The sequence below is a fragment of the Gopherus evgoodei genome, chromosome 2 (genome assembly GCF_007399415.2).
Source record: "Gopherus evgoodei ecotype Sinaloan lineage chromosome 2, rGopEvg1_v1.p, whole genome shotgun sequence".
In the NCBI taxonomy this organism is placed as follows: domain Eukaryota; kingdom Metazoa; phylum Chordata; order Testudines; family Testudinidae; genus Gopherus; species Gopherus evgoodei.
In genome coordinates, this window is record NC_044323.1 from 39658415 (window position 1) to 39730503 (window position 72089).

The 72089-nt window shown below is 39.8% G+C and overlaps 1 protein-coding gene across 3 annotated transcripts; it reads right to left on the bottom strand.

Annotated features, from left to right (window-relative positions):
* Positions 1–14301: 14301 nt before the first annotated feature.
* On the bottom strand, positions 14302–54292 carry SLC39A12 (solute carrier family 39 member 12). 3 transcript variants are annotated; one of them, XM_030550429.1, is made up of 13 exons: positions 54165–54292; positions 52661–53007; positions 47665–47946; positions 44831–45038; positions 41639–41841; positions 37466–37637; positions 33285–33457; positions 31426–31578; positions 30062–30169; positions 27708–27768; positions 23382–23540; positions 17733–17920; positions 14302–16460 (listed from the first exon to the last, which is right to left on the bottom strand). In XM_030550429.1, the coding sequence occupies exons 2-13, from the start codon at positions 52931–52933 to the stop codon at positions 16332–16334; spliced, it is 2109 nt and encodes a 702-aa protein (XP_030406289.1). In that variant the 5' UTR covers positions 52934–53007; positions 54165–54292; the 3' UTR covers positions 14302–16331. The 3 variants fall into 3 exon arrangements, with proteins under 3 accessions (XP_030406289.1, XP_030406288.1, XP_030406290.1); XM_030550428.1 differs by having other exon boundaries at positions 30062–30172; XM_030550430.1 differs by lacking the exon at positions 30062–30169.
* Between the last annotated feature and the right edge of the window lie 17797 nt (positions 54293–72089).

Consider the following 72089-nt stretch of genomic DNA (forward strand, 5'->3'; position numbering starts at 1 on the left):
GCCTTTATTTCACTGCAGGCAAGATGTAACTTTCTGTTGAAAGGTTCTGAAGTCTGTGAAAGAAACCCTACATCTCCCAGGAGTGGATCCCCCATTCAAGTCCAGCACTATCACCATGCTACTCTCGGTTACTTTGACAGCACTGTATGCTGCTGAAAACATTTCCAAATGGGAGATTTCCTGGCTGCACTTACCTCCATCCATGGTGCAACTCAATATGAGTCTGAGCCACGGCCTATTGAAGTCCAGGGAAAGACTGCCAGTGATGTCAATAGGTTTTGGATCAGGCCCTATTTAAGGGCCAGAGCCTGCAACTGGATATCTTCATCCATGCAGAACCTCGCTGAAGTTATTAGAAGGGTCGAGTTGAAGGTTCTAGCCCTAAAATCTTAGCTGCAGTTGAATATATATTAAAGGTAGAAAATGAATTCACTAGGTAATAGCCCAACAGCTTCCAGATATCCTAAGATACTATCTTAAGAGCCAGAGATGATTGAGACTTACAAGAGATACAGAAATACAGTTAAAAAAAAGAATGTTTAACAGTGGGATAAATAGTAAAATGTTATTCCAGTATTTCTGAAGATCTGAATCCTTTTTCTCATTTGGGCTTGGCACTGTGTTTTATATAAAACAACAACTGTAAATATTTACTGAAAAGGAGGGTTCTGTATATTCCAAAAATCCTGAGGATGACAGCCAAATGTCTCGCTAATTCATTGGGAGATCCCAAAAAGAAACAATTTGACTTTGATGTGTTATCCAGTGCATATAATAATGACGTTAATTCTCATGCCAGAATTTAGCTATTAATTTTCTATTCTACTATCTTGGAGCTGATCCATAACTTAAATAAATAGCTAGTACAACGTGTACAGTATTTCTAAGTGCACATTTACTAGCATTTTTATTACCTCCAGCATTTTTCTGAGCATAAATGTGTTTTGAGGTCTGTCTCTCTCTCGCTATGTATTGTTAGTGAGGGGCAAGTGCATTTGAAAACATAAACCATGCAAATACTTAAAATATATCAAATATTTTCAATGACAGTATTAATAATTTGCAGCTGACAATGAAGAAGAAATAACAATGTTGAAAGGGTCGGGAGATCTTTAGTAGTCCCGATTTTCATTTTGTTATTATTTTACAGATTTCAAGCAACAAAGTTTGAACAATTTCACTGTAAACTGAAAGTCAGTGTGATTATAGTACATTTTATGCTAAACTCACTAAACACTGTGCGGAAGAAAAATGTTCTAGTCTTAAGGAGAAAGTGTATTAGAGGTTTGATATTAAACAATTCCTTTGACATATTTCTTTGGGATTTAGACATTAATATAACACAGTATTCCAGGGTTGGATTGGAACGATTTGCACTTCAATAGCTGTTTATACCAAGTGAGAGAGATCATCTTTTATTCTTATACCACAATAAAGCATAATCAATGTTGACATGAAAAATGGATTTTCCTGACAGTAACTCTGAGTTTTGAACAGATGAGCAATTAGGAGCACATAGAAATATAAGCAGCATACCTTGTGCACACCCTTCTGTTTTACCATTCCCATAAAACTGGCTTTAGTCACCTGGGAATCCTGTGGGAAGTATGTGCTCCAAATATGAGACACCTAAAATAGAGGGGAAGAAATCTTATTGATGTACAAGCCAGGGTTTCATTATAGGCCTCCAATCAAGTCATCTGATTGTTAAAGAAACTGTGTTTTACTTTGTTTACCTGGAAAAGAAGGATTGTCAGTAAGTTGCAGAGCAGAGAACAAGGTTCCTTGCTGTCACTCCCAGCATTGCTGTCATTCCCAGCAATGCCCCTCTGCCACGTACATTGATCAAACCAGACAGTCTCTATGCAAAAGAAGAAATGGTCACAAATCAGATGTCAAGAATTAAAACATTCAAACACCAGTCGGAGAACACTTCAATCTCCCTGGTCACTCGATTACAGACCTCAAAGGTGCAATACTCCAACAAATAAACCTTCAAAAACAGACTCTAATGAGAAACTGCAGAATTGGAATTAATTTGCAAGCTGGACACCATTAAATTAGGCTTGAATAAAGACTGGGAGTGAATGGGTCATTATACAAAGTAAAACCTATTTCCCCCATGCTAATTTTCCCCCTATTGTTAATCACACCTTCCTGTCAACTGTTGGAAATGGGACATCCTGATTATCACTACAAAAGCTTTTTTTTCTCCCGCTGATAATATCCCATCTTAACTGATTACTGTCGTTATAGTTAGTATGGCAACACCCATTTTTTTCATGCCCCCTGTGTATATATATCTTCCTACTGTATTTTCCACTGCATGCATCCAATGAAGTGGGTTTTAGTCCACGAAAGCTTATGCCCAAATAAATTTGTTAGTCTCTAAAGTGCCACAAGTACTCCTTATTCTTCTTGCTGTCACTGTGAGATTTTCCTTCTCTCTCTCTGTTAAGGGATACTTGGGATCATGAGTCTTGAAGGCAGAGACTAGGAGTTTTTTTCATTCACCTCAACTACCTTCCACATGTTCTTTTTTATTTCCTCTTCTTGCTTTGAGAATTTCTTTGCTTTTGGGATATACATATGAGTGAAATTGACACAGAGTGGCAAGAGAGTTTCTCTTCTTCCTGTTCAATTATGGCACCAGTTTATTGTTCTAACTCTTTTCTAGAGCAAAACAAGAAACGTTTTTCTTTACCTTCTTTAAAAAATTATGAGTTGACTGAGAGACAGTTAAGCTAGAGCTAAGAGAAGAGACTACTGTCTCCTAATAAAAGAAAGAATTAAATCTAGTTTAGTCCTTTTCTTCTCCACTTTATAAAATGCAAGCTCTTCTTTGAGGAAGAGACATAGTAGGAGTTCTCACTCTAGCTTGAGCCAGCAGGATCCAGACTCTGTCAGGAGCTTTCTGATCATTAGCTCTCATTAGACCTCAGCCAGCCCAGCTGTGGCTAATTTAAGGTGCTATAGGTGCCTTAGTGTGGGTAGTCCGATGTATAAAAACATACAATAAAAATCTGAATTTATTTTAAACAACGTTTCCAAGCTGGCAGAGAGAAGTTTGTTGACATTAGAGTAGTTTGGTAGGTTTTGACCACTGGGAAAACTACATCCCATCATGATTTTATCTCTGCTTCCCTTTTGCAGTCCACTCCAGTTCCTTCATTGTACATTTCTGCTGGGTTTATATAATTACAGTTTAATTGAAATCCTACATACAACAGCTAATTTGTTTGTTTCCTGAAAACGCAGCAGCCTGTCCGGTGTTCTCTTACAGCTAACTACCACTGTTGTACTGTGCATATAATCTATGTATACCCAATTAGCTCCCTTTGAGGGGGCCAGATTCTTTCTTACATTTGGCCCTTGGCAAAGACTAGAATATGGCCTGCCCTAGCTTGTGCCTTTATTAACAATGGTTGTATGAGCCAATGCTGGAGTACCAAATCTCTATTATGTTTTATGTTGGTGTGACCCCACTGATGTCAATGGAGTCTTGCAGGTATAAAACTGGTGTAAATACAGAAGTGAATCAAGCACTCTGGGTACAAATATAGTAAAGGTTTTGTCTTATCAAGTATCATTAAGCTGTATTAATTGCATAATATTCTATATACACTGGACTTTCTTTGTTTCATGGCTGTAATAAATTAGTCTTGTATAACATATTTTGTTCGTATCAGAGCTGAAGCTGTCTATGGCTTGGAGGGTATTGCAGCTTGAACTGAAGAAGACGTCACTCAGATAAACAGATATCTTAGTAACTGAGCATTTTTAAGCTCATGGTCCACTGAGAACAATTTTAGAAAGAGAAGAGACCCTGTTCAAGCCAAAAATGTTATCTGATGGGCACATTTGGGGGTTAACAAAAGCGTAGCGGCATATGGTGAAGGCAGGAAAGTGAGAAAGCTTACTAATTGGAAACTGATTGTTTATTTTTAAAAGCTAGATATTTTCCTTGAGAACGGTTTATGCTTTGGATTTAACAATTTCAATTAATTTTGTTAGTCAACTGATGTGTAGCTGCTTTACATGTTCACACATATCTATCTAGAAGACTCGGAATCTGAGTCAACAGGAACTGAGAGATAGAATTAAAGTTTGCAGGGGAATGTTTCAGAAGGTTCCATAGCAGATTCGGTGTAAGAACTGTCAGTTTTGGGGGGAGCCTTGAATCCACATAAAATGTTACTTATATATCATACACACACTATATTACTATATTCCTTTGGAATGAAATTAAGTATATGCAGCTGATTAGTACAGGAGTGGCCAATCTGAGCCTGAGAAGGGTGATGTGGTGGCAGGACCTGCGGCAGAGCAGGGGGTTGAGCAGTGAGCACCCCACAGCACATTGGAAAGTTAGCATCTGTAGCTTCAGCCTATGCAAAGAGCCGCATATTAATCTCTGAAGAGCCGCATGTGGCTCCGGAGCCACAGGTTGGCCACCCCTGGATTAGTATATCATTCTATTACTATAGGTAATTGACCGACCAGTACTTAGAAATAAAACCTAAAATAACCAGAAGTATTATTTATTGCTTGATCCCTGCATGGTGTGAATAAACAGAGACACAACTTCAGTGTAGAGCTGTTTGGAAAATGTTTCTGACCCTTCCCCCCATCCACAGAAATTTTTGACTTTTTGTCCAAAAAAAGAGGAAAAAATGAAAAATTCATCCAGAAACTGAAAATTTGTGGCAGAATACTGAAAATTTCTATTCAGAAATGCTGCCACAGTATCTCATACGATTTGTAATTTGAGTGCCTCATGTCTCCATTCTTCTTTATGAGCTGCTCTTCCAAGCCAGACTACATCTTCCATGATGCACCCCCTATTGCTGAACCTCCAGGGTGCAGGATAGGTCGTCTGTGGATTGCATGCATCATGACAAATATAGTCTGGCTGGGGAGCCCAGCTCACAGAGGAGCACGCAGGCATGATGCGCCTTTTCTGAATTAAAAAAATGGTATGTTTTAAGGTGTTTGTTTTTTCTCTGAGAAGTCAGAATTTTCCATGGCAGACCCTTTTCGCAAAAAAGTTCTTGCATCAAAAAAACAATTTTCCATCAAAAAACACTTTAACCAGATTTTTTGACCAGCTTTATTCCTATGTCCTTTTCAGGAATATGATTTCATAGGATTTACACACATAAACATTTACTTACTTGATTAAAATTTAAAAAGTAAATGGCCACATGGTCCTAATGCTCCTCAACTCTGATACCAATAGAAGCAATAATGTGCTGAGAAGTGGCTGGCTGGGCCTGTGTTGAAGGGTTAAACAATAGCCCTATGCAATGTGCCACCCCTCCCATGGAGTCTGCAGCAGTTCTGCTACATGAAGATTGCTCTGTGCCTCATGTCTCTTTGTCAGAAGTCTAATGCATTTACAGTGGATTTTAATGCTGACTGGACCAGCATTTACTTTCCTGCTGTGACACTAACCATTGACCAAAGGGGTAGCAGTGTATAAGCACAGTAGGACAACTTTGAGCTAGCCATTTTGCCAAGGGATAAGGGGTGCCTGGAGGGCACAACTGCGCTGTGCAACTGGTCTGGCATCCATGGGGTTTGGGTTTCCCATTGTTTCCTGACCTGAGGCTCTCTACCCTCTTCCCCTTCTATCAGGCATAACTGATGGGGTAATGTGGTGAACAAGTCCTTGCAAGATACAATATTTTGGGAGTAACTCTTCCTTTCTCACTGGATTTTCTGTGGGAAATGATGATCAGTCCCTTGTTTTATTTAAAATACATTATGGTTGTAACTTGTTATAAGTGAAACTATTAGACAATTACAGTGATTAAGCAGGTGGGTACATTTCTGTACCATTCTTATTGTAGCAAATACACAGTAGTATAGAGAAGTAGTGTAATGCCAGATATGCTGTGTTGCCACCAATGGTCATTACTTAGCATCCACAAATATTTAAGAAGGACATTAGTCTGTCTCCATTGTTATATGGGGCTGCATTTGTTTTGTTCCATTTGACCTTCTCAAAGCTGAAAGCTGAAGCCCACCAGGATTCAGTTACATGACAGTATAATAAGGTATGTTGGTGTATGATTTGCAAGTTTACTTTCAGCTTGTTTTCTTTCTCTTACGACAGATGAATTATGGCAGGAGTATTTGAGCCAGCTTATCTGTCACCAGAAAACAATAACATGAGGCAGCTAGAACTGGAGTGTTATACTTATCAGAGGGATATTACATGATCTGGTTAGACTGGGTAAATTTAATTTGCTCCTGCTTTGCTGAAAATGGTGAAGTGCTGATTTTTGTTTCTGCTGCTGCTTTCTAATCAGTTGCTCAATGAATTAGCTAACAAAATGTCAGTGTGGTGACTGAGGGATGTAAACCAGATACTGTTTGCTCAACTGAGTACGTTAATCTCAGAGATGTTTATATTTTATGTTTTAAATAGTCATTGGGGATAAATGAATATGCAATATGTTTTTCATCAGATTGATGCCTGAGAACCTTCAGTACTTCATAAGCAATGTTGGTCCTCAGCTATGTGACAGAACTGGAGTGTATTTCTTATAGTGTAGATCAAAGTAATGGACACACTAAGCAGATGGGAGCCTCTGCAAAGGCATGAAGGACCCTGATTCTACTTCTACTTAAACTGGTATGAATTGGGAGTAACTCCACTGATGTCAATAGAGTTACACCAGCAAAAAAAAAACTGTGCGGAAAAAGAGACTCTGGCTCATGATTTATGCATTTACATGTTAAGAAGTAAATGTGTCTGATTGAAATAAGCAGTAGAGAGCAGTCTAACAGACACTTGATCTTATGCTGTTATATAATCAAATGAACATGAATATGTTTACATCACAAAACCTGTCTATTTCTCATCAGGTTTTAAACACAAGAGAACATACTCCATCAACCAAGCTGAATTATGGGGGAGGGCAAGTTAAATACCTGACATCATATTTGGCAGTTTCTGTAGCATAAATGAATGCAGGAAGAGTAAAGGGTCCTTTTACTGTGCAATTAACCATTTAAAATGTACTTTTCAGAAATGTACTCCCTGTGAATGTGGGGGCAGGCCTATCTGAACATGACTAGCATAATGCAGAAATGTGGCATGAGAAAAAAAATATCAAAAGGATATTATAGCTGTTACTTTTGTTAGTCTACCAAAGGTGATGCTACACGCTGCCTCTTTTCCCTTTCCTGTTGTCACTCTTGAGAAACCCAGGAGCCTGGTGCCTCATTCTTAGTGTTTTGAATCTGCAATGCCCATAATGGATGTGAAGTGATGACGGGGAGAACAAAGGGAGGACAGAATAAAAATATAGGAGGGAGTCTACATGTAGCCCAGCCAGCTAACACAATTGTAAAGCTGTTCACGTGGATTCACACAAGGTGTAATGGGTGTTTCAGGTTATGTAGCTGATAGGACAAAGCAGACAAAACAGTGACTGGTGCATGGGGATGGGGGGGAGTAAAATGGGGCCCAGATGGGAACACCCGTCCCCCTAGCACTCCCATGGACCCAGAATTGCTTAGGGAAGACCCCCGTACACAGACTCTGGGAGCACCAGATGGTTCCCCACCTCCCTGCACCAAGTGACTCTGTGGGAGAGCTGTAGAGAGCAGCCAGCCAAAGACTACAGACAATAGAACCAGAACCAGCCAAAGCAGGGACCTGTGGACATTCTAGTGAAAACGTTAGACTGTTCTGTGTTGATTGACTGTTTGCTCCAACCCTTCTCCTCCCTCTTCACAGTCTCTTCTCCCTCTTATCTTCTTCTCACCTGCCCTGTTGCCCTCACCCACCTTCTCTTCCCGCTGAGCTGATCCCCTCCCCAAATGGAACTAACAGGATATTTGCTGTCATAGCATTGTTCACTCTACTTGTGTGTTCTACTCCTTCCCCCACCCTGTCCATCTTGTCTATTTAGATTGTAAGCTCCTCAGGGCAGTGACCATCTACTTCTCTGTGTTTGCACAGGGCCTAGCACAATGAGGCCCCATTCTCTGCTGGTCCTTAGGCACTACCATAATTAACATGTTTGATAATGTTACCTAAATCAAACAGCAAATTCATCTTTGAAAAGCACCTTTCCCGCCAAGCTAGAGTCTAGAATGGGAGAGAAAAAATCCCTAGCTTCTTGTGTTGAGCCTTGTCTTTATACACAACACTAAATTGGTTTAAGAGCATCAACAAAGAGGTTTCCACAAGCTCACTTTTGTAACTTTTTGGCGTTCATCCAGACTAGTAAGGGAGTCAGTCACCATCTGCCTTGTAACCCTGGTTGTCTTATGGCTGTGCAGGTTTGGTCCAGGACTCTGATCCAAACAGCTTGCCAGCAGCCCACAAGTTGACCTCACCCTGGCTTTGCCCAACCTGGGTGCTTCTTGTAGGCTGACCTTAATACCCTTCCAGCCCCAAATTCTCCCCAGAATTGTCCTACTGCAGGGACCAGTCCTTCTCACTGGACACTCACAAAGGAAGTGTTAGGTTCACTGCCTTTACAGAGACAGTAAAACGCTCCAACCTGTTAGCTTTCTAGAAGCACACAGTTTACTGAACTTATGCAGCACTGATGATTTATAATGAAAACAAAAAGTTTATTAACAAAAGGCATAGATTAAATGATACCAAGGAAAATAAATAAAGGTAGAGATGGTTACAAGCACATGAAAGTGAAAACACACACATAAAAGTCTAAAACTTAACCTAGCAAGATAGTCTTTTTTCAAGATGGTTTCTTTCATCCAGTCTCCTTACCAGATTTTTACTGGCCCGCCTGGCCATGACCACTCACAGAGATCAAATCACTTGGTTTCCTTGTCCCCTAGGTAAAGGATAAAGATGGAATTTCTCGCTGTTCCTCATGTTCCCAAAGGCATTGCTTTTGTTTTACAAGTCAAGAAGGCCTCCTGGGGATTCAGTCTCTGGCGTGCAGGAGCCATGTTTATTCTCTGACTCTCAAGTTCAGGATCAGGCTATACCCTAACAGTTAAGCTTGATGGTTGTGTTTAGTGCAAACATGTAAATTGCAGTAAACCCACATTCCTTTGTCTAGGACAAACCTGTTTATCACCTTTACCTAAGCTAGGCTGTCTGGTCTTAAACAGGTTCTAGTAACAGCATACAAAAAGAATTAATAACTTCACATATAACATTAACATATGCATTTTACAATGATATTAATAACCAGTGTGTTATTAGCTTTCCTATGATACCTAACAAGCATATTTTGTACAAATATTATTGCAGTCAGGTATAGGGTGTGAATATGGGGGTGCCAATTTTTAAACTTAATTTTAGTTAAACTGGGGCATGTTTTGTGTGTAGACAAGGCCTTACTTCATGTGTTCCCAGCAAGAAGTGAACAGGAATTGCTCTTGCTATGGCTATTCTCCTGTGGGAGCAAAGAACTGTTCTTTCAGATCTTACCCGAACTCATCAACAGCTGTCAGCGCAAACTCAAGGTGGGGAAGAGTGGGGAAGAATGATCTTGCCACCGCTGCTGGGGTATGTGGAAGGAGATCTTTTGCAGGACAGTTTTTCCCCACTTCTAGTGAAACTCAACACATAGTGAATTTTGGAGAAAAACAACAGAAAGAAAAGGAAAACTCACTTGATTTCACCTTAAGAGGATCCCACTATATCTTATCCTAAAAGACATAGCTCTGTGGGGGAGAACTGCAACTGAAGAGGGACACTTAGTAACTTAAAATCCAACACAAGTATTTTCATGGTATGTCAAAATACCACACCCCAGTAAATAATTTACAATGGCTAGTCATGTACTTTCTCACTTCACTTTTATAATGCAAGACACCATTATGCTAGGCAGTAAGACACTCCGCTGTCTAGAGAAATGGCATATTCTCTCTTACTAATTGCAAGTACAAAATGGCATATTAAAAAGTAGTTTTATTTATTTAGTAATATTAGGAGGTGCTGGGGGAAGAACTATATCTCCTAGAAGGTCTTTTCCATCTTTAATTACTAAATACAAATAATATATACAAAATTATGGTTACATCAGGCATGAATATGTATTTTTCAAAATACATGGCTATGAACTTGTGGATCATATTGTCAATATATGTCTTTCATTTAAGTGTTATAAAAAGGGCCTGTTTCATAATAATTAAAATATTAAAATGGTGCTTGGTCAGACAGGAGATTTTTTTTAGCAGCACTGGCAGAAGTTCTGTGTGGATTTTGTGTATGGTGCTGCGAATGAATTAAATGAGAAGGGGCAGCTTTATTTTACATATTCTTGCTATTTTCTTTGTGTCCAGTTGTATTATTGCAATATGCTTAAATTTTTTTCCTTGACATGCATTTGTTCTGGCTTGTCATACACCTTATCTTAGCAGACTCTGATTTTGTCCTTTCTACTTGTAAGTAGGATGAGACTTCCTTTGCACTACCACGGAACGATAAAACTGTGCAATTTAGAATATATTGTCACTTGCACTCATTGTCCCAGTAGTTTACAAAAAGGGCCTGATTCTCCAGTGCCTCACTCCTTGTGAAACTATTTCCACTTGTGCAAAGTTAGTGCAAAATGATTTTGTAGTACTTTGTACTCTGCATTCAGTTTGCAAATATGTAAATGACTACACAAGTTGCAACGTATTGGGGAATCCAGCCCAAGGTATGTAAATGGCACCTCCAGGAAAATAACAGTAGATTGGGCATTTCTATTTAGTGTGCAGCAAGTCAGAGTGTTAATCTACAACATCTTAGCCTGCCACACACTAAGTGGCCATGTGGACAGTGCTGCTGTTCACTGAAAGTTCTGTAGTGTGCTTTGATCTACTGCTGTTTTAAACTGTGTTTGAAACACCACCATATCAGAATGTACTATGGAGCTTTGAACATGCAGCAGCAAGGTCCACAGGCCACTTAGTGTGCAGGCTTGTGCGTTCTAGATTCGCACACACGCTTGCTGGGTACTAAATCATCCTATAAACAGGTCCTAAATGTTATGCTGACACTGATGCTTGTTGGTATTTGGTAAAACACACCTTTGCTTTCAGAGCAGTGAGCATACACAATAGTAATGTTCCTGACTTTCTGGTAATATTTTGGCCAGAGTGAAGATTCAAGCACTTTCTCACACAACATCAACAAGCATCTGCTTCTAAGAATAGATCTACTCAGGAGTCTCAGGCATTCTCTAGTAGCCAAATACTTGAGATAAGCACACTAAGTAGTTTCCTGCAAGATATTTTGGAGAACAAAATCTGATTTATGGTTTCTATGTGCCTTTACTGAAGTGTCAGAATCTACCTGGAGAGAGTGCTCAGGATTTGGTAAGGTGAGAAGTTCATTATTAAGGCTGGAAGAGTCTCACAGTAGGTCATCTAGGCTACTTCACTACATCTTATGAAATCTATGTAAGATACTTAGCTATGCCTTCTTATCTAGGAAGAGGCTTTTTACACCTTTGTCCTCCTTTGTGCCCCAAGACAGAAGCTAGGTGCACAGGTCCAGATCGTGAAAGGCATTTCAGCTCCCAACTACCACTGATTTCAATGGAAATTAGGTCCCTAAATACTTTGAGGATTTAGGGCAATTAATTTTCCTGTGAACTAAACCGCATTTTCTTGTTTTGGTTAAAAACATGGTGTAATCTTTTCTTAGGCATCTGGCTACAGATAACACAAGAATACATTCAAAATAGGAAGCACGTTCTTTTTAAGATGAGAGGAAGGGATGAGAGAAGGTTACAGTAAAGGAATGAAAACTAATGACACTGGACAAAAAGTACATCCCATCTTTATTATAAAGTTCTCAGCTCTACTCTGCCCTTTGAAATAAAACTGCTGCACATTGGTTCCTAGGCCTAAGAACACTCAACCCTATTAAAGTCATGACAGTCTTCCTAAGAATGAGTGGCAAAGCTGAGTTATGTCAGCCTATTTGTCTGTGTTACTGCTAGATTACAATATCAAAATGAACCCTGTTTCTCACATTATAGGCCATGTTGGTACATTATTCTATCACTGGAGAGATGCCAAGTTCAAGTTTAAGGCACAAAGTTCAGTGATGGAATAGACACTTAAGGACAGACTCCAGAAATGTTCCAAAGGCATTAAGAAAACTGGCTGTAAGGAAGGTAGTATTTATCTTAGAAGCCAGTGAGTAATGCATAACATAAACAAGAACGGGCAAACAGGGTCAACCCTTCAACACTTAGAAGACTCGAGCGCTTGGAGCTGGAACTACTTTTTATGAGTTCTTCTGCCATATAACTTTCAGGAAAAACAATTCTACCAAACAGATATTCCGTGTGTGTGTGTGCGTGTGTGTGTGTGTGCATGCGCGCATGCGAGGGAGATCCTCTCTTGTGTTTCATCCTAAGAATGGCTGAAAACTGAGACTGTATAGAAGAACAAAAGAAATATTAACCCCTTTCTGCTAACAAAGTTAATAGATTTATAGATTCTTGAATTTTAAGGGCAAATGTGATCACTGTGATCATCTAGTCCAGGGGTCTCAAACTCAAATGACCACAAGGGCCACATGAGGACTAGTACATTGGCCTGAGGGCCGCATTACTGACACCTCCCCCTGCTGCCCTCGACCCTGCCCCCACTCCACCCCTTCCATGAAGCCCCGCCCCTGCCCTGCCTCTTCCTACTCTTTCCCTGCCCCCATTCCAATCCCTTCCCTGAAATCCCCACTCCAACTCTGCCCCCTCTCTGCCCCCGAGGGGTGCAGGAGGGGTGCAGCAGGGTGTCAGGGTAGGGGGTTGGGCTGCAGGAGGGGTACAGCAGGGAGGTCAGGGCAGAGGGTGTGGCAGGCGGCTCAGGGAAGGGGGTTGGGGTGCAGTAGGGGTGTGGCAGGGGGTTGACTGCAGGAGGAGTTCGGGGGGGGTGGGATCTGGAGAACCGTGGCCAGTTGGAGCTGCTGGGGGCGGTGCCTGAAGCAACATCAACACACACCCCTGTGCCTCTCGTCCCCCAGGTTCTGTCTACTTCCTGGAGCGGCACGGGGACAGGGCAGACAGGCAGGCAGGGAGCCTGCCCTGCTTCTGGTGCGTGTCAGGTCGGAGCCACTTTAGGTAAATGCTGGGGAGGGTGGTGGGCCACAAGGAGCTCACGGGTCACAGAAAATAACCTGGCAGGCTGCATGAGGCCCGTGGGCCGTGTGTTTGAGACCCCTGATCTAGTCTGACCTCCTGCATAACACAGGCTAGAGAACCTCATCCAGTAATTTCTGCATCAAGTCCATAACATTTGTTTGAGCAATTGTGTATCTTTTAGAAGCCTACGCAGTCTTGATTTAAGGACTACAAATGATAACGTTCTGCAGTATTTACTTGGGATTTGCAGTGATAGATGTTTTGACAGAAGTCAAGGGGGAAGAATCTACTCTCTGTCAGTTTAAAATGGGAGTAATAGAGAAGAATCTGACCCCTTGAATTCAATTGGAATTTTGTTTGAGAAAGAACTATCTAAGGACTTCCATACTGAGCCCATTAAAGACAATAAACATTGTCTTTGAGGAAGGTCTGCAGAATTTGAACTAGACAAAACAGTCTCCATCCCTTGTGTAAGAAAAGAATGAATTCAGTTCTACTGTAGTTTTATACTCTCCCTTAAATGGAGGTGAAACAGGATTCCCTTATTTCTTTTTCAGTTCTTGGAGGTCACCTTGACAAAAAAAGATAAGAGCAGAGTAATGTGAATGATTCTTTTTTTTGATGAGAGTGACTTATTGTAAATGTCTATGTGGCAAACTCCTATCAATCTATGCAGTATATTAATCATGACCAAGGAAAACTTACCCTTTTTTAAAAAACTACAGTTTAGCATTCTACATCATAGCAATACTTCATCTTCAGTGTTTCCTGAAATCTGCTGAAGTCTCGTTTGGTGTGAAAAAGATTATCGCTGAAAGATCAGCCTTAATGAAATGGTAAGGTAGATCAGCTCTCTTGGGTACTACAGGTACCCAAATCCTCTTCTGTAGGCTTGTGATACAGTCAACAGTTGTGAAAATTGGTGACTGGATTGCTCATCTACTGAAAATATCACAGTTATAGAATCTGTGTGACTACACCAGGTGACAACCCAGTATTCTGACAAATCAGATTTTGTGTTTGGTAGAGGATATATAAATATGGCTGGTTGTTCAGTGAGATCAGGGTATTTGACTTTTTTTTTTAAAGTCAAAAGAGTATATTTTCTAAGCAAGTGCAAGTACATTTATATGCACAAATCTTGCTAGCACACACAAGTACTTAAGCAAATATTATTATTTTATTTTGGAAAATATACTACAAAAATATAAACCTTGTTCTTTCCAGAAACTTTTTGACAACAGGTAGAAAAACATTTCATCATTCAACTTTAAACCATAATGCAAAATCTTGTTCAGTTGGTAGCTTTGCTTTCTTTGGTACTGAACAGCCTGCATGCACATACTCAAAATATAGTCGCTCTGCTCTTTGAAATAACAAATGTTTCCAATATTCACTTGGCCTTCCTGAAACAAGAATAGATTTTCTTACATCCAGCAGTGTCCTGAATTGACTGTCTGTTGAAGGTCATGAAGTGACTCAGCTCCATCACTAGCAGATAAAATATTGAGAGATCCATTTTTTGAAATCTCACCTTACTAAAATTAAACACAAACTCCTACAAAATGTGAAGTGGGACAGAGAGCCATCAGTCACAGCTTCTCAATGAAATTGGAATCTCTCAAAGTTAATGTAACAGAATAGGCAGCATCAGAATCTTATGTCCCTTGAGCACAAGTGGTTCAGGGCTAGCATGGGAGTCAGGACACCTGGGTGCTGTTCCCCGAACTGACAAAGACTTCCTGTGTGAACTTGTGTAGGTCACTCAGGGCCAGGTTTTTTAAAGATATTTAGGCACCTAAAGATGTAGATAAATTCCCAGCAGGATTTTCAAAAATGCATAGGTACATAACACCCATTGAAATCAGTGCAAGTTAGGCATATGGGTGCTTTCAAAAATCCCATTTGGTGCCTGTCTGCATCCCTAGTAGCCTAAAATACTTTTACAAATATTGTCCTTAGTCCCTCTGTACCTCAGTTCCCCATTTGCAAAGTGAGGATAACAGTACTTTCCTACTTCAGAGATGTTAGAACAAATACATGAAAAGACTGGAGGACACTCCGATACTATGCAGGCCATATGAGTACCTAAGACAGAGAAAAGAAGAAAGATGTGCATTTGGTTGTACACAGAATACAATTTTTTCAGTAACTGGCTCTCCCTCTTTCAGCAAATAAGAGAAATAAGAATTTTCAGTCAAAGAGCAAGTCTGTGATGTAGTTTACAGAAAAGAAATTAAATGCGGGAGGGAATCCTTATGCCAAATAAATTACAGAGTTTACTTATAAAATACCTCACTGAAGTCACACAGCACCTCAAAGTCAGGCTGTTATTGTCAAAATTTGTTTAGGGTCTGATTCTCTAGTCCTTACTTAACTGAGTGGTCTACTCAGGGGAATAATCCCACAGAAGTCAATAGGGGCTACTTGCATAAAACCACTCGAGTGAGAGAGGGGTTGCTGGATCAATGTACATTTCAGACAGTGGGAACAGATTTTCATTAAAAGCATATTGTATTTGTATGAATAAACTGCTTTCTGACTCATGATATTATCTAATGATCTGATTGGCTTCCATAGATACCAATATGCATAACATACATATAACACAATGCAGACACGAATGGATATTCTGACATTGCTCAACTGTGTTCTAATATTGTCACAGGTTTTAACACTTGTTTGCCAGAGTTTCCTATGTGACAGTGGGCCAGCAAGACATGACAACAAAACTTTGTCAGTACATCAGCAAGGTAGATAACACACATTGTATTAGAATGAGATTGTGTGGTATTTAACTCAGTAAATCAGCTTGACTATACTTTTCAGTTTCATAGAAATTTATTCTTGGCATTAAGAGGTAACAAGATTTTATGCTTCAAACTCTTGAACTATGTTCCTTTTCAGTTGGATTACTGTATATAAAAACTTGTATTCTTTTCTTCAATCAGAGTAGCAGAGATCACTTGAAGCATTTAACTGGACTCAATAAACTAAAGAGAAGCTCCTGTGAGTTTGATCATAAGAGTTTTGGTAAACTCAATAACAAATAAAACATCAATCTAAACATTCATGTTTTAAAAAAAATACAAAATCTGAACAATAAGTTAATAAAGTGAAATTTTTACCTACTTAACTTTAGATACAAAAATCCCATCGACTTAATTTTTAAATGACTATAGCGGGCATGAAAAAATTGAAATAATGCTATACAAATTCATGACTGATATTTAGAAATTTCCAGTAGAAACATTATATTTTAATTTTCTGTTCATATACAGCTAAAAGAAAGAGACAAAGCCAACCTAATAGTAATCCAAGGTTCTGTAGGAGAAACATCAACCAGGGTCGCCGTGTCTGAATGTGAGTCATTTCAGGAAGCTAAAAAAAGAATAAGATACTAGAATGAAAGCCAGATATATTCATCTCTGGGAAAAAAAGTCTTATGGGAAAACTTGACAAACTTCATATAAAAAGACTTAAATCCTGAGTTTCTGAATATAGTTGCAAATCTGTAGCACACACTGTATGTTATCAGAACTATTCAAAGTGAAATATTTCAATTGATCTAATTCTATTATCGTGAATCTTTTACCAACATTAGAGAGAATTACCACATGAGGATCCAAAATGTGTTAACTTCTCAATATTTTTAAAGAAACTTCATGTAAGGAAACACTTGGTAAAATTAGAGTTTCTTTTTTATGGGAATAAAGCAGTTTTGAATATTTTATTTTTGTACTATATATAGGGACCAATCCTTCTCCCGCTGAAATTATTGGAAAAATTCCTATTGACTTGACCTTTAGTGGGTACATAAATTAAAAGCATAACCCATTAACTATGCTTTTAAAAATTACCTTTTATATTTTTCTCTGTAAGGTTTAGATCAGATATAAAGGCACCAAATGTTTAGTGTTAGATTAAAAGCTATTTACACACTGACTTTTCACCCTACATAACCTCTCGAATCACAATATTGAGGATAGTATATCTTAATTGTATGTCCCACAATAGCCTGTGAAAATACTTGTCTCTGAGCCTGATGCATGCCATTCAGCTTTTTTATTATTTTCATGTAACAGTATCATATGGATCTCTTCTTATCAACCTCTTATGTGTAGGTCCAAATCAACATTTGAACATAAATCTAGAGTCATGGTATTTTACTGTATTTACATGGTTTTTTATTTGTTGTTATATGCTTCAAAACTTGATAAAAATATTTAAACGAAAGATGGGCCAAAATCAAAACCCTATCTCAAAATTTTGGCTCTAAATTAAAGTTCTGAATCTCAATAAAGAGCAAAACCAAAAGCCCTGAATCTTAATACTTAAAACACTTCGGTTCAAATTTTGAACCAGAATTGGAACTATTCTCTACTCTTTCCTGAACTATAAAATGTAGATCCCTCAATTTCATCTAATTTCTTACTCTTTATAGCCTTTATTTTCCCCTTGTTCTTATTTATCATGTTTATTACATTAGTGGCTAGGCACCAACCATAAATGGGGTCTTATTGTGCAAGGCACTGTACTTACACAGGGAAGAAAACCATCCCTGTTCAAGGAGCTTACAGTCCTTTCTTATATTCCTTTATGACATGACTGTTCTCAAAAGAAAAATGTAATAGAAGAGACTGCAGTGCTCACCATTTCTGCTAATGATAAATACAAGAACATTCCAGCTGTGATGGTAAAAATCCAGTTCTGAACACAGGAGTCAGTTGATATTGAAAGGCCAATATAAAGCCCTATGAAGGCAGTTAGAGCACTTATAAAATTCATTAATAATGCAATTTTTGTGGAGAGACCTGTACTTAACAGCACAGCAAAATCACCTGCATAGATAAAATAGAGAAAAAGAAGATATTATGTAGCTGATAAAGCATTTTCAAGATTACATGGCAGGCAGTAGGATATCAATGATAATAATTTAGATAGCATTACACACACACACACAGTATTGGATGCTGGAGGGTTGCCCTTACATTTCTGTAGAAATGATTGTAAATTTGTGCAGCAAGCAGGAAGTTACATATCCAGTCATATTTGTTCAGTTGTTCCTAAAGATAGCATACAGTATACAGGGAGGACTCTCCACTAGTTCTCAATGTTCTGTGACATTTCCAGCTTGGATACATGCAAACGTGAAGTCACATGCTTTCCCAGAGTTTCTAAATCTTTCTTGATTGGGAACTTGCCAGTAGAAATCATGTGATTATGTCTTTAACATGGTCTTTTGATCTCTATTTACAGGTGCTGTGTGTCAGAAAGAGAAACACAGTGGCTGATTCTGGTCTCAGCAGCACAGGTTTTACACTTGTATAATTTCCTAGTTTTCAGTGGAGTTACTCCTGATTTTCTTCCTTGGTCTAAACTGGATCAGAATCAGCCCTCAGGAAGCTTCTCTTGTAGAAGAACCAGCTGCATGACAAATACATAGCACAAGTATCTGAGCACCAGATTCTGATCTCACACTAGTTTTACACTGGTGTAACTCTACTGGGCCAGTTGGTCTGATACCAGTATCAGCCATTCAATATTTTTGTCAGATTTTTTTGTTTTTATAAACTTGCCTGTTTTCCAGGAATCCCCAGCCACACACACACAGATTTTGGTATAAATTATCATACGTCCAACATTTGAGTTGTAAATCCATAAGAAAAACAAATCCAACATTCTGATTCACCTACCACCATATGTATGTATGTCAATGCAATGCCAGGCATAGTCTCAAACTTCTGAAAAGACGTAGTATGAGGAAACAATGGCAAAAAAGGGAAAGTTTAGCTCCAATGAAACTGTTATTTTATCTTGCTGGCCTGTCTGCTAGTAAGAGAAGCTAGGTGAGGTAATGTCTGTTATTGGACCAACTTCTCTTGGTGAAAGACACAAGCTTTTGAACTAAACACAGAAAGAAGCATAGGCGGCAGGTTATATACATTTGTGGTGTTCGGGCTCCAGCAATATTCCGGGCGAGTGCCCTGCTCCAGCAATATTTGGAGCTGGGTCTCTCCCCCGGCCCTGCCTGGAGCAGGTCCCAGCCCCTGCCTGCCACCCCTCCCCCTGCGTGGCCCCCCCCACCACGCCGCCTCCCTGCCTGACAGAAAGCAGCGCACGCCTCTCCCCGGCCTTCTCCTGCTGCCGGAGTAGAGAGATTCCCGGCAGAACTGCTGTCTGCTGCCCCAGGGTCCTAGTGTCTGGCCTCCACTAATGGCGAGGCAGGCTGCCCTAGCCCTGAACCTCTCCAGCGCCCCAAACCCTCATCCCCAGCCAGAGCTCTCATCCCCCTGCACCCTAATCCTCATCCCCAGCCAGTGCCCTCATCCCCCCTGTCATAACATTTTTCCTAGATCTGGACCTTAGCGTCCAAAATATGGAAAGAGACATTAACCCTTAGCTATCTGTTTATGACAAGCCCCCCAAACTGCAGACAGTGGGGAAGCTCACTGGCGGCGATTTCCTCCTAGAACTTTAAAATAAACAGATTAATACAACACATGCACCTTTACATATACCACTAAGTATATAACTAACAGACTTTTACATTTTAAGAACACTTTTTAACTACTGGATTCTGGGAAACTCTCACGGGAGAGAGCATCAGCTACTTTGTTAGAAGCTCCTGAAATGTGCTGAATTTCAAAATCAAAATCTTGGAGAGCTAAACTTCAACGAAGAAGTTTTTTGTTGTTCCCCTTGGCAGTATGAAGCCACTTTAGCGCAGCATGGTCAGTTTGTAGCTGGAACCGCCGTCCCCAAACATATGGGCGTAGCTATCCCACCGCTAGCACCATGTCATAATATTTTTCCCAGATCTGGACCTTAGCGTCCAAAATATGGGCGTTAGCATGAAAACCTCCAAGCTTAGTTACCAGCTTGGACCTGGTAAAGTTGCCACCACCCAAAAAATTAGAGTGTTTTGGGGCACTCTGGTCCCCTCAAAAACCTTCCCTGGGGACCCCAAAGACCCAAAATCCTTAGTCTTACAACAAAGGGGAATAAACCATTTTTGGCTGCCCTCAGTTGTAGGGTTTATGGTCGGTGTGCCCTCTAGGGTATTTGTTCCCCTTGACAGTAGCTTTCTTGCTTTCTGCCACTTCCATCCATCTGGCTCCAATCTCCCCTGCCTCGGTGAGATTTTTGGGTTTTCCATCTTGTATGTACCGTGTTATGTCCTCAGGAACACCATCCAAGAACTGCTCCATTTGTATGAGGAGGTGCAGTTCGTCTATGGATTTAACATTGTTTCCTGATATCCAGGCCTCATAATTTTTCCCAACGTAGTAGGCGTGTTTGGGAAATGACACATCTGGTTTCCACTTTTGGGTTCTGAAACACCGACGGGCATGATCCGGGGTTATCCCCATTCTGTATCTGGCCTTGGTTTGAAAAAGTTTATAGTCGTTCATTTTCTCCTTAGGCATTTCAGCTGCCACCTCTGATAAAGGTCCACTGAGCTGTGGCCTCAATTCTACCATGTACTGGTCTTCAGAGATGCTGTACCCAAGACAGGCTCTTTCAAAATTTTCCAAGAAGGCCTCAGTGTCATCACCTGCCTTGTAGGTGGGAAATTTCTTGGGATGTGGAACCATAATTGGCGAAGGGTTGTTAGGATTGGCTGGCGCATGCTTAGCCTTTTCTAATTCCATGGCCTGTCGGTGGGTCTCCCTCTGGAGTTCTATCTGTCTTCTGTGGGCTGCCTCTTCTTCTTGTTGTTTTCTTTTGTGAACTGCCTCTTCCTTGGCTAGTTCTGCATTAATTAGTTCTATCCGTCTCTTATGTTCATTTTCTTTGTCTATGGCTTGTTGCCGTGCTCGCTCCTGCCTTAGGCTTTCCTTGGAACTCATGTTTTCTGCTTTCTTGTGCTGAGGCGCCCTCTGGTGTTTATTGTCTGAACTGCAGCTTCTCTGTTGCCTCCTGGGGTCTGCCTAGCAACAATACCTTTTTCCCTTTCTTCCTCTAGCTAATCTTTTAAATGTAAAGTAAACCAGAAAACCACTTTATTTGCATGTATATTGCTGGATATTTGACTCTCAATGGGAGTGCTATTGTCTGACAAAAGATCCGTTTGTCACAGCTTAATGGTTCCTTGCTTAATATGCAAGCTACTGCCAGGAGAGAACAGAAAAAAAAATTCTCTCTGGTTCCTTTTAAAACCAAACCCTCTCTGCTTAAAAGCCCCTAGCAGAGAAAAGAAAAATATAATATTCCTACTGGCTTCTGGCTTCTATCCCACAACGCTGCACACCATGTAAATACAAAAGAAAACAATATAAACCTATGGTTTTCCTATCTTTGTACTTACAACTTGGAAACAGAAGATTAGAAAGCCAGGAGATAGAAAAATCACTCTCATAGCCGAGAGGATCAGACACAAGACAAAGAACAAAGAACTCACACCCAAAACTTCCCTCTACCCAGATTTGAAAAAGTCTTGTTTCCTGATTGGTCCTCTGGTCAGGTGTGTTTTGTTCCCGCTTTCCAGGTGAAAGAGACATTAACCCTTAGCTATCTGTTTATAACACCCCCGCACCCTAATCCTCAGCCCCAGCCCTAAGCGCCCCTGCAGCATGAACTCCTCATCCTCAGCCCCACAGCCCTCACCCCACACCCCAACCCTCTGCCCTAGCCCTGAGCCCCCTCCTGCATCATGAACCCCTCATCCCCCAGCCCAAGCCAGAACCCTCATCCCCTCGCACCCTAATCCTCTGCCCCAGCCCTGAGCCCCCCCACATCATGAACCCCTCACCCTCAGCCCCACAGCCCTCACTCCACACCCCAACCTTCTGCCCTGAGCCCCCTCCTGCATCATGAACCCCTCAGCACCAGCCAGAGCCCTCATCCCCCTGCACCCTAATTCTCAGCCTCAGCCCTGAGCCCCCTCCTGCATCATGAATCCCACATCCTCAGCCCCACAGCTCTCACCCCTGCACTCCCTCCTATCCCCAAACTCCCTCCCAGAGGGTGCACCCCCTCCTTCTTCCCACACATCCCTTCCCACCCCCAAACTCCCTCCCAGAGCCTGCACCCTCACCCCTTCCTATGTCCCCACCCCCAGCCCAGAGCCTGCACCCAAACTCCATCCCAAAGCCTGCACCCCTCACCCCCTCCTGCACACCCACGCCCTGTCCCAGCCCGGAGCCTGCACTCAGCACCCAAACTCCATCCCAGAACCTCCTCCTGCACCCTAATCCCCAGCCCAGAATCTGCACTCCAGACCCCCCCCAAGCCCCTTCCCAGAGCCTTAGGCAGGTGGGGGCAGAGTTTGGGGGGGTGGAGTTGGGGGGGCCGGTTCTGGGCACCACCGAAATGTCTACAAACTTGCCACCCATGGAAAGAAAATCTGAAAAAGAGCTATCTGCTAGAAAAACCGTTCATTTATTTGTCATCACTGGTACAGATATTTTGTTCACTAAGGATTTGATTCTCTACAGTGCAGAAGTTTAATTCTCTACAGTGCAGAAGTGGAGTGTTGCACATACATATGCAATGTCAAAGGTAATAAGCAGGAAGAGCAGTGCCAGAAACCCATCCTCAGTACTGAGATCACTGCTCTCTGGTCACATTAAGTTACTCCTAATGGCAGGAGTAAGACCAATGTGTGTGAGGGAGTTGGTAAGTGTCTCATTTAATCCCATAGTTCCTCAGAAATGCCCATTCTGCATCCACATCTCACCATTTTTTTTGCCCATGTGCTTGAGAATAAGGGAACGGAGGGCAATTCTACTGTGTGGAGGATTATGCCTATGTGCTCATGCGTAGTCTCCATTCACACTTGGTCTAGAGCGCAGCATTGCTGGAATCCCTGCTGTGCACTATGAAAGGACTTTAAAGATCAGGGCTTGTGCTGTCCTTATTTACTGTTTCCTTTCCTTTGAGCTGAAACAAATTTAACGTGTAGTGGAAAGAACATCCTGTGCCCAGTTAGGGAGCTATCCTGTGAGGGGCAGGGAGCAGAGTGATGTCAGCAGTGCTTTAATCAAAAATAACATGCCGGAAAATTTGTGCTACAAACCATAGCATATGCCAACTCCATCCTCACCAGCTGACAGACCATGAATGCTTGGGGATGTGGCTTGGAGCAGTAACCAAGTACTAGGGAGAGCTCCTGTTCTACTGCTTATGCAGGGGATGGGATGAGGGGAGCTACATGCCCTCTTTACCCCACCCACTCAGTGCATTCGTATTAGAACAGGGCAGGATCTAGCCTTAAATGTTTCTGTAAATCCAAAAACACAGAGCCATAGCTCCTTTACTTGAGGCATTTAGGAAAAATGTGTATGTATATTTGCTTACCCATTTCATGGGGAATTTCATGGCATAAGATAGCAATCGTCGTGGTGACACCCGTTTCTGTTGAGGATGAAAATGCTGCTCCTATTACCAGGCCATCGGCAAAATTGTGAAGACTGTCACCCACCAAAACCATTATTGCTAACAAGCTAATTCCTTTGCCTAGGGAACAAAGTTAAAAGTAAAAAGAAAAACATGTCTTCCTAGGCTTTAGGCTTCCTACAAACATTTTTTCTTCAATGGATTAAAGTTTTTGTGTTGCAAAAAGCCAAGACAAGCAGAGGATTATACAGCCTACCCAATTTGTTCTTATTACAGAGGTTACAAGATTTTCAGTATGAGCAAATAATTAATAGAATAGTTCAGAGATGCAAACACTAGGAAGTAGCGTCCTTTGAGCCTTTTCTACTAGGTAGATTGTTGAGACAAAAAGTTGGTCTGCGTCCAGTGGAGTACTTTACCCTCAATGCATCTCATAAAGCTCACCCTGGGCTGCTAAAGCTCATATTCCCCCTCCCCCTCCCAACTCAAATTGTTTCTGTCTTAAAAGGTAGGCATTTATACACTGGGGGGTCAGAGAGTCACACATCTATAAGTAAGAGAAGAATTTGGCCTTATCAAGAGACCAGATCTTAGGCAGTCTGGCAGAGGGGTTGGAGCAAGAGTAGGAGTCCAAAATGCCAGAACCAAGGTTCAAGACAGAGTCGGAATCAGGATCAGAACTATAGTCAGACTCCAAATGCCAGAGCCAGAGCTGGAAATCAGAATCAAGGGTCAGAACCAGATTACCTGGAGTCAGGGAAAGCACAAGCAAGGCTGGTTCCAAGGTGAGCACAAGGCAGGAACAGGACTGAAACAAGGCCAGGTGCAGGGCAAGATCAAGGCTATGGGCAGGGCAGAAGCAGATCTTGGAGAAAGGTGAGCACAGGGAGGCAGAGAATCTGCAGGCATGTGAATTGAGCAGCCTGTGAGCTACCACTGCCACTGAGCCTAAGGGCAGGTCTACTAGCTTCCTCAGTCAATCAGGTGGGCCATCAACAGACTGAGAAGGTGCATCTGCATGGCTTTATCCCTGATAGACCTCATGTAAATGATACTTTTAGTGTCTTGAACAAGGGAAAAATTATGTTTTCATGTTCTCATCTTTAAGAATAGTATTTCACAGGAGATAGAATCCAAAATGTAATCAACCTCAAATCATCATCACTGATATAGTGTCACATCATACTCAATTCTGACCTTTGTTCTAATCAATTAGTAGCTGTTTTATTCATTCCTAGCACTCCTGTCTGTAACATCACTCATGAATACAGATAGCTGTTTTTCTTTCCATGACCTCCCTTTAGCATTGAAGCTCATATTGCTTGTGTGTGATGGGGCACTGAAAACAAGTGATCTTGCAGCTTGCATGTTGAAATATAGTTAAGCAATATTGGGCAAATCCTCTTCCCGGCACCTGGCCTGCATGAGGGAAGGAACCATCTCCTGCAGCTGCAGAGCTGCTACATGGAGGTTACTCCAGCTCAATGGTGAGTGGACTTTGCAACCCATACTTGGCTCCTCATGTCCTGCACCTCCCTTGGTACCTACATTCTGCCCAATTGACTACAATGCATATCTGCATGCTTCCAGGGAATCTTACCTACTGTCCCTCCACTCTGCCAATAGAGTGGAACTCTACTAATTCAGTCCCACTGTCAACACCTGCCTCTTTAATATATGGAGATATACGTATCTCATAGAACTGGAAGAGACCCGGAAAGGTCATTGAATCCAGCCCCCTGCCTTTGCTAGCAGGACCAAGTACTGATTTTGCCCCAAAACCCTAAGTGGCCTACTCAAAGATTGAGCTCATAACCCTGGGTTTAGCAGACCAAGGCTCAAATCACTGAGCTATCCCCCCATATCTGTCAAGGAAGTGGCAGACTTCGCCTTTATAAACTCATCTATTTCCTGACTCTTCCTTCTCCCTGCCCCCCAGCTACTGCATGAGAACTTGGAGATGTAATGTGGCATTACACAGACCTGGCTGAATGTTGTTATTATGAGGTTTTACTGCAGTGGCATTTTTGTAGAGGAGACTGTTTTTAAGGAGATGGGAGAGATGTTTTTCTTATGTAAACTGGCTAGAACTGAAGCCTTTAAAACTATTATAAAAGAAAACACACAGAAAATAAAGTCCTACAACTGTATTCAGAAAATCCTCTCCAGTTGCCTGGAAGCTCTGTGGATTCAGTAATATTGGCAGGCTTGGTAGATTTTCCTGCCAGCTCACAGAGCCAGACATGCCTGTCCCCAGCTTGCATAACTCTTTTTAAACACTATAGGCAGTTTATACTCAATAGTGCAGGACAAGAATGACATAGAAATAACAGATTGCTGCACTACATTAAGTTTGTGATTGGTAATATGCACTGGCTAGGGTGAAACTGTGGCTCGGCATAAGATGTTATTAGCCTGTTTTATTTAAGTAACAGTTGTTGAAAAAAACATACTATAATGGCTGGAACTCATTCCAGCCTATTATCTATAATATAAAATGGGAGTTAGGTTAACTTTATGAAGTGCTAGGCATTTTAAAGCTTGTGCAAATGTAACATATGTGAACACACTTGACTGAAATTTAAGTAAATACATACACGAAAAAATTGGAGTGCTTTTAACCTCATTTATTTTAGTTCTATTTTAAATCTAAATTGTGTTATTAGCAATTTTGTCAATGCACTTTCCTACTGTGACTGTAAAATTTCTTATAGTACCTCTTAGAAAATGAGTATTTGGATACAAATTCTTCTTTGAACAACCTTGCATTTAACATGCAAATTTCAATTGATTCTTTGCATAAAACCAGGGATTGGAATTTTGCTCTTTAATTTTCATAGAGCTACTGGTGGGTAGCATTTCTGCTATAGATCACACTTCTGGAGTTCTGACTAAAAAGGTAATGGCTTAACCCTTACATTTGCTCATGCATATGGCTCTAATTCAATGTTTTCAGGGCTAACAGTAAGTGCCTATAGGACTTCTGATTAGTCAAATGTGAATCAGGAAATACAATTACAAAGTGATAATATGGGTTATTGATATTAACAGAAGGGATCATGATAAAAAAAATCAGTACAAAACCTTTGAAAGTTTGTTATTTTTCAAAACATACTTTCAGTCAAGTATCACTCCTAACCTTCTAATGCAGAGGAGAATTGATAGTTATGTCCAAAATATGAAATCAAACAGAGAATACTGATAAAGAGATAACTGGGAAATTTTCCCAAATGCAGGCATGCTGTACTTGGAGCAGATAATCTTGACCTTGTGTGGAATATGTTTTAGATGATTAGTAGAGAGTGATGACTGAACAGTACTGAACCAATGACAGATGGAGTAGATAGTGACAGTCAAACTGGGACTAGATTGTATGCTGAAGGGAACGTCAGATTCAAGCAATGGAAATCTAGTTTTCCAAAAATGAGATCTGTGCCCTGAAATGGAAATGAATTCCACAGTATCAGAGAATAACACTAAAGGGCTGGCAGAAGACAGCGAGATTACCAAGAATTCAGGGTCATGTCCTGAAATTGTCACTGGACAAAGGGGAGTGGAATAAGACAAATATATAGATTTTTGGTAAAATGCTATTTCCCAATAGCACTCCTGCTGCTCTGTTGAATTCAACAGGGTTACATGCGTGCAATCAAGAGCAGAATTAGGTCCACATCATTTTTTCTTATTTCTTAAATTAAGGAAAAGCAGAGCAGAGAAGTAAAAACTATTTCAAAATTATTTAATGGGATATCAGTTCAGTCTAAAGCTACTGATAGACTGAGAAGTATTATGAGCCCAGAGTCCCATATAAGGAACAAGTCACCACTGATTTTAATAACCATGATTTCATTAACATAAAGGAGACAGAAAGAGTCAGAAGGGAAATTATAGTGTGGTGAGAGAGCCAGAAAATGAGAAGTGATGACAATTTCAATAGCTTTGCAATAAGGAAAGGCCCAAGCAAGGTCTACAATTATAAAAAGATGTTTGGTGGTAAATATATGGGGGTTTCCCTTTAAGTAAAGGGCTTCAGTAAAGTCGTTTGCAAGGGTGGGTAAACAAACATTGAGGCAAGGACAGTATAAGATTAATGAACTTTACAGTTATGGGTCTGGTTGGCAGGAAATGGGTCTTTAAGCAGAGATTTAATTATGTAGCCGGGCAGAATCAGACGTGGTGACGTCATATATAGAAAACACAGAGCTGAGCCTGTTTCACACTTTCAATCTCATCTCAGGCCTTAAGGTTTTTTTATGCTGCTTGTTCAATCTTTTTATCAATACTTACTCTTGCTGCTTGTCGCCTTGCTGTCTGGAGGAATTTCAGACTCAGAGTCTTCGGGACTTCTCTAATTAAAAGGAAAGATATTGGGTCATCACAGGGGGGTTGTTTTGATCTGCTGTTATTAAACAGTGAAATCTTAAATAGATTCACTGTTCATTAAAGGAAAAGTTAGCTGCTGCCATCTACAATATATACTATTATCATCATTAGAGTTATTTACTGAACTCCACGCACAAGAGAGATTGTCCTTGCCTCCAGGAGCTTATAGTCTAATTCAGGCCCAAACAAACACAATTCAGTAGCATTGTGGTGCCCTGAGAAAAACACATTTCAGAGATGAAACAAACTTTTGAGCTGGAAATGCAGAGCTGAAAAACGATTAAGTTATAATTCAGCATTTTGGTACAGTTTCTTATGGGATAATGGGTTTTGTGGCATCACACGACTGTGCATGCAGCTACAGGATCTTGAAAGAAAAATGGTGAAGATTGGAGTCCATAACTAAGGGCTTATCTACACTACACGAGGCATATGAATTTTTCACACTCCTGAGTGATGTAGAAAGTTTTAGGTGTAGTTGTAGTTTCTCTGTGAAATTGCAAGACTTGAGGAGATGAAAAAAATACATAGCAACCAGGCAGATATTGAGATGCTCGGCCACGTGGATATTGAAACAGTAGGTAGCAAAAATGTGCACACATGATCAGGTAACAAAGATCCCTGATTTTAGTACTTTATTCCCTCTTCCAGCCCTTCCTCACATACTTCTTTCCTTCCCGTTTCCCCCTTCTATCCTTCAAAATGTGCTAATAGGGCTGTTTGAGATTAGGGTGACCAGACAGCAAATGTGAAAAATCAGGACTGGGGTGGGGTAATAGGAGCCTATATAAGAAAAAGACCCAAAATCGGGACTGTCCCTATAAAATTGGGACATTTGGTCACGCTATTTGAGTTGCAAATAAAAAAGTCCCTCATATCCAATTCATTAATTGCATCAGAATTGTAGTACAGCATGTTTTATTTCATCAGCATTCATATTCACTGCTAGAGCATCCTGACCCCTTCCAAAAAAAACAGAAGCAGAGATAAAATGATTAGTGAGAAGTGATGTATATCTCCTTCACAGTGGCATTGTGTCTCCTCTGTTTCGTCAGCCTTTGTCTAGACAGAGAATTTGACTTCCTTATCCACCCCATTCATGATTTATAGACTTCTATCAGATCTCCCCCTTAGTCATCTCTTTTCCAAGCTAAAAAGTCCCAGTCTTTTTAATATCTCGTCAAAGTCAGCCAGTGTTTTGTCTCATTGTTACCCACATGATCCTGAAAAAAATGGGTAGCTCTCATCCAAACAAGCCAAACCACACTAGTTCATATTATCAATATGTAACTTTAGGATGATCTTGCAGTTTGCCAGCTGAAAGGAATGATTAATTACTTAATGAAGAAACAGGAAGTGACCATATGGGGTCAAAATTTAGTAAATTATCTTCACTGGTCTGCTTACAGGCATTCAGTCAACAGTTCCCAAACCGAGTTCTGTGAACCAATACTGGCTCATATTGCTCTTGTTGATAACCATCTCTTCATTAAATGTGGACCATAATATGGGAAAGTTTGAGATTCTCTGACTAAAATAACAAGACTACAATTAGCATATCCTGAAACTACATATAATATGAAGAACAAACTGTGCTTCCAAAAATGCCAAAACTTATCAATTTAAGTAGTTGAGTATGTGCGTGTGTGTGTGTGTATCTATCGAACATCTTGCTTGGGCACTCTCCATAGATCTAATGGCAACCAACAGAATTTCTAACGGAAAAGCACTATTTTCAGCCCATCTGGTTTTGTTTACATATTATTCATGCTAATAAAAAAATGACTGCATATAGCCCAAGTTTTCAGTTGGTAACTAATTTATACACTATAATCTCTTTGGACACTATCTTGCAGTCCTTACTCCAACTTGAAGATTGAAGGGAGTATTGCCGGTAAAGGACTGAAGGATCTGGCTCCTCAGAGATGTGATTTACATTGGAAAACCAGTAAGAAAGTAGATGTTTTAAAAATCTTCTGGGGAAGTGGCATATATGGAGGTTTATTACATCGACCTGACATATATTGATAGATTGGCTTTGTAAATATTTGTGAATAAAATATGTCTGAAAATGCTTATTGTGGTCTAACAAATGTACAGATTTCTGACAATACATTCTTTTTTGAGGTCACGGAGTAAGGCAAAAATCAATAAACACTATAAATATTATTCAGTTATGAAGTTAATTGGGTTTATTTTTTGAAACACAGAGAAAGAAGGAAATCAAGTTAGTAAAGCATTTCATATCAGTAACCTACCAACTGTATGGTTGAAGTAGTTTTGCCTCTGCCTGAATGGTCATTTAATTCAGATTCCACTGGAAGATCATGGGAATGCCCCAAGTGCCCATTAACTAATGAAAGGCCCTGCTGGATGAAGATGCTTTGCAATTAGTTCTGAAGCCAGATGAACACAGGTGCAGCCTCTGTCAGTTTCATGTTCAGATTTAGCTTTTATTTGACCTATGAAAGTTGTTGACTTGAGAATAAAAACAATTGAAAAGAATGCTAGCTGTGATAAACATTTGCTAATGCCTTTTCAGCTCAGAAAACTGCAAACTGAACCAGAAAAATCTGTGAGAACCAGAGGGTATTATAGGAAATTATTTTTCTAAAGCTGAAGTTTAGAGTTACAAGCTGGAATAAACAAATTATTTAATGTTTAGTGTTCAGATGGCCCTCAACCGAATGGGTTTATTAAAGTCTTGCAAAAAAATTATAAAATCCCTTTCTCTTTATTCATTATACTTTATATAGTAGATTTCAACTTTGCTCTTAACATCTTAAAAGCAAACCCACATAATATCATAGTTAACAAAATATTCTCATTCCATTCATTTTAATGACTCAATCCTGTATTCTTCAAAGGTAGTAGGTATTTTGGGTGTATGGAGAATACAGGATTGGGACCCAAATATCTAAATTAGGTCTCTGATTAAGCATCCTTTGTAAAAAAACAGCAGCAAATGCCATTTGAAGTGGCATTAAGAGAGCCTCCCATACTCAGAGACTTAATGAAGCATCACATTTTGTGCTACATTATATCTGGTACATAATGACATTTTCAAACACAAGGCATACTGAGATAAAATAATAGAATTACTGAGAGCAGAGCAGCCAACAAGGAGACAGTACCCATATAATGCAGGAGTCTACGGAGCTCAACATTTATACTAATTTTCAAAATCCTTTGGGGTAGAAAATTATAAGCAATTTGGTAAATTTTAAAGTATAAGTCTTTAAAGTGTCATTTTAAAAAGCCTGAATAACATGTGAGTCTTTGAGCTCTTCAAACAATGCCTAGGAAAAGAAACTCTCATTACTCTTTCAAAGACAGACATGCTCTTTACCTGTTCCCATGCCAGCCACGGAAGTCTGCTTATAGAATACAATAATTAAAATAACTGGCCTTTTTACAGTTCAACACATCAAACCTATGCACCAAAACAAAATGGTACAAAGCAAAATCAGTCTGATGGGAGCAATTTGGGATGAGGCAGTTTATGCTTCATTTCACTTGTAAGCAAGGCAATTATATTTCCAAAAGCTTTTCAAAATTTACTGTGCAGTTTATAATCTCAAAAACAAAAAGGATTTTAAAAGGGGTAAAAAGAAAATTCTACCTGATCACTTGGTGATACCAAAAGAAAGAAACATTTTTCTATCAGAAAAAATCCATGAATTCCTCCAATCATTCCCAACATTTTCCAGACATATTCTTTCCCTTCATAGATGTGTTCCGTCTCCTGAGCTTCATGTTTATGTAAACCAAGAATCTAGATAAAGAGGTGAAATGAAAGGGGAAAAATTGTTTTGACTTTTGCTAGAGTAAGCTATAATAGCTTTATCCCTCAACTTTCCTTTTATTACCACTCTCAAGACTTTAATTGTATTTTAAGTTGCTGTGCTGGAAAACCAGTATAGATTAATGAAATTAATTATTAATGGCCTCCATTATGCTTCTGTCATCTCTTCCCAGTAAAAGTTATATCATTTCTAGAGGCAAATTTAATTGTATTGACAAGAGGATTTTCCTTTTTATATTTTGTTTAGACTTTTACAGTTTAAAAGATTGTTCGGATCATCTTCAAAAATTAAATTCATGCTGAAAATAATCAATTAACCCTTCTGCTCATGGTCTTTGCTCCAGTTTCTATGCTGTGAAAGAACATAATAATCTTCCTTGGAGGTGTTCTGACTTCATTTGAAAGTTATCACTTTAAAAGAGATACATACTGGACACAGCACTTTAAAAGTTGAGGGGGAGAATTTCAGAAGCGCACATGGGATTTAGGAGCACAAATTCTATTGACTTTTAATGAAACCTAGTGCTCCTAAATCCTTTTGGTGCTTTTGAAAATCTCTCCCAGTTCTAGTTCCAGAAATATTACTGGTTTTGATGGTCTTTCCCATTTTCAGTTACACGGAATACCTCAAAGAACTTTTACTATCTCTTAAACCAGAATGAACATTTTAAGATGGAGAAGCGTCAGAAGTCTGTTTTGCCCAACTTACCAAGTAAATGAAATCGTTAAACTCCCTTTTGTTTGAACCCTTCAGTTACTTATTCTGAGTTGTGCAGTGCAGAGAAAAAGCAGCAAAACCAAATGAATAACTAATCAAAGGCTTGTCTTTTCTTTTACACTGTCATGTATGTAACATAGATGTTGTGAATTTAAAAGAAAATCCTACCACTGAGGTGTTTTTATTGCAGTTCATGACAGCAGAACTATATGTCTCTGAAAGCTCCTGGAACTTTAGAACAACTTGGGTCTGGGGCTGCTGATGCTCAGGGAAAATTTTGAACAGCATTCTCCTGAATCAGTTCTCCTTACATGACCTGCCTTAAGCATATGTGGAGTATGCAGCTTGCATAAGGCCCTGTATTTTTTATGGGTTCTATGCTACAGAACTCCATTCCAACAACCCTGGGAGGGGAGGAGGGAGGCCTGGCAGTCCAGCCTCCCTGACTACACCAGCTGAGAAAAGTCGTTGGCACGTGCCACTGACAAGTGACCAGAAGCCAACTATGTACCAGCCTGCTCCTGATTGTTCCCTAGCTCAGCTGAGTGGGTTACTAAAGCATGCCTGAGACCTCACCCATTGGCTTCACACACAGCCTCACACAAACCTAGAGCTAGCTCTGTCTTACCTGTTTATCATATACTCCCCCCCATTTCTTTTAATCACTGAGTACCTATGTATTAAAACAGTACTTGCGTTTCTTCAGCATTCATCATTCTTTGGCTTCTGCTTCTTTATTTCCCAACCTGAAATCTCTTTCTGATTTTACACAGTCCCTAGTATAACTAGAATGCTGGTTCTCAGATCTCATGGACAGCTTTATTTTTTAAAGATGAAAGCACCTGAGCTCTTGTCAGTCAGTGTTGTGGGAGAATCAAAGGAATGCAGCTTCACTAGGTTTGCATTTCTTTATATATATGGGAACATTTCATGTTGAAAATACAAACCGGCATGTTACCTGTGGAATAAGATGTAGAAGAGCATCTCCAGAGAGAGTCCCAACAGCTAAACCCACAAACAGCTGTAAAATGAGTGTATAGATTTCTTGACAGGAGCTGAAGAAAATGAGGGTTGTACCAAACATAGACCCAATAGTAATAAGTAAAACTGCAACAGTGCTGTAGCCATACTCTGTGGAAAAGGAATCAAATAAAACCAAGTCCAGCTTTAACAATTACTTGAGACCCTATATTCTGAACTGTGTGAACAAACAGGAGGGAAATTCTTGAGTTGTACCACATTCTTTTGCTATATATAAGGGACAGGCAGCATAACAGAAGGAAGGTGGGGTTCAAGGTCTGCAAAGTGTACATAGTGGACATAGTGTACTTAGATTTCCAGAAAGCCTTTGACAAGGTCCCTCACCAAAGGCTCTTATGTAAATTGAGCTGTCATGGGATAAAAGGGAAGGTCCTTTCATGGAGTGAGAACTGGTTAAAAGATAGCGAACAAAGGGTAGGAATTAATGGTAAATTCTCAGAATGGAGAGGGGTAACTAGTGGTGTTCCCCAAGGGTCAGTCCTAGGACCAATCCTATTCAATTTATTCATAAATGATCTGGAGAAAGGGGTAAACAGTGAGGTGGCAAAGTTTGCAGATGATACTAAACTACTCAAGATAGTTAAGACCAAAGCAGATTGTGAATAACTTCAAAAAGATCTCACATAACTAAGTGATTGGGCAACAAAATGGCAAATGAAATTTAATGTGGATAAATGTAAAGTAATGCATATTGGAAAAAATAACCCCAACTATACATACAATATGAGGGGGGCTAATTTAGCTACGAGTCAGGAAAAAGATCTTGGAGTCATTGGGGATAGTTCTCTGAAGACGTCGATGCAGTGTGCTGAGGTGGTCAAAAAAGCAAACAGGATGTTAGGAATCATTAAAAAGGGGATAGAGAATAAGACAGAAAATATCTTATTGCCCTTATATAAATCCATGGTACGCCCACATCTTGAATACTGTGTACAGATGTGGTCTCCTCATCTAAAAAAAGATATAGTGGCATTAGAAAAGGTTCAGAAAAGAGCAACTAAAATGATTAGGGGTTTGGAGAGGGTCCCATATGAGGAAAGATTAGAGAGGCTAGGACTCTTCAGCTTGGAAAAGAGGAGACTAAGGGGGGATATGATAGAGTTATATAAAATCATGAGTGATGTGGAGAAAGTGGATAAGGAAAAGTTATTTACTTATTCCCATAATACAAGAACTAGGGGTCACCAAATGAAATTAATAGGCATCAGGTTTAAAACAAATAAAAGGAAGTTCTTCTTCACGCAGTGCACAGTCAACTTGTGGAACTCCTTACCTGAGGAGGTTGTGAAGGCTAGGACTATAACAGCGTTTAAAAGAGAACGGGATAAATTCATGGTGATTAAGTCCATAAATGGCTATTAGCTAGGATGGGTAAGGAATGGTGTCCCAAGCCTCTGTTTGTCAGAGGATGGAGATGGATGGCAGGAGGGAGATCACTTGATCATTGCCTGTTAGGTTCACTCCCTCTGGGGCACCTGGCGTTGGCCACTGTTGGTAATCAGGATACTGGGCTAGATGGACCTTTGGTCTGACCTGGTACGGCCGTTCTTATGTACTTATGTTCTAATCGAAAGCATTCATTGGCCAAGGATCTTCAAGTAAAAAAGCTGAATCCACTGGATTTCATGCCTTAGAGAGATAAATATGCTCTTAGTAGACAGCTCATAAGCCTTCTGTGAACACACCACGCCTACTGTTCCAAATTGTATTTGTTGTGTGGTGTGGACACATTTCCTTTAGGGATGCAATCAGAAGTGATAATCTTTTTTTCCTAATTCAGTAGAGTGATTGGGAGGTTACCCACATGTATGTGCTTACATTTTCAAGATGCTGTATAACGTGAACTAACTAATATATACCACACCCTTCACCCTTGTGAGGCAGGTAAGTCACAAGATGGGGAACAGACACAAAGAAATTAAAGACAAAATATTCAAAAGTGTCCACTAATTTGGGTGCATCAAGTTTTTTTTATGCCCCAGGCGCAGAAAGTGCTCAGCACGTCAGAACACGGGATCCTTGGTAACGCCGTTACACACCCAAACACGAAGGCACCCTACATTAACAGACACTTTTAAAACTTAGGCCTCAGTGACTTACCCAAGACCACCCACAGGGGCGGCTCCAGGCACCAGCACAGCAAGCGCGTGCCTGGGGCTGCAAGCCATGGGGGGGCAGCCTGCCGGTTGCTTTGAGGGCAGTCAGCAGACGGCTTTTGGCGGCGTGGCTGAGGGAGGTCCGCCAGTCCTGCAGCTTCGGGGGCAATTCAGTGGCAGGGACACCGATGGCGCGGCACCAGCGGACCTCCTGCAGGTGCATCGCCTAATCCATGTGACCAGCAGACCACCCGCAGGCGCGCCACTGAAAGCCGCCTGCCTGCCATGCTTGGAGCGGCAAAACACATAGAGCTGCCCCTGACCACCCAACAACTAACTGAAAAATCTGGGAATGAAACTCAGGTCATTAGGCTACTTTTGTCTTACATCAGGTCATTTGCCTGTCTTCTCTTTTGGAAGGCTCCTCAGATATAGGCCTTAATCCTGCAAAGAGACCTATGTGGTCATAAAGGCCTTCATCTCTCACACATGGTCTGTTTCACTCCAAAGAGATCACCATTAGAGGAGGAAGGATGATCTGGTCGTTTGGATGCTTGTCTGAGCTGTAAAAACACTTGTTCAATTCCCAGCTGTGCGAAAGACTTCCTGTGTGGCCTTAGCAAGTCAGTTAGCCTCCCTGTGCCTTGTTATCCCAGCTGTAAAATGTGGATGATAGTACTTCACTAACTCATGGAGATATTTTTGAGGATGAATACTTGAAAGAGTGTGAGACACTACGGTAACAGGGGCTTGAAGAAAATAAATAACTCTTTCTTAGGAGTCTCAGTACCTCTTGCTACTTTGTAGGTTCCTGTCTCCTTTGAGTACTAATGGGATGTCTACAAACCTCCTTCCAGCCAATGATCTACCATGTTGTTTAATCAATGCACACAGACAGTACAAATGTACAATGTGGAACTGTGGTTTAGTCCATTCCCAGCAGCAGCCTAATTAATCCAGCGGTCCATCTAGCTCAGTATCCTGTCTTCTGACAGCAGCCACTGCCAGGTGCTTCGAGGGAATGAACAGAACAGGGCCATTATCATGTGATCTATCCCCTGTCATCCAGTCCCAGTTTCTGGCAATGAGAGCTCTAGGGACATCCACAGCATGGGGTTGCATCCTTGATCATCTTGACTAACAATTGTAGTTCAGAGAGCTAAAGTTCTATCCCAGACAGATGACTGGCTGGAAGGATGCATGGGGAACATTTATTAGCCCCCAGTGAAGCTAGCAAGCTACCAGGTGAATAAGGCACAATACAATAGACATACGCACTGAATGGACTGATATGTGCCCTGAGAAATTTTTCTAACTGGTTTCTTTCTACAGTCCAAGGTGTACAAAGCCTGGAGCTCATTTTTGCTTGGCATCAGACAGTAGATGAGCTTGAAAAGCTGCTAATTTTTATTTTCACAACATCTCACAAAAACCTTTACTTTCACTGTGAAAATTTCACGAAGTGAAAATCTGCACTTTTCATACACATTTACTTTCTGGAGAGCATCTTAACACTACTAATTCAGCATATCATGGTGTAAAATAACAGATGTTACAGCACCTAGGCCTGATTCATCATTGCGTTACTCCAGTTCTATGCCAGAGCATCCCTGCTGAAACCAATAAAGTTATACCAGTGTAAAACTGGAGAAACATAGGGGCAAAGTAGGCCCAAGTTTCTACTACTGGGAGGGCCTCCCACGGCACTATAGCCATTATATCTACTGTCTGTATCTCTGACAAGATCTAAGAAAGAAGAAAAATCAGCCCAAATGAGAGTTCTTTTCATAAGAAAGTGATATAGTTACTGGGAGCTGGATCCCTGAACTTCTCATCGTATAGTACTGTGTAACATGCACATCGTGAAATTCTTTGGTGTATAAACATCTGAGTGTTTTGTTTTTTAGTTACTAATGAATACAAAGGCTCCAGAAAGCTAAACTCCTGCAACCCTTCACCTGAATTAGCACAAGCAATACTTCACAATGGCAACATAACTCACTTTCCAGAGTTGTTGGTGGCAGCTTTGTTTGCTTGGATTCTGTAAGCTGACAGGAACAGCTCAGTAGCTGCTGAATGATCGCTGGGCTGATTTGCTTGAAATTTTCTTTAGAGATGGACGAAGGACTGTTATGTAAAAATATCTTCACAAGCTCACTGGCAGAGAAGCAAGCCTATGTGGGAAAGGATATGTGGTTACTAAATATAGATATCATTAACTGAGTCTGATGCTCAGGTTAAATGCGGATTTGCAGGACTTTTTAAATGACATGGAATCATGAACTTTAAAAAAAATCAAAAGTGGATCTCAAAGAAAAAGTTGCATTTTCTATTTGTGCTGTCCTGGTTACATCTGCCCGCTGTATGATTTATAGCTGGGTACTTCTAGATAGGTTACGTGAATAAAATTGCAACCTAATTAAACCACATCCTTTACATCATGGCTTTCTACTTGTACGTTTAGAACAAAGTTAGGAAGTTAGCAGCCAGTGTTTGCGGTAGTATTGCAATGAGCTCTGTATTTGTGCTGCATATCTATGCCCTTCATAACACATAGAGCTAATTAAAGCTATAAAGTTTTACTGGTTGAATCATAACATAGCTATACTGAGCACTGCATGGAGTTTACTACTACTTTTAGAAAATGCCCTGTTGTTTTTACCTCCGTCAAGTATTAGTGAGATAATCTAGTTTTGGTATTAAGATTTATGTTTAGAGGCATGTTTTAATACAATGACTAAAGATTTTGCTTTCTAATGCTCATTCATTACATGACAGTAATAAGGATCAATTCAGGTACAACATGGATTTCCATATTGTTGCCTGAGTCAGTACTTTGTGTATGTATATGGCAGGGAGAGAAATTAGATGCTGCAGAAATGTTACTTAGCTGATGTCACTCTTTATTTGCAGAAGAATTGAACCAGTCCCCCAGTATAATGTTAGGGGAAAAGCACCATTGGTCAGATGAGACATTAAATGGAGGTCCTGATCATTTGTATTTATTAAAGTTCCCATGATGCTTTTCATAAGAACATGGTTGCTAATTCCAATATCTTGGCAAAATTCCAGCTTAAGAAATTGTATTCTGACTACATACATACACCCTGAATTGAAGAGAGTAAAGGTACTCTTGATTTCTTATCCCCATTGCTGCGCATTGTTAAATGTTTGTTCTCACTCCAAAGGTGGCTGCAAATCACTAATGATGAAATGATCCCTATATATAAGTTTTATTAATTAAAATTTATAAGTTAAACTTGTAAAACTATTTGGCTTCTTTTAGGAAGAAAATTACCATATAAATGAAAGAAGATTCTAGTTATTCTTTAGTAATACCAATAATAGGAGAAATCCTTCTGTCCTTGCTCATCCTTTACCAAGGCAACATTCTCTTTGGACTTTAGTGACAGTTTGAGTGAATAAAGGACTATCAATCAATAAATGAATCCTGAGGATCCTTGTCTTCTATGAGCATAGGTGGCCCTGCTACCAGGAGAATACAGGAACTACCCCACTGTGAACAGAGTGTAGTATGTTGACTCTGACAATGGCCAGCACCAGCTGCTTCAGAGGAAGGTACAAGAAACCTTGCAGCAGGCAGATCCGGCGCAACCTGTCTACGGGGAAATTTTTATTAACTCCCATTTATTAGAAGTTGTCTTAAGCCCTGAAGCATGAGGTTTTATATCCCTTCCAAATGAATGTAGGTGACAAGAACCTTTGCATCTTCTACCATAAACTCTGGCCCCTATGTGCCTTTTAACACGAGGACGAAAAGATAAGGACCTTTGTTATTGATGAAAGAAATCTATACTGTCTTTGAGGGGAACAATACAGAAAAAGATAAATAGAGCTTACGTTTTCTCTTATGAAACACCAGATAGATGCATGACTTTCCTTTCCCCTCACGTAGATTTCTTTAATGAGAAGTCATACATTAACATATAGACATGAGTTATATAATTTTATGTGACTAAATGTTATAGCTCTTATTAGTTCATCTTACTATTTACTTAAGTTTTATACGCATTTTAAAAATCATTGAAGACAAAGAAGAGTTTTAAAAAGACTGCAGTGACCTACTTTTCAGGCATTATATATAAAAATATGAAGCTAATATCTGAAAAACTAAATTATAGCCCTTAAATGAACTGGCAGAAGCAAGCAAGAAACCAGTCCATTTCTTACATGTAACAGCATCTGTTACTAATGGAACACAATGGCTATCTTAGGGACATGTGGAACACAGAAGATAAAATTAGCAATAACATTCAAATACAAATTCTTCTAAAGGAACGATCTGTCAAGGAAAATGTAAATAATTAGTAAGAAGAGAAATGGAATGAAAAATAGAAGCTAGATATCAGAAAAGGATGGCAAATCCTTTTCTCTCCAAATGTATCTTTATAACCTTTCAAAGGCTACACAAAAATACTTTGGCTCTCAGCTTGACTGCCATGCCTAGAATAATGCACAGCCTTTGATTCAAGGACAGTCTTGGAAGTCCAAGTTCCAAAAAGTTCTAAAAAGTGCTCAGTTTTGTAAATTGACCTTCCGCCCAGGAGAATTATATTCCTTGTACTCCTGGCATCACTACTGGCTATGGCCTTCATTTAAGTTATTTTGGGGCCACATTTGCTTTAAACATCTACTTGGCTGATTGGCATGACTCTCCTTTGAGGTCCAGCAGAATGAAAATCATTATACTGATGGGATATGAATTCAAAATAAAATCACTCAGCTAAACAACTGTCAGGATGGCATTGAATCAGAAGACAATTGTGTCATCTTCATATCATAAAATGAACATTAAATTAAAGCCAGATGTACATCTTTTATCCACTCAAGAGAGTAAAACCACTAGGCTTTGAATCATCTTAAAATGTATTGTTAAAAAATGTAACCCCTTTGGAAGGGCTACTTCTGAAATACCACATTAAGTCTATAGGGGATTTGCAGCTGTACGACAGCAGCAATGGCTGCAGAGGCTCAGACTCTGTTTCCCAGATTGTCTGGGGTCCAGGCCAGAGATAGAACTGAAAAGGAACACTAAGAAAACCAATCAGAGACAAAGGGTTCAGTATGGAAATATTACTTTTGGTTTTGTTTGGAGACAGTGTAGTAGGGAAAGGAGCTACTCGGCCAGGGAGGACCCTTTGACCCTCCGCATTTCTCCCAAAGAAAGACTTTGGGATTTCTGGGACAGTGATCAGTGTCATCTCAGTAGAGACCAGAAACCCAAAAGGCTGAAGACAGTCAGGGCCAAGCTACCAAGAGCCAGTCTAACTGCACATTTGAATCTGGACCAGAGAGCCACAAGGACAATCTTACCATCCTTGGTGTGAAGACTTTATTTAATTTGATATTGCATTTTAAGCTAGCCACTTAATTCAGCGCTGTACTGCCCACCAAAGACTGAGCCTAAACTATTTGCTTAAGCAGATGCGAGGAGGGAGCACAGTGCTGTTTTTATTGGCTGTAAATGTTAGGAGGGGTATTTTGTTTCTGATATTTAGGTATCAAAGATTTATAAACTTGTTAAAACTTCCTAAATAAATTGTCCAAAAAACATTAAGGTGGTAGTGTTTATGTATTGTTGTTTTTATCTTTTATTATCCTACTCCTCTTTTCCATTTTCCTCTCACCTGAGCTACCCATACCTAACAAAGCCCAAGATACTGTTTTATTATTCTGGAATTTGTGATCGCTATTTTATTTTATTGTGCTGTGACTAACATGCCTCTGTGTGAGTTGGGTGTTGGAATTTTCACAACAAATAGGCCCTCTGTGTTCTTTGCACTAAGAGAGTTTTCCTTGGGTAGAGGCACCTGGTGCACTTACAGGTGAACACAGGAACCCTAGAGGAGAAAAGGAAGAAGACTGCAACCATACCTGAGGACTTGGTTACAAAGAAGAAGAAAAAAAGCCTAAATTTTCATATATGTCCTGGCTGCTTTGAGTCTAAAGCACAAAGGTCAGTCATATATATATATATATATATATATATATATATATATATATATATATATGACTTTTAGAAAATCACAAAATTCATAAATATTATCCATTGAAGAGATTTATCCTTTGCACTATATATTTGCAAAACAACCTGAACTTTTGTAATTGACATCCAATTCCAACTGTTGGTAAGAATAGTAAAAAATAAATTAACCTGATCCCAATCAGCACTGCTTTCATTATCTTCATGATAACCACTTATATATTGCCCATTTTTCTGTCCTGATGTGAGTGGAATATTTAAATATCCAACATCTCTGATTGTCATGCCATGACGTCTTTCTTTGCGACTGTATATTTGTCCATTTGTATTGCAGGTCTTTCCATCCCTCAGCATGCTTAGGAGTTGGTCTATTTCTAGGAATTTATTAGAAAAATGTGGTGTTACCTCATTATAGACACAAATTAAAGAGAAAGATGAAACAGCAATTGTTCAAAATGTCAAAATATGTAGCATATTCATAGATTCCAAGGCCAGAAGGGACCATTGTGATCATGTAGTTGGAGCTCCTATATAACACAGGCCATAGAACTTTCCCCCCAAAATTCCTAGGGTGTATCTTTTAGAAAAACACTCAATCTTGATTTTGAAATGGTCAGTGATGGAGAGTCCAACAGAACACTTGCTGAATTGTCCCAGTGGTTAATTACCCTCACTGTCAAAAATTTACATCTTATTTCCAGTCTGAATTTATCTAGCTTCAACTTCCAACCATTCGATCATGTTATACCCTCCTATGCCAGATTGAAGAGCCCAATATTAAATATTTGTTCCCAATGTAGATACTTTCAGATTGCAATCAAGTCACCTCTTAATCTTCTCTTGGTTAAAATAAATAGATTGAGCTCTTCGAGTCTATCACTGTGAGGCATATTTTTCAACCCTTTAATTATTCTTGTAGCTCTTCTCTGAACCATCTTCAATTAATTAACATCCCTCTCGAATTGTGGTACCAGAACTAGACACAGTTTTACAGTAGTGGTCGCACCAGTGTCAAATACAGAGATAATATAAGCTCTGCTCCTATTCAAGATTCCCCTGTTTATATATACCAGGGTCACATTAGCTCTTTTTGCCACAGCATCACATTGGGAGTTTGTGTTCAGCTCAAATCTTTTTCTGAGTCGCTGCTTCCAGGATAGAGTCCACCGTTCTGTAAATAGGGCATACATTCTTTGTTCCAAGATATATACATTTACATTTATTTAACCATATTAAAACACATACTGTTTGCTTGTGCCCAGATCATTTAGCAATCCAGATTGCTCTGAACAAGTGACTTTTACTACTATCTCAATTTTTGTGTCATTTGCACTCTTTGTCAGTGACAATTTTGTGTTTTCTTCCAGGTCACTGGCACAACATTAGCTTTCTTCCAGTCTTCTGGACTTCCCCAGTGCTGTAATATTTATTGAAAATCAGTATTGAAGATTTATTTAACAATACTTTGTTAATAACTTTTTTCTCTAGTAAATGTGAAGATCCCATCTTGACAGCTCTAGAGTATGAAGTCAGCTATACAGGAAGCAGTTACTTCTCCACACTGCCACATTAATGTTTTCCTCTTGACATCTCTAGGAGATAAGAAGCCAGTTCACCCTTTGTGGCCATATAATCATTGATAGCTGTGCTGAAATCATTAACAAGGTACTGATAAATAGTGTCCATGATCCTGTAAGTTATTGTATGTGGATGGATACTATGGGCCAACATGGAATAACTTGCAGAATTAGGGTCATTGTAGTGATTTTTGTGAAATGGAGATTTTGTCCATTAAGAACTGGGCTGAACCCACCAATTAATTTCAGATAGGGTATTTAGCTACCAAACAAATGTTAAGAACGTTTCTACATGATGGCAATACTTTGTTTTATAACTTTCATTGTTATTTAGAACAATTGTCCCCATCAGTGCTTGAAAAAAGAAATGTTGACCTTTTTATTAAAGAAAAATGTATGCTAAGATTTTGATTTGTTTCCTTTCTCTAGAGCAAAAATACTTTTGAAGTCAGCAAAAGCTTCTTTCTAAAAGTTGTCACTGTAATCAGCTTTATTTTCATTTTTTCCTATATGCTGCCAATTCTAGCCCTTTTTTCCAGTTTATATTTGAAATGTAAATATATTTAAAAGATGAACGTCAATGAGTTTTGGTTTAAAATATGCTAGCACTGTTCCAATCTGGTTAAAAATATCCTCTGGATTCTGTGGGTGAAATTTTGACTCCGTTGAAGTCAACAAGAGTTTTGCAATTGACTTCAGTGGCCCCAATCTGGATTTCACTCTTGATAGCTACTTAAATAGCACAGTGCCTCTCTGTATTCTAACTGGCTCTATTCATTGTCCTGAGTCAATTATTTTATGAGTTCTACACTGACATTTTTTAAGGGAAAGTGTTTGTTACATAACCAGGGCTAATGGGAGTGAATGTGGTCTATGAATTAGAGAACAAGTCTAAGAGTCAAGATGCTTGAATTCTTTTACCCATGAGCTTGTTTTTTGTGTTACCATCGCTGGGATCACTTGGCCCCTTGTGACTCAGTATACACATCATAGGGATATTAATACTTACTTAGCTCACTGGTGCATCACACAGATTAATTAATGTTTTCAAGCACTTTGAGATCCTTGTAAAGAGCTACCATTAGTCAATGAACCACAAATAAGAAAAGTAGGTGCCTAAAGTTAAGTTCCTAAAGTCCCGGTAGGCACTTAAATAAGTCGTTTGATTTTCAAAGGTGCTGGGCATCCTGCAGCTCCCCAGTGAAGATAATGGGAGATGGATGCTCAACACTGTTGAAAACAAGGCTACTGGTTTAGATTACTTAATTTTAGGCCCAGTTAAAAAAATCTTGGGCCTACTTATTTGTAGTTAAGTTTAGTTGTATCTGTCAAAAGATCTTTTAGAACTTAAGTGGAATTTCTATACCAAATGGACTTTACGTGTCCCAGTCTCACTGGAGGTTGGTGACTTCAGAAAATGGGTAGGGAAAAATAATATATAAAGGAGCTATGAGTAAAGGTCAGAAAACATCCAGTCAAGACAGAGTGAACAAACTTCATCTCCCCTGAGAAGCTCCCTGTGTCCCAGTCTACATCTACCTGATACAATCTCCAGAACTGGCTGTCGAAGGCAAACTGGGGTTACTTTATATATGATTATTATTTATTTTATAGGGTCCAAAAATTTTTTCAAAATAAAGAAGGATCTTGTCTCGCAGCTTTCTTTTTACATTTAGAAGAGTTCTACCTATCAAATACAAATGATGAAACCAGGGTTCAAACCCTGATTTAAGAAGTACCTAAAAAGTACTGACACAAAAGGCAAACCTGAAATACACAGCCCTACCTGTTACTTGGAGTTCATTAGTGCTGTTTAGAGAACTGAAAATATATTTTATAAAGAATTCTGGCGTGGGTAAACTTGCTCTCCCGAGGCAGACTCCTTGGAGAGCCAAAGTAATGATTGTAGCAGCCAGGCGAGGAAGTGTATTTTCATCAGCACCGTCACTGTCCAATATGGCAGCTTCTTTCTCCAGAATGCTTACATCAACACACTGAAACAGAATAAAAATTTAGTTAAGCGGTTCTTGGTCACATTAGTGTAAATCATCAGACAGGCAGGAAAAGAAGCAGGAGAACACAGCATTGCAGAAGCCCAAGGTGGATAGGTTGTTAGACAGAGTGTATAATCAACAGCGTGAAAAGCAGAAGAGACTCAAAGAGAATGAGAACGGAATACAGGACCTGAGGTTATGCTATGAAGAGGTGGTTAGAGACCAACATGAAATCAGTTTCAGTAATGGGGAGGAAGGAAGTTTGGGAAGGAGGGAAAGGAACTTGAGGCAGCAGTTAAAAACACCACATTCAATTAGCTACTTCAAGTCATTTTTATTTATTGTTGTCTTCATGTCATTTCTGCTTAATTTTTTCCTTCAAGATTTTTGCTGCCTAGAGTGTAGTCAGTACAATCCCAAAAGGTGGCAGAAGAGGAAGAAGAGAAGTGGATGTTGTGGTTAAGGCACTGGACTGCAACACTGCAGATCTAGATTTAATTCCCAGCTCTGCCACAGCTTTCAGGTACAGCCTTGGACAATTCCCCTAATACCTTTGTGTTTCAGCTCCCCGTCTCTAGAATGGGGGTGATAACATTCACTTTCTCTGACATTTTGTCTCTTTTATCTAGTTACACTGCAGTATCATGGAGGAAGAGACTACTTCTTACAGCACATGCGTATGGTGCCTTGCACAGTGAGGCCCTGATCTTGGCCTGGGGCCTCTAAGTTACTGTAATCGAAGAAGAAGATGAAGAAGGAGGAATGTATAAGATCAATTTTAATAAATTGATTTCCAGTGTCCACTTGTGTGCCTCTGTTTCCATGTCCATTTAGTTCAGCTGCACTTGTAATTATCACAGTTGCATGAATAAAAGTGTACTTAGCCATCAAAATATCCTCGTAATTGCATGTGTCATTGCAGTAGAGATGTGCACAGACATAGTCCTGTAAATGTGTGAGCATTTTTGTGCACAAAGCTCAGGTCTTCATGTCTAGCTGTGAATGAGAGACCTTTAAGGCCAGTTTTTCATTTTGCCTTAAATGTGCTGCAGCCTCATAAGCGCACCATTCTGAGTGGCGTGTCCATTTTACACAAACAGCAGCCATAGACACATACACATGTAACCCCACCTTGGCTAGTGGCTAGCTGATTAATTATTCATGTATTATTATTATTATTTATTTGTATCATCATAGCACCTAGGTGCTCCAATCCCAAACCAGGACCCCACTGTGCACCATGAAGAAAAGCAAGTATTTCTAATGTCAAATTCACTGCCAATATATCTCCATACAAGCTGAAGACGTTTCTTTCCTACCAAACTGAATATATTAGTTGCTACTGTGAGAAGGAAACAAGTTTTAAACAATCATAACATTTAAAAACTGACCAAAATGGTTTTCTTCCCTTGGATCACCTACCCTTTCTCCTAGCCACAGATGTTGTGATTCAAAGCATTAGATAGGCTGTAATGATTTCACTACCTTTCACAAAGAGTCTCCCCACTCTCCTCTCTGTGAACGATGAAATCACAGACACTAAACAGACATACTGAGTGCACTGCCAGTGTAAGCAAATAGACCACATTGTAAAGCGCTGTATGGATTGTTACTCCATGTTGACATGCCAAATACCCACCGATGTGTCTTTATAGCTGCTGAGATACTGTTTGAGTTCCTGGAAATCGGCACTTTCAGTGATACTTAGAACCAACTGTACTAGTCAATGAATAATTTATGACGGGAAAAGGTTACACAAAGCACACGAAGAGAAAGAGGAATTGCAGGCATTCTGCTTTATGCTGTATAGCTAGTGGCTTCTAGCAATCTTCTGTTTGCCTTGATTGCTGCTACCACTGTATGGTGTAAATTAAAGAGCAGTGAGATGGAAAAGAAAAGAAGAATTGGAGAGTAAGCATCAGACGAGGACAGGGTTGTGTAGCATCCAAAGAGGTGATAGTAGGTCAATATATATTATGACAACTCTCTAACTTTGAAAATCTGGTAAGTGGTTTTGATTACTGTACATTGTAAGGAGAATAGATTATTTAGATTGTAAACTTTTGGGGGCAGGGACTGTCTATCATTCTGTGTTTGTACAGCGCCTGGCACAATGGAGCCCTATTCTTGGTTGGTCCCTAGGTACTGACATAAATAAATAACAATAAATACTAGGTGAGTTATACCTGCCATGTATTTCCTGGTTTTATAAGGGTGTTTACAGCTAAATATAATGAATACATTATTTGCCACTCTTAACGTAAGTTTAGTCTTCTTTGGATGACTCTTTCTGCGGGAGGAACTGATTATGGTAGGTAGATTAGCTTCAGATGTATCTGGCACGTCAAAGAAACAGCCACGTCTTTTGGCAGATTCCCTGCTACATCCAGTATCTGATGGATGTAGCACAGTGAAGGACCAGCAGGGAACTGGTTACAGAAATGTGATTCTCTTCTCCATGCCCAGCTCCAGCGCAAGTTAGATCAGCTAAAGGGCTGCTCTAATTTGTCCCAAGCGGGTATAGTTCCTAGGGACCACATTATTTGATTGCAATTTGATGGCAGAACTAGGTTTTAGCCTTTAGATCTTTGGTAAGTGTTTTGGAGTGCTGGGGGTATGTGTTTACCTGGCTTTCAGGAGTTTTAAAATGTTGCCTTATTGCAGCCAAAATGTCTTCAGTTTCATTCCTTGAGAAATAATAGCAGTCTTCATCACGCCTTAAACTGAGCATGCTGTGTAGGTAAAATTTATAATCCTTGTTACTCAGACTGAGCTCTGAAGAACAGATGTCTCTTTGATGAATAATATAGTAGAGAAGAATGAGGGAAATTCTCTGGAATACTTCTTCACTGAGATGGTCTTCAAAATCTCCACCAGCTATTAATAACAAAGCATCTGGTTCAAGGCACTGCGAATAATTAAAACAAATGGAAATTAGTTTCAAATTACATGTCACTATTAATCCACTGAAAATAGGATTAGAGAACAGAGTAGGAGAATCAACTTTATGTCAAAGAGACTGGTCTTGAGGCTGCACAGATGCAGAATGGGGTGTGTACAAGGTAAAATGTGATGAGCAATAGGGACAGCAGGGGAAGAACATGGAAATCCAATCTTGCAGTAATGAGGGCTGCTGCATGGCTGACAAATCACTCTCTGTGCTGCCTTTCATAAACCGTGCCTGCTTGTGAGCAAGGGGGCAAATGTCCAAAGGATTTGAGACTTACTCCCCGTCAGGACTATTGTAGTCCATTTACAGATCCCCATTGACATCACTAGGCATTAATTCTGGCCCTCGGTGCAAAGGACTACAACTAGCGCTTAACCTTACCTTAACTGCTGCAAGGCCTCCACTTGCACTTGTGTGGGTTTGCAGAATGAAGGCCAGAAAAAGCCAAATTTGGACCTGAGTTATATCAGTGTGAGGCAGTGGTTCTCAACCTTTTTGGTGTCAGGATCATCTGTAAACATTGATGGCCTGTGACTCACAACCCAGTAAATAGGCCAAGGTTGGAGGTTGGGTCCTGCTCCAGAGAGTTGTGGGGTGGCAGGTGATGGCCTATTGCAACCTAGTAAATAGGCTGTGTGAGGTGGTAGTGGGAAGTCCTGGAAGAGGCTAGGTCCTGTGGGGCTGGCTGGGCTCAGCTTGGCTCCCTACTCCAGCCGTTTCATCTTGTGTTGCTGCAGCCCCTGATGAGGAGCCAGCTGGGCCAAATCTGTCTGAGTAGCGTTGTGACCTGGTTCTCTCACTCATTTTGAGCTTGGTCATTTTCCCCATCATCATGATGGAGGGGCAGTTGGAATAAACCTGAGTGGCACTGCAACCCCTGGAGGTCACAATGCCTGGAGCTGGGCACTGAGCCTAGCAAGTCCCATGGAACCAGAGCCACAGGAGCTGCCACATGACCCTTTGAAACATTCTGGTGACCCAACTTTGGGTCATGACCCACAGGTTGAAAAATCCTAGTGTGAGTGATAGAATCATACAAAGCATAGAAACGTAGGGCTGGAAGGAACTTCAAGAAGTCATCTAGATCATCTCCCAGGCAAAGGAAACACTAGAGTTACTCCACATTTACAGGCTAACGGAGCAGAATTGGGCCCTGTATCCTCAAACTGTATTTATTTATATTTATTAATTGTGCTATCAGAACATTTGGTCAGCACAAAGCCTATGCATCAATTAAGTCATCAGAATGGGACTCAAGAGAGACAGAAGTCATGCATGGGTCTGTGCTGCTCTGAATTCCCCCCCTAAGAGCAGGTATAATATTTAAAAAACTAAATAGCTCAATGCCAATAAGGCACCATATCTCCTCATACTCAGACCCCTTTCAATGTCACCTCAGGCAAAAGGCTTTATGAACGGATAGGCCTAGAAAACCAGCAAGTGCTCTCAGACTAGGGTAAGTGGGTGAGCAAGTGCCAGAACAGAAAGCCCCTTCCTGAAAATATCCTGTCCCTGTTGTGATTTGTAGGCCATATCAGCTGGTCCCATTGGAAGGATGCTAATAGCTTCCCCCTATTTAAATCCAAGTATATCTTGAGCACTTGAGTTGATCTCCACTGTCATGGTAGATCACAAGGACTATAAACAGGGGTGTTGGAACAAATTTTCATAGTGGGGGTGCTGAGACCCATTAAATCCTGTATATAATGGAAACCACTTCAAGCCAAGGGGTGCGGTAGCACCCCTAGTTCCAGTATCTATGACTCTAAAGTAGACAAAAGCACCTAAATCATAGTCACTAGGCAAGATACACCGACACACTTCAGCCATTCCAATGATTCAAAGCAGCCAGAAAACCTAGTTTACTGGGTTAAACTATGTTTATGGCTACAGACATTGTGTACTGGTGTATCTGGTACACCGTATATGTCAAAACCCATTCCTTGAATGTTTACCCTCCAAAAAACTTGAATCAAATGCAGGTTATGGTGCTCAGGTTTCATATGCTCCCTCAACTATAAGCAAGTGAGTGAGTTGATGTTTCACAGACATTTTAATAGAAATATTCCCAATCTAAATCAACCCCAAGAGGAATGTTAGAAAAGGTTAAGCACTGTGGGTACCAATAGCCAAATTAAATATTCACACTGGTAAGTAAATTAGATTAGGATCTGCCCCCTGTGTCCTGTCTAACATCTGCAATACTAGCCTTTACTAACTGACCTTCAGAATCCATGGCCATGTACTTGATGCTCCTTAAGCAGCATCTGGCATTACTCTTATCTCCCAAGTATACAAAGAAGGCATACCTTCTTTGGTATTGATGATATGTATTAGCATGACTGTCTTTGTGTATTATTGTTTTGGACTATGAGGAATACATTTAATTCTCCTAGCTCATTTCCCTAAAGGGCTCATGTTAAGCCAATCTATCCTTTCAAATTTACCCAGTGGGTGATAAGACACACATACTGTATGGAGTGGAGGCTTTTCAGAGATTTCTATAATTATACCTCAAGGTCTAGTAAGGATAACTTCAAGTCACTAAGATTGTTGGTGCTGGCAGGCAAGATGTTTTAAAAGGAAATTGCTACCGGGAGGGCAGCAGGTGCACTGAAAGAGTTGCTGTTATTGGAGAATATGTGGGATCCTCCACTGGGAGGACTGATTCATCACCAGTTATTTTGCTGTTATCAACATGTTAGAGTCACAAACACCTGCATGACCTTACTTTCAGAATGCTTATTTTCTAAAACAAACAAGTCCCTTTCTGAATATGGGAGCAGAATGCTTTTTTTACTTAACTCCCTATTTTTTAATGATTATTAGTAAGGATTCTGACAATACAGAAGAAGGTATGCCTTTTTTGTGCACTTGGGAGATAGAGTAATGCCAGATACTGCTTAAGGAGCATCAAGCACATGGCCATGGATTTGGAAGGTCAATTAGTAAAGAAAAAAGAAAGGATCTAATAAAGGTATAGAACTTCAGGGCAATGATTTCAATGGAGGATGGAGTCTTGTTTGCAAATTAAATAGTCTGAAAAAGCAATGGTTTGTGAGGGCTGGGATCCCAGATTCAGAAGGGAAATGTGAGTCTGATTGATCCATTTTTTGGTTTTATTGGTGGGGAGGAGGGGTCTGGGGCTTCCCCACCCCCACTGTTTGGGAAGTTAGTGCCAGTGCCAAGGAGGAGGGGCTAATTTCTGATTCTAAAGACTGCAGATGTTTCAAGAACAATTGCTGTCATGAGTTTTCCTCCATTTTGGGTGTTTGTTAGCTCATCTTGCAGGATTTCAATCTTATAAAAAAGCCACTGTACTGCATGGACCTTGCTATTTGCCCAGGCCAGCCAGAAGAAACTGTGAGAAGGGTTCAGAAAATCTTTCCTTTGCCATCATCCCTGCACTTTCTATAAATAGGTCACAAACACAAGGAAAACCTTGGCCCATGATGGAAGAATTCCCAGGAAGTTCCCACTCCTCTATGCAGGACTAACCCATGTAGGGGAGCATGGAGCCCTACATTATTTACCAATGCTCATTAACCCTGGGGCAGTTATGAAAAATGTCAGCATTTGCTACTATGGCTATTTAAATGAGCAGATGCTCTATGGCAGAGGACTGAAATCTCCTCTCCAACACATTGGTCCTGTTGAGTATAGGGAGCATTTTACTTTCACAGTAAACATCAGCTTTCCCCATCATTAGCCTTCACCACCTGCTGCTTCTTGATTCTGACATGAAGCCACAATACTCTCTGTATAATTCCCTGCTGTTAGAGATAAGCTAGACCTAGAACAAGCTGAATTAATCTTAATTGGAGCCAGAATCCATCAACTTTCTGGGGGTCCCAATCCAAACTGGGAGCATCTTCCAAATCTACATTTCTTTCCATCTGGGCCCAGATGGAAAGAAATGTAGATTTGGAAGATGCTCCCAGTTTGGATTGGGACCCCCAGAAAGTTGATGGATTCTGGCATCCTATTCCCCTTTTCCTTCCATGGTCAAAGCAGTGGGAAGAAATAGGCCAGTCAGTAGTCTGAATTTACTAGGGGATTGAGCCCCCACATGGGAGCTGTGATTCCAAACATTTTAATACCCTGGAATTCTTCCAATCCCAGAGTCTGGATTTGCAGAATCCTTTATCTGCTCTTGATCTACCTTGACCAGAACATTTTTTTCCAAAACCATCCCTAAACCTTGCAGGCTTGGGGGAAATGGCATATGGATCTGAACAAACCATGGGTTGGGGTTTGAGTTTTGCAAAACAACAACCAGAATGATGATGTTTCACAAAACCATTCCTATTTCTCTCCATCCACCTCTAACTACAACAGAAATTTCTTTTTGTGTTTCAAATTCAAGCTAACACTATAACTGTAGGATGAAGTAAAGAGGAAAACCTTAGTTTGAAAATAAATATCTGAAAAATCTGGCAATAAGTGAAAGATAAATTGTTTTTTTAAGGTGTACTTGAAGAACTTGGGGCCCTCTTTACAAAAATAAATAAGCAATATAAATCATTAGCAATTAAATAATTACAGCAGTTCATTTTTTTTTGAAAGAATCAATGCCGTGTGTGCCCATGATATGCATTAGAATGGCTTCACCCGAATAAATGATTTCTGAACTCATCTTTTAAATGTACCCTTCATTAATTTATACACTAACCAGATTACAATCCTCCTGCATCCCATAAATCCACTGTGGACATTCAGCTCTCTCCAATAACATTTTGATCAGTTTTCTTGAGTGATTCTTGTGGAGCTCAGTGTAGTTGTCAGCTGAGAGAATGCGTAAAACTTCCATCAGATTGCCTTGGCTGGGAGCATAGCTGCTTTCCTGCTTGTGCTGTTTCCCAGACTGTGCTTCTGCAGTGACCACACCAAATATGAAAGCTGAAAATGCCACCCAAAAAACTGGATGCTTGGTCAGAAAACACATTTTCTCTTCCTGTAAGTGTGTGTCTGTGTTGAGAGTTGAATGGTGGTTCGTAGTTCACAGCTTAAGGTTGAACCCTGAGGAATTTGTATGGTAAAGAAAAACAAAAACCATTTAATTAGAGTGACTGCAATATGTTTGAAAGGATTTATTAATTGGTTGGCTAAGCTGATTTGCAGTGACAAGCTGTTTCTGAACAACAGGGGGTTTGTAGGAACTTTACAGCCTAAAACAGTAGGAAACTAAGATGACAGTGGCCTTAAACATTCTGTAGAATTACTGGTAAGTGGTTAAATTGAAATGCCCTTCCTTCACATTAAAAGTTTTGAGTATAATACACATTTGTAATTTCCTTGTTATGTTACTATATTTGATCATAATCTCCTTTAGTAAGTACAGGAACAAATATAATTGCTTTCTCTTTTACTCCATTAGGAAACAGATTCCCAAGGGCTAGTAGATGTACTTGTATAAGAGGAGCAAATAAGGCATTGTGCAGGAATTCTGATATAAACGTTCAGTAATACAGATGCCTAGCAATGACTTATAGTGGTTTTCATCTTCATTAATTAACATTAGCTATAAAGCAGGGGGGGGAAACCAAACCCAAAACATTTTAACAGGAAATTAATGCTGCTTTTTCATCAGAGAAAAGAGCTGCAACATTGCCGTAATTATGTCATTCATACAACTTGAAAAATGTAGAAATGTCTCAAAAGTAACTAGTTCTCACTTTTAATAATCCTAGATGCAAAGATAGTGTTCCAAACAGTAAAAGCAAACTATCCCAGACATATCTTTCCTAACGTACTGTAAGCTCTGTCCTTACTGTAATCTACCTTGATATAGGAGCATGTCAGTTGTAAAGGAGTTTAACTTTTGTTTTCCACTAAAGAGGTCTCCCTTTACTGAGGAGCAGGCCTTTGGAAATATACATACATATGTTAAATAGCCACACGCAACATCTGCTTCTTTTCACTGTAAAATAATACAGATCTGATTTCCTTTTTAGAAATGCTTTGCTAACAGATTGCTAAAGTAGAGTAAACTAAAAACTTTTGCTGAGTTATAACTTGGCATGCATTCAGATAAAAGTTAGCATGGGATAGCACACTCTGAAAGGTTTTGATGTTTCAAAATTTATTTTAGCTTTAAGTTAACATTTAGAAATAGGTTAGCATTTAAAAATATCACAGTTATAGGGACACAACCATTTCTAACACCGTGTTCTTACCTTCAGCAGAAAAAAATTAACTGTTGTGTATTTCTAGCTTTGTGGCCTTTTGAATCCCCAAAAGTATTTAGCTGCTGGAAAGTCCGATGTTTTTAAAATTCCTTGATGGTGCTCTGGAAGCTGGAGAGGATTAGTTTATTGCTGCCTTGAAAAGTTTTCAGTTGCTATGGAGAGAGCTGTTCTTAAGGTAACAATGGAGGTGGATAGGAATTAGTACATGTTCTTCTTGGCAGGTTTTAGGCATCACATTATTGAGTGTATTTAGCTAATTATTTTGATAGTTATCATTTTATGTAAACATTCCCTAATTAACATCAGCAGATGGCAGGATGTATGGTATTTGCTTAACAATATTCATTATGGTAGATAATACACATGAGAACACCATTTTCTCTACAATATTAAAATACGTAAGCAGTTTTATAACATCTGAAGAATACCTGAATTTCTGTTTTAACTGAAATCTTTGTTCTGGGCACAAATGTGAAATCAGAGTAGAAATATTTTCTGGCATATCTGTAGAAACTCACATTTTTTCTTAAAGGGACACTTTCCATGGAGAATGGGCCCCAAACAGAGTCTGTGGTAAAATAAACAAACAAAATCAGAGAGCATCAAAACTCTCACCTACACCAAACTTGAACAGCTGAGCTTGGTGCAGATGGTGAACTGGAAAAAAGGTGAAAGAAACCCTCCCTGCCTTCTTACATTGCTCTGTGGCTGAAACTGCAATCTTCCAGTTGCCCAAGTCATTCCTGGGTCCCTGCACTCGAAAGGGGTAGGAGAATTCAATGACTACTGGATCTTCATAGGGGCAGAGCTACCAAGCTCATCCATGTCCTATCTCCCAAACCTGCTGTGTGAGGATGCAGAGTGAGCCATACTCCCTGAGTAGGGTCCCCAAAACCTTTGGAGAAGGAGGCTGGATTTAACTTAATATGAACAGAAATGTTACCATAAATAACGATAAGCACGTGTTTTTAAATGCAAAACCTTTCCTACACAAAGACAATTATCTTCTCTTCTATATTGGTTCTTATATTGTGCTTATCAGTATAGTATCTAAGCAGCTAACAACAGCACGGTGATAGTTCCTGAGAACCTGCAAGTGAAACCAACTATAAACAAAAGTGAAACTGGTCAGTTGAACCTGAGTGAAAAGAAAAATACAAACAAACCACTCCAATAAGATAAAGTAATGGCAAACAGGAGTATGCCCAAATACTTATGTGCTCACTAGACATTTTAATATTTTAAAAACAGACCTATTTATTAGTTATTCAAATGCAAAAATATCTGACATTTTTATTAAAGTACATTTTATTTTAAGCTTGATAAATCACAAATGAGTGAACAGATTGATACCAAACACCCACAAACATTCATCTGCGTGCTCAGAACAAATGGGAATTTCAACCCAAAGAGATTTTTTTTTCAGAAATGTATAAGTAACTGAAAACAAGGACTCACAATTTTAAGTGCTTCTCTACCTTCAGTGCCTTCCTATAGCATCATCACTATGATGCTCCATTTAGTAAAATACTTCATTTAGGAAGGAACAATCAGTTGCACACATACAAAATGGGAAATGGCTGCCTAGGAAGGAGTACTGCGGAAAGGGATCTCGGAGTCATAGTGAACCACAAGCTAAATATGAGTCAACAGTGTAATGCTATTGCAAAAAAAGCGAACATCATTCTGGGATGTATTAGCAGGAGTGTTGTAAGAAAGACACAAGAAGTAATTTTTCCACCCTACTCAAATCTGATTAGGCCTCAACTGGAGTATAGTGTCTAATTCTGGACGCCACATTTCAGGAAGGATGTGGAAAACTGGAGAGAGTCCAGAGAAGAGCAACAAAAATGATTAAAGGTCTAGAAAACATGACCTACGAGGGAAGATTGAAAAAATTGGGTTTCTTTAGTCTGGAAAAGAAAAGACTGAGAAGGGACATGATAACAGTCTTCAAGTATGTAAAGGGTTGTTACAAGGAGGAGGAAGAAAAATTATTGTTCTTAACCAGTAAGGATAGGACAAGAAGCAATGGGCTTAAATTGCAGCAAGGGAAGTTTAGGTTGGACATTAGGAAAAACTTCCTAACTGTCAGGCTGGGTAAGCACTGGAATAAATTGCCTAGGGAGGTTGAGGAATCTCCATCACTGGACATTTTAAGAGCAGGTTAGGTAAACACCTGTCAGGAATGGTATAGATAATTAGTCCTGCCATGAGTGCAGGGGACTGGACTAGATGACCTCTCGAGGTCCCTTCCAGTTCTACGAGTCTATGATTATATGCTATGACAAGCTAACAAGTAAATAGCCTGCATAATGTAATATTAGGAAAGTCTCACATGGAGAGTAAACATGAAAAAGGTGTAAAATTTGTCCATAGAAATCTCAGTGATCGCAGATGTTCTGAACATATTTTAAGAACTAAAATTGAGAATGTGTTTTGTCCAGATAAGACTACACACAAAGGGTGATTTTTTTTAACTCTTTCAGAGAAGGCAGTATTTTTAGAGGTATAGATCTGACAAACTATCACAGCAGAGAGGTGTTGAAAGGAGATGTGGAGAAAAATATTAGTAATATATTATATTAACATTTGCATTGGGCTAGTAAGACTAAATTTACTATATGTTAAAGAGTAATGGATAATAAATGTTATAGGCAATGGAGACTGGGATTTTCAGAGGAACAGTCAACTCCTATTGCAAGTCATGCTGCTTATTAAATGAATTTTGCACTACTGTTGCTGCAATGTCACTTATGGCTCAAATTAATATTGTACTGAGCTTCCCTGTCTATTTTGATGCCAGTCTCTGCCACTCAATCGCTCATTTCTCCCCACAGTTTCTTTGTGTCTTCTACCATCCCACCTTATGCACATACAATGTCCTCTGTGAACTAGACTGTAAAACCACTACTGTCTCTTCTTTTAAATCCCTCATCTATGCCCACTACCAATATAACTCCTACTGGAAAGTGCCAGCTGATAACGATGGGCAGGAACCATCTCTTGCATGTATTTTAAATCCAATTTGATAGGGACTCTGGGCACTATGGCAAATACATATAAATTAGTGAATCTGTAGCTACTGTAGGATAGCATTATGGATGACAAAGAGCTTTCAGGTCACGTTTATAATTTACTTTAGAGAAGGAAATTTTGTTGCCTAATTGATTGTAGTTTAGTACAGTTGTTCTTAAATTAGTTCTGGCAGAACTGCAATGGATGTTCCTTTTTTTTTTTTTTTTGTAATAGCTAACCCTGCCAGCCTTCCAAACTCTTTTATTTTCTTAAATGGTTTCCTAATTTACCAATTAGCCTCTGGGTAATGGTACAGTGAACAGGCAGACACTGCTCAGTATTTAATTATTAAATACTTATATACTTATTATTAAAGTATTAAATACTTTGATGTTAGAGAACTGAGATGTTCTGAATCAGAGACTTTCTAGTATAGCATATGATGTTGACTGTGTGCATCAGATTGTTGTGTTTGCTGCTTCTTATAAAGAATTGTTACCATCATATCTGATTTAAGATAGACAAGTTATGAATAAATGAGAAATCATTCTAATTCTGTTGATCCACACTTAGCCAGAGATCTTTCTAGATAGCAAGGCCATGGTAAGGACCAGGGTTGAGGATGAGGCAGGTGGGATATTCTATCTTGGAAAAATACAGTCAGTGTTGGACAGGTATCACGGAAAAATGTCTGAAAAGTGCTGGAGTTTACTACTCTAATAGATGTTCACAAATAGAAACATGTGACTCAAGAAGAGTGACAAAAACCAGGAGTTCCTTGAAATTCAGATCCAGTTTCAGGTTCTTGGTAGTCCATCGATCCAATGATGACAAATCTGAGCAAATCATCTATTGTTGGTGTCATAAACAGATAGTTAAGGGTTAATGTCTCTTTTACCCTGTAAAGGGTTAACAAAGAGTGAACCTGAAACACCTGACCAGAGGACCAATCAGGAGACAAGATGCTTTCAAATCTCGGTGGAGGGAAGCCTTTGTTTGTGTTTTTTGGGTTTTGCTTTGTTCTCTCTGGGTCCTGAAAGGGACCAGACGTGCAACCAGGTTTCTTGCCAATCTCCCTGCTGCAGTCTCTTGTATATTCAGAATAGTGAGTATTAAGTAGAAAAGGCGGTTATAGTCTTTTGATTGTTTTCTGTATTTGCAAATGTGATTTTGCTGGATGAATTTTAATTGGTATTTGTGCTGGGGGGAGACTTCTTTCTAGTGTTTATAAGCTGAAAGACTCTGTAATATTCCATCTTGATTTTACAGAAATTTCTTATTTTTTTCTTTCTTTTATTAAAAGCTTTTCTTTTTAAAAGACCTGATATTTTTTTTTCTTGTTAAGGTTCAAAGGAACTGAGTCTGTACTCACCAGGGAATTGGTGGGAGAAGGGAAGGAGGAGTGGGGGAGGAAAGGTGAATTTCCTCTGTGTTTTAGTTTCACGGAGCTTAAATCTGTCTATCTCTCCAGGATAGCCCAGGGAGGGAAAGCCTGGGAGGGGAAGAGAAGGGGGAGAAAAAACCTAATTTCTCTGTGTTGTGATTCAAGGAGTTTGAATCACGGTGATCTCCTAGTGTACCCAGGGTGGGAAAGATCTGGGAGGAAGAAAGGAGGGGGAGGGGAAATGGTTTATTCCCCTGTGTTGTGATACTCAAGGAATTCGGGTCTTGGGGTCCCCAGGGAAGGTTTTTGGGGGACCAGAGTGCCCCAAAACACTATATTTTTGGGTGGTGGCAGCCTATCAGATCTAAGCTGGTAATTAAGCTTAGAGGAATTCATGCCGGTACCCCATCTTTTGGACTCTAAGGTTCAGATTGGGGAATTATACCATGACAGTTAGTCTCATGGTGTGCCCTCTGATGACTATACAAACCAATTCTAGAGGTGCACATTTGGCTGCAGATGGTGCATGGGAAGTTCGCAGTCAGTGGGTTGTGCGCTGCTGGTGCTCTGTGACGTCGTTCTCGTGCCTCTTGTAGACGCCGGTAGTGGTCTTACTCAAAGGCGATGCAGGTATTTCTGACTGTTGCACACCACTGTGTTTTGTCACTGGCGGTGTCCTCAAGGTCCCTGAGTTTGATACTGTTATACTGCAGATTGGCTTTAATGGTGTCCTTGTAACGTTTTTGTGGACGACCTATATGCCAGATGCCCTGGGAGAGCTCACCATAGAGAAGCTGGCGGGGAATTCTGTTGGCATCCATGCGGCTGACATGACCGGTCCAATGTAGCTGTGACTTCATGATCATCATTTCGATGCTTGTCATCTGGGATCTCTCAAGGACCTTAAGATTGGGCACTTTGTCTTGCCAGCGGATCTTCATGATGTTGCAGAGGAAGCGCATGCGGAATGCTTCAAGCTGCTTGATGTGACACCTATATAGTGTCCATATTTCACACCCATTCAAAAGAGATGAAAGAACAGCAGCTGTGTACACAAGCAGGTTTGTTGATATCTGGATGTTGTGGTGGTTTAAAACTTTGAAATGCAGATAGCCAAGTGCCTGGCTAGCTTGGATATTTGTACGTTGATCTCATTATCATGTGATCCATCACTGGATATGACACTACCCAGGTATTTAAAGTTCTCCACTACTTTAAGCTGAGTGCCATCAATGGAGATACTTGGGACAGAAGCATTTGATCCAGGTACAGGTTGATGGAGAACTTTTGTCTTTCCAAGGCTGATAGTTAGTCCGAAGAGTTGCGAGGCCTCAGCAAACTTGTTGACAATGTGCTGAAGATCATTTTCAGTGTGAGCCATGAGGGCACATTTGTTGGCAAAGAGTGCCTCAAGAAGGAGTTTCTGCACTCTTAGTCTTTTCACTCAGGCGACGGAGGTCAAAAAGTGAACCATTATGCCGGTATTTCAAATATATACCTCGATCCAGATCTTTCATTGCATGGTTGAGGACGCATGCAAAGAACAGGTTAAATACGACAGGTGTGAGAACACATCCTTGTTTCACGCCATTGGTGATGTCGAAGGAGGCAGATATGGCTCCATCAGACAATACTTCACCTGTCATGCTATCATGAAAAAGGCATATAATCTGGACAAATTTTCTTGGGCAGCCAAGTCATGTTAGAATAGTCCAAAGGGCTTCCCTGTTGATGGTATCAAATGCCTTTGTCAGATCTATGAAGACAGCATACAGGTGCATGTTCTGTTCAATGCACTTCTCTTGTATTTGTCTGACAGCAAACACCATGTCGACTGTGCTCCGGCCAGGTCGAAAACCACACTGACTTTCAAATAGATTTGCCTCGGAAATACTGGCTATTAGGCGGTTCAAGATGATGCAGGCAATGATTTTTCCTCCAACGGAGAGGAGGGATATGCCTCTATAATTTCCACATTCTGCTTTGCCGCCTTTGTTCTTGAAAAGAGAGACAATAGTAGCATCGCGGAGGTCCTGTGGTATGTTATGCTGATGATCATGCTGTGTAACACTGCTAATGCTGCTGGACCTGCTGTTTTGTATATCTCTGCTGGTATCCCATCTTTTTCAGGAGCTTTTCCTGAACTCATCAGGCTAACAGCTTTCTTAATCTCATCTGTAGTGGGCAGAGTGTCAAGATCTGTCAGAGCAGGTTGTTGCGGAATTTCATTGAGGACGTTATTATTCACGGTTGATAGTCTATTGAGAAGTGTTCTCGCCATCTTTCGTTGATGCCTTTTTTATCTTTAATCAGCATTGTGTTGTCTGATGAGAGCAGTGAGGTGGTCCTTAGTTTAGAAGGTCCATAGACAGTCTTAATAGCGCTGAAGAACATCTTTGAGTTGTTGGTCTCAACATAGTGTTCGATTTCTTTGGCTTTGCTCTCCCACCAGTTGTCTTGTATCTGATGGAGGTCTTTCTGTGTTTTGCTCTGAAGGTACTTGAAATGGTCCCATTTGGAGACTGAGGAGAGATCATTCTGCCATTTGATAAAGGCTTTTCTCTTTACTTCCAGAGCTGAGCATATTTCTTCTTGATTCTCCACTACTTTCTTCTTAGTTCTCATCAAACCAATCCTGATGTGTTCTTTTCTTTGGTCCAAGAGATATTATTGCTGTGTCAGTCACCATCTGCTTGAACTGGTCCCACTTTTCGGTTGCAGTACTGATCAGTTGTCCGTGGGATGTCAGTCTGTGATCAAGACTCTTCTGAAAGTTGTTGAAACATTGAGCATCCTTCAGTTTGGCTATGTTGAAAGCAGGTCGCACATGCTTAGGGCGTTTGTGCCGAGAGGAGGAGATGTAAAGTTGGAGAGATGTCCTGACTAATCTGTGGTCTGTCCAGCACTCTGCGCCTCGCATTACTCTGGTGATCATTATGTCTCGGATGTCTTGCCTTCTGACAATGGCATAATCTATCAGATGCCTCTGTTTGGACCTAGGGTACATCCACGTCGTTTTGTATTTATCTGCTTGTCGGAAGAGAGTGTTGGTAATTTTCAGAACAAAGGCTCAAAAGAAGTAGTCCATTGCTGTTCATTTTGCCTACACCATGTGGCCCAGTTACTCCTTTCCAGTTCTCGTTGTCAGCCCCGATTCGGGAGTTGAAATCTCCAAGTAGGAGTAGTTTGTCTGTTACAGATGTGGCCTTGATCAGTCTGTCGAGATCTTCATAGAATTGTTCCTTTGAGTTGTCAGAGCATGTTAGAGTGGGTGCATATGCACTAAAGATGGTGGCATGACGTTTGGCATTTAGTGGGAAGCGTAGTTTCACAATCTTTCATTGATACCCACGGGAAGGTCTGGGAGTTGATGCATCAATGAGGTTTTTATTGCCAGACCAACTCCATGTATTCTGTCCTCCGTCTCAGTCTTACCCTTCCAGAAGAAGGTGTAACCACTTCCTGGTTCGCTCAAGAAACCCTCCTCAAGCAATCTTGTTTCGCTTAATGCCGCTATGTCAATGTTGTAGTGGGCTAGTTCTCAAGCAATGAGAGCTGTCCTTCTCTCAGGTCTTGCAACAGCTTCTCGATCCATGAGGGTACGAACATTCCATACACCAATGGTAAGTTTTCTCAAATTTTTCTTTTGGTTTCGGCCGCAGATTGGGTTAAACTGCCAGCTGCGGCTTGCAGGCCAGCTGTTGTAGGGCAGGCAAATTTTAGGCCACCTTTTCTAGGCCCCTCCCTTTCTAGAGTGAGCAGTGCTGTCCTAAAGAGGGCTGCTCAGATGCCTGGGATGCTGCCGGGCAACTCTACTGCCCCAAGTACAGAGCTGGACAGCCACCAGTTTCAGGTATAAAGGGCTAAGTTCTACTCTCACACCCTTTTGGCCCAAAGAGTTTGTATACGATGATCAGAACTTCTATTTTTAGTGAGTGTGAGAGAAGATAGTTAGGTAAAGTAATGTAACCAGATAGGGGGTATGACAAGCTCCTGCACCTACCCTCTTCTCTTAAAGAATTATTTTTTCTAACTCATTTTTGCAAAAGTGAACTAGTAAGACTTCTCCCACCTACACACCTGTTGTCAGAACAAAAGCAGGTTAGCCATTTCTAAATGCCATTTACAGCTGTACTCTGCAATTTAATGGTTGTCAAAAGATCAATGATTACACAATGTAGGAATATTAGAACTCTTTATAGAACTGTGCTCTTAGCCAACCGAAACATTCCTGTAAGTGCCACCAACCTAGCAAACAGCTTAATTTTATTTATATGGCAAAGTGGGAGAGGATCTATGCAACATCTTAGCAAAAAAACCCTTGGTAGCTTGCAGCTTACTGATGAAAACTGCTATTGATACTGAACTCTTGTTCCTTAAATACTGAATAATGTATTTTGATAAACTATGCAAATGAGCCTTGAACCCCCTTACTAATCACAGCAATTACATCAGATGAAGAGAGAACCCTGTGGAACTGCAGATTTCCTTCATGTTATCAATGTGATGTGTGAACGTCTGCTGTAATTAGATCCATGGGGAGTGTATTGTAATATGAAAGGATTTCATTCTCCGCACAGTACAAGTTGTGTTTCAATGCAAATCACATCTTTTTCAATAAAATAATCTGGAAGTGCTCCCATAAATAATTTCAGGGCTTTAACATCACCCTAGGCTATTCACTTCATTGGCCTGTTTAGTCAGTTCTACCAATATGTTTTACTTAGGCTCGGCCAGAATTTGATTTTTATTTTTTTCATAATTTTGACAGATAATATCAATGTTTATTTTTAAACATTTTTTCCAGTTTTTATTAAATGTTTACAGTTGCAGGAAGTTATGCATGGTGTGTGCATGTCAAACAATTATTTAATAGCAGCAGACCTGAAGATTAAAAAAGTTAATACTTTATCATCATTCAAACACAAATTGTCAACATCCCATGTCAAAATTCACAAAGTAAATATCCTTACATCAAACTCTAATAAGTTCTCAAGCACCATTTTTCTTACTGTGCCTGTTTGTAAATTAAGATGACTATAAATTGAAATATTTTTCATTAGTTTGTGTGCATAGAGTGAAATTAACATTTACCAATAAAAATCTAATTATACCAAGCATAGTTATATTTTAAAGTTTGTCAGTGAGTTAAAATGAATTAATACCATTGACATGAATTTTATAGGAAGTACATATTTATGGATGGTTCTGGAGCATACGCTGTATTAGTAAAGGACTCTTCAGCTATCCCTCTGCTTAGCAGGTGATGAGATTTTCAAATCAAGTATAGGGAATCTCTACTTATATTGAAGTGGAAAAGAAATATGTTTACTGCAGTGTATTCAGGTGACTGTCTTTGCACTTGTAGTTTCTTTTCATTGATAGGCAAGTTGGTATTTATTTGTATTACATTTGTTCCTAACTGAGATCAAAGTCCTATTGCTCTAGGTAACTGTACACAGAGATAGTACAAAACAGTCTCTGTCCCAAGCAGCTTACAAACTAAATAAACAAGGAAGAGAAAGGAAGTATTATTATCTCCATTGTTCAGACTGAGGGACAGTGAGAAGGAATGATTTGCCCAAGGTCAAACAGTAAGTCTGTGACAGAGCAGGGAACTAGACCTGAATTTCTAGAGTGAATGAATCACAAGACCATTCTTCCTCTCAAATCCCACTATTACATGCTTCACTACAAAGTAATTAACATTAGTATTTCCCCTCAGCCAGAACAACAGGAAGCGAGGAGAGGAATAGAGGTCACATATATCCTCCAAGACAACAAGGGCAAAGAGGAAGAACTGCTGAAAATAAAGTCTAGAGACCATATTCATTAAACCTGGTGCAGAGAGCCTTTTTATATCTCTATAGGTAAGCAAGGCCTCTGATGCTCTGGGGGATTCATGCCCAGAAAGGGTAGGCACAATAACTTTTTTTTTTTTAAGAAAAAATAAGCTGTAGAACTCATTGCCACAAGATATCATTGGAATAAGAATCTAGAAGGGACTAATAAAGGGACTGAACATGTATACGGATAGTGAGATCATCTAAGTTATATAACTTGTGACTATACTGATGCCACTGCAATTTCCTCTCTGATGGCCTTTCCACTGATGATTATTTGCATCAGGATTTATGTTGGTGAAAACTGGTATAAATCCAGCGTTAACATGGCCCAATCTATCTGTGGAGACTACTGTTCAGTTAACTTCGTTATAGCTGTAATGAATCCATCACAATATATATACACATATCTATTTGAAAAGCCTTTTATACTAGCAGGGGACAATAGAATTTGCAAGTGGATGTTGCTGCTCATTTTTATTCTTCAGTTCACGCAACATTTTTTAGGGTAATTATGTTCTAATGTTCTTCATTGCCTCATCTTTGGCAGCACAGTTAATTATTTGAAATGGATCCAAATTTTATACTATGGTCATTAAACAACCATGCCAGCTGGTTGCACTATCTCAAAGCCATTTAAGTTAAATAGATGTACAAAATGAGTTTATACTCCTCCTCAGTTTTGGTTTACTTTGGTCTCATCGTTTTGATTGATTGGTAACATCAAATAAGTGCCTGCTCCCTTAGGTTTCCAAACAAGTTTATTTCTAATGAGCAAATAAAGGAAGTTTTATCTAGCATAAGTTATCTATACCTTAAATGCACATTTCCAGAAAAGGGGAGTTTTAATATACCAAATACAAAATTATACCATTTAACATATCATTATAGAGCTTTGAGTTGTATTTTGAATGAAAAATAAACCACTTACCATTAGCTTACATTTGAAAAATCTATGGTTAACCCTGTATTTTGATGATTCACCCTCCCACCTGAAAGGGAATCCACTTAAGCAATGTGCACAACATCTTCAGAAAGTCAGTGCTGTGGGATAACCATCATAATGTGTTTGAGAACAAATCAAAAGCTGCTTTGTGCAGCCTATGCTACTTCACAAAAACATTCATAAATCGCTTTTGTACTAAATAATCAGCTTGAATAAAAACCGAGATATCCACAATGCTTTGCCTTACAGCACTTGTTCTCAAAGTCTGACTCAGGAAACACTTCTAGGTGATTTAAGAAGATACCTCTATCACAACAGGAAGGAGTCTGTCTTTATACAGTGATGTGGGCTGCTAGTTGTTGCCCAAGACAGGACTTAAAAAACATTTCTGGAGGGTTTTTATCCATGATCAGCTTTGTAAATAATATTCAATTGGATACTTATCATACAGAACCAAATTACAGTGACCTGAAAAGCTTAGAGCAATAGGACTATAGGCAATGAATAGAGATTAAATAATAAATTAATTTGTAATTTGGCACAAATTAAGCACTGCAAGCAGACAATCTCATTGCATTAAAGCAAGGTTCTCCCCCCCCGCCCCACATTTTTCTCCGTAATATTGTGCTAATATTACTTATTCATGTAGCCAAGCATTATAGCTGCTGCTGGAAGATTTGGGAGAGGAAGGCTCCAAGGATGAATTGATTAATTTTAAGAAATGGTCCCACAGTATGAAAAAGTTTGAGAATTACTGGGTTACATTTTAGTTTTTAAGTCTTGTTTTTCTGTTTCCTCTACCTGACCGACTGAATATAATGTTCAATAAAATATCCCCCCATAAGTATGACTGTAAAAAGAATAACTGTTTATGCTGAAATTTAAAAAAATGTATATACAAAAGACACAAAACCAGCTACTATTTTAACTGATGAAATACAATTTAGAATTAATGCTTCGTGTATTGTAGTTGACTAGTTTTATCAAGCTCAGGAACAATTCTTATTTTATCACACTAGAGGACAGACTGTTCGTTCCATTCGGTATTGGCCACAGAATTCTTTGCATTTCTACCTCCTGGAACAACAAAGCCATATTTTACTAATGTGTCAGAGAATCTATCTTCTGTTTGTAGTTGGCTGTGTCCTTTTTTTTTTTCTGTAGAAGAAATAGACTGAATCCAGTGCTCACTAGAATAAAAAGGACCAGAATATCTATAAACCAAATCATACTATGAATAGGTTCAGGAGCCTCTTCATGCTTTTTATCTCCTGTAAATCAGTGCAAAGCAGTTGCTAAAGAATATGGGAGATTCTAGGAATATGACTGTGACACTAGCTGATTAAAATATGGCCATGTAGCTCATTGTTGCTACCACCATTAAATAATTGCAACAAATCTTATACAAAGTGTATCAAGTAAGGTGGCAATAGAAAAGTTATGATTTGCTGAATATGATCATGGGTAGCACCACAAGGTATTTAGTCTGCACATCTTGAAGGGGCTATTCAAGTTAAGTGGCTCATCAGGAAACACAACTCACAATGGACCATGGGGGATGCCTATCTATACTTAATGGACTTTCCTGTGAACGTTCCATCTGGAGCATGGGTCGACAACCTTCGGCACATGGCCCATCAGGGTAATCTGCTGGGAGGCCACAAGACATTTTGTTTATGTTGACCATTTGCAGGCACTACCCCTTGCAGCTCCCAGTGGCCGCAGTTTGCCATTCCTGGCCAATGGGAGCTGCGGGAAGTGGCATGGGCTGCAGGGATGTGCTGGCTGCTGCTTCCTGCAGCTCCCATTGCCCGGGAATGGCGAACTGCAGGCACTGGGAGCTGCGAGAGGCCATGCCTGTGAACAGTCAATGATGAACCACGTGCCAAAGGTGCCGACCCCAGATCTGGAGTGTAGGTAATGTCTTCTACTGTGACTAAGTGAAATCATGTATGGACATGTGACTTGCCCATGGGACTCTAAACACCATCTTGCTGCCTGTAATTTTCCACTAGCTGTGCTAAGGGCTTTGTCTGAAACAATGGATTTCCCTCCACATGGCAGAAGCTATAAAACGGCCCTGGAAATATCTCTATTTTGCTTCTTTCCTGCTCAAACCTCTGGACTATGAACTTATACTAATGAGAGCATTCTAACCAAGAGACTGAGAACCTTACAATGATTTGGAAACAACCAGAGACTTAACAAGCCAGCAGTTTATTCCATCATTGCTACAAGCCTGATCCAAGAACTTTGCAATTGTTGTATGTATTTGATTCCTTTAGTCAATTTTAACTCTCATGTCTTTCTTTCTTTCTATAAATAAACCTCTAGATTTTAGATACTAAAGGATTGGCAACAATGCAATTATTGGGTAAGATCCTAGTTGAATATTGACTTGGGTACATGGCTGGTCCTTTGGGACCAGAAAAACCCTTTTGTTTCATGAAATTGGTTTTAAATAACTACTCATTTTAAAATCTAGTGTCTAGGTGTTGAATCCAGGACTGGAACACCTAAGGAAGCTGCATTTCTGTCTTCTTGTTAGCCAGTGTGGTGAGACAGAAGTTCAATTTTGTTGCTGGTTTGGTACATCTCATGGAAGAATAACCACCAGCTTTGGGATGTGTCTGCCCTATTTCTCAGCAGTTTGTTCTGAATTTGGTAGTCTCAGTTGTGACCCACGGAGGCATGTTGACAGTGACAATGGAAAGCAATACCTCTAATCTTAACATAAAAGCAATTTATTATGTTTGTATGTTTTCAGTCCTTGGAAACATTTTAAAATAAGGGCAACATATAAGGAGAAATATGAAATGTAAATAAAACTAAACTTAATTAAAAATGAAATCTAATTTCCTGAATTCAGAAACAAATGAGGCATAAAGATGTTGTAAGATTTTTATAATTTTAATATCAAAAGATTTTGTTTGAAGGATGAAATTTACCCATGTAAGGAAGTCACCCTGAAGGGAGACTTATACTCCACTTGAATCTCACTTAATTCTTCAGATATGTGCATCTAGCGTGAAACTCAGCCACAAAAATTGGACTTTAGTAAGACTTAGGCGGTGCATAGCTCGTGTTCTGGGCCTCCAAATAGGGATGCATATCACACTTACTCTAGGTAGACTTCTCTTTAATTTATTTAAAATAAAATAACCACAACCTTTCTCCTGTGCGGGCTTCTCAGTTGGTTCCACTTCATTAACTTTCAAAAGGAAAAAAATACATTTATCCTGAGTTTAGAAATATTTTCATTGTATAGAAAACTATACAACAACAAATACAGAGTTAATCATTTGTTCATAGTGTAGGTGCATTTATGAACTGAAACCAATGAAGATGAACAATGTGACAAAAACTTGAACTTAATAGGCAGTGAAAGTGAGCCAAAGTGAACCCCCCCTTCATTTTTAACTAATCAGATTATATAATATTCAGACAATTATTTTTCTAGATACAGAAATATTTTGACATTTGTCTGGCAAGTTTAAATGGAAATTACTGAAAACACATGTAACATCAGTCAAGTCTGAAAGTAATTCCAATCCAAGCAGATGACACAGGATAGAAATGTTAAATTCATACCAAACATCAATCCTAGCTCATTATATACTGCTGCCTCTTCAAGAAATAGCAGATTTTTAATGTAAATGTCCTCCAATATTTGAAACCAACAGCAATTAGACCTTCAGGGCGGTATTCTTAAATGCATGACTTTCACTAGTTTCTACTTTTTTTTCCAATTTGCCTATCCTGGACAATGACTATACTCAATTTTTTAAAAATTAGCATCACTCCCCAGCATGCAGGAGACAACTGGATGGCTTGAATGCAGATTGCAAATGTGAACAGAGGGATTCCTTCCCCTTTCATACATATAAAGGAGATAAGCCTATTTCATCACTGTCTCCGTGTTTCCACCTATTCAGAAACTAAAATGAAGCCTTCCGTGTTGCATAATAGTCAGAAACTATTGCTGTTCTGTATGTGTGGGTGAATGGAGCACTCATGTGGATGGTCCTGATGTGGCCGCTTCTGAAGCCTGAAAAGCAGAAATCTTTGCATGGGCTGCTCGTTACTGCCCTCCCTTGAGAGATGAGGCTAAGATTTTCTGAACTTCAAATGTTTGGATGTCTCTTTCTCCTAAGTACCCAAACCTCTTTTGTTGAGATGTTGGGAAAGAAATCAGGAGGTTATCCATCTCTTGTATTGATTAGGTCAGAATTACCACACGCATGTCATTGCTCACAATATTATGGTTTCTCTGCTTCCTAGTAGCATCAGTTAATGTAAAGATGCACAGAAATATTTTAAAAAAGAAAGTTAGCCAAATATTTCCAGTCCTCTGTATAACTGCAGCTAATAGTTATTTAACATAAAGGAACACCTAATGGTTGCAATGTGTTCATCTGATATTTTGTGTTTAACATGGGTAAAAGCTGGCCTTGGATGACCTAGTTTGAGAATAGAACATTTAGTGTTTTAGGTACTACATTTTGTATGCTTTTACACACACACACACACACACACACACGCACGCGCACACACGCACACAGAGTATAATGGTCAAATATACTCTGTCTTCACACACAATATCAATAATAAATACATAGAGACATACACAATATATACTGTACAACATACATTTCATAGCATACCTACTATAGGCATTGCTAATCATATAGCCAGTATATAGTAATCAATTTTGTTTTAAACCAAATATAGCCTGTACTGTGAGAATACTAAGCATTATTGCAGTATCCAGACGATGCATACATTTGGGCACAGAGCTCATCCCACTGATTAAAAGGCTCTCCTTCATTCCAGTTGACAAAAATCCATTGCAGTGTTGTGTATCTCTCATCACTTGCCTAGTGTTAAAGAGAAATATATGAATAATAGAAGATTAGATGATGATTTATCCGTACAGAATGAAACACAATGTTCAAAGACTTAAAAGTATTTAAAATTCCAGAATGGAAGTCAGATTAGCAGTGAGAAGAGCATGTGATGGATGTGACAATGTTATTTAAGTTAGCCAGCTAGGTGAAAGGGCAGTGTGATGACAAATAAAAGTCCGTATTGATAAATGCAACATAATGCACATTGGAGGGAAAAACTGAAACTACCCATACAGAGTACAGGGTTCTAAATTAACTAGATCAACTCAGGAAAGAGACCTGTACATCACTGTAGATAGCTCAGTGATGACCTTGGCCCAATGTGCATCTGTATTTAAAACAAACAAACAAAATGCTAGGCTGCATAGGGAATGGGATGGAGACTAATATGGAGAATACTGTAGTGACTTTCTATAAATGGATGGTGTGGTCTCATCTAGAGTACTTTGCACAGCACTGGTCATGCCGTCTCAAAAAGGATATTGCAGAATTATAGGGCATTCATAGATTCCAAGGCCAAAGGGAACACTGTGATCAACTAGTCTGGCCTCCTTTGTAACACAGGCCACAGAACTTTCCCCTACTATTCCTAAAATGTATCTTTTAGAAAAAATCTAACTTTGATTTCAAAATTGTCAGTGATGGAGGATCCACCACAACATTTGGTAAATTGTTCCAATGGTTAATTACTCGCACCATTAAAAAGTATGCCTTATTGCTGGCCTGAATTAGTCTAGCTTCAACTTCCAGCCATTGGATCATGATATACCTTGTTTTGCTAGACTGAAGAGCCCATTATTATATATTTGTTCCCCATGTAGGTACTTATAGACTGTCACCACTTAACCTGCTCTTTGTTAAGCTGAATAGACTGAGCTCCTTGAATCTATTCCTATAATGCATATTTTCTAATCCTTTAATCATTCTCATGGATTTCTTTGAGCCCTTGCCAATTTATCAACATCTTTCTTGAATTGTGGGCATCAGAACTGGTCAGGAGTCCAGCAGTGGTCACACCAGTGCCAGATACAGAGACTCCTACATCAGCATCTGAATCAGACCAGCTGGAGCTCAAGTTAGGCCCCAGGCACTTGTCTATGTTTTAAATCCAGCCCTGGCTAAGGCTCAACAGGAGCAACCACTGATAAGTCACTGAGGCTTTAACCAAGGAAAAAACTGAGAAGACTGTCAGTTTAAGGGCTCTGGGGAGCACAGCATGAGCATCATTTTCTACAAAAGTCAAGGTGAGGGCTAACATTTGATTTCTGTAACGTGGAGCTGATTTTTCTATTAGGCCTGGTCTACACTACGCTTTTATACCAATTTTAGCAGAGTTAAACCGATGTAATGCTGCACCCATCCAGACAACAAGGCCCTTTATATCAATATAAAGGGCTCTTTAAACCGGTTTCTGTACTCCTCCCCGATGAGAGGAGTAGCGCTGAAATCGGTATTACCATATCGGATTAGGGTTAGTGTGGCCGCAAATCGACGGTATTGGCCTCCGGGCGGTATCCCACAGAGCACCACTGTAACCGCTCTGGACAGCAATCTGAACTCGGATGCACTGGCCAGGTAGACAGGAAAAGTCCCGCAAACTTTTGAATTTCATTTCCTGTTTGGCCAGCGTGGAGAGCTTACCAGCACAGGTGACCACGCAGAGCTCATCAACACAGGTAACAATGCAATCTCGTGAGAATCAAAAAAGAGCTCCAGCATGGACCGCACGGGAGGTACTGGATCTGATCGCTGTATGGGGAGAGGATTCCGTGCTTACAGAACTCCGTTCCAAAAGACTAAATGAAAAAAATTTGA

Coding starts and splice junctions, on each gene's coding strand:
- SLC39A12 (XM_030550428.1), bottom strand. CDS start 52,933: ATGTGTTTTCTGACCAAGCATCCAGTTTTTTGGGTGGCATTTTCAGCT. Junction 17,921..23,381: donor TGAAATTCCCCATGAAATGG/GTAAGCAAATAT, acceptor TTATCTATGCAG/GTGATTTTGCTGTGCTGTTA. Junction 16,461..17,732: donor ATTTATCATTAGCAGAAATG/GTGAGCACTGCA, acceptor TTCTTTTTTTAG/CTTCCTGAAATGACTCACAT.